Below are 70650 nucleotides of genomic sequence, written 5' to 3' on the forward strand. Positions count from 1 at the left end.
AGTTTTGTGTGACTTGGGCTGAGCTGGTTCACAATGCCAAGCCTCACTTTTCTCACCTGCAAATGGGTCTGTGATGGTACTTTCCTCAGTGGATGGTTGTGAGGATCAGGAATGAACGTCAAGGGCTTGGCACAGAGCAGGCACTCAGGACACGTTAGCCATGCTTGCTACACGGAGCACAGTTTTACGTAGGGTCTGCGAAGGGAAGGAAAAGTGGGAACTACAGTCACTACCATCGGGGGCTTAGAACATCGTTGGGAAGATGAGATGGGGCCCCACGGACTTCGGGGGATGCTGCCCCATCGGACCGTGGTGTCCCCATGCCCTGATTTGGTCTCTGAGTCAGCCAACTGCCTTCTCCAGCCCTCTAAGCCCTGCTCCACCCCTGACCTGTCTTTCTCTTCCGCTGGGGCAACAACCTCATCTTACTCATGTCTTCCTGCTCCTGATCCAAAACTAGCACAGTGCTGTGTACCCAGCAGGTATCTGATGCACACTTGTTAGTATCAGATGAGACACCTTGGAATGAGAGCCCTGGAATGGCCCCTGACTGCAGCCCCGTCCCCGGCCTTTGAGGTCCCTCCCCACTGAGCGTATTTCCTGGTGCTCAGCGACTTGAGAATGTTGGGTTATCGGGAGGATGGAGGGATGGGGGTTCACTCTGAGAGAGAAGATCTCAGTGGGAAAAGAACCATTGCCGTCTGAGCAAGAGAGACAAGAGAGGGAATTCTAGAGAACCCAGAAATTCACAATGAATTGTCCAAATCTCGTTAAATGCTACGAGTTGCCACCCGGGCCAGGAGTCCTGAAGCCCCCAGGGGTGGGGTTCTCCAGGGGCAGGTAGGGGTGGAGCGGGAAGAAGCCCCAGCCGGGAGGGGCTCCCTACGCCCCTGCAGTAACTTTAGTCTGAGGGCTCTGCCTTTGTCAGTTTCAGTTGTGTATATTTCTGGGTACAATTTCCTTTGAACAAAGGGATCTGTGACTCAAAGAATGTTTGAAAGCCACTTACTATTTCCAGTACAAGATCAAGGCAAGGAGAAATCGGGAATGGCTGGGAAAGGCCAGGGCGGGCTTCCGGGAGGGAGGGTTAGGATCTGGAGGAGGAGAGGGAAGAAGAGGGGTCTTGGGTGAGGCTGACAGTAGAAGTGAATGTGAGCACCAGCCAGGTGGCCGGGGGACAGCAAGGGGGTTCCTCAGATAAAAGCAAGAAGCATGATAAACGGGGAAATGGGGATGATGAGGCTGGAGAGGGGATGGGGTGAGGGAGAGTTTAGGGGATGGCCTTATTCCAGAAGCTGCCCCTCTCATTTGTTGGGGGGGGGATCCCCTGTGTAGCAGGCCCATGTTTTAACATCTAGGACAGCAATTCTCCAAACCAGGTTCTAGGACATTCTAGGCATCTCCCACTATCTTCATGAAGTTACAGTACGTGGAATAGTCGGGGAAGTTCTGGCAGAATCCAGTGCTCAGACATATCCTCCCTCCGCTGCTGTGTCCGACCTCCCTCCTCCAGGATTTCACAGCTTCAAGTTTCCAAGGCGTTGATCCTTATTCACGTATAAACGTCCAACCCAGCTGTGGTACCCTCCATCCCAGAGAGGTAAAACATGCTCATCCAAAAACCTGCACAGGAAAGTTCACAGCAGATTTATCTGTAACAATCCCAACTGGAAACAACCCAAATGCCCTCAGTAGGTGCACTGGAGGTACATCCAAACCCTGGAACACGACTCAGGGATAAAAAGGAACGAGCAATTTATGGGTAAACAACTTAGATGGTTCTTAAGAGAATTATGCTGAGTAGAAAAACCCCAATTTTAATCAGTTACATGCTGTTTGATTCCATTTATGTGAGACAGTCTTGATATAGCAAAGTTATAGAGAAGGGGGACAGATGACTAGCTGCCAGGAGTTAGGGGTGCGGAAGAAGAGAAGCCTGGCTATAAGGGGTGGGGGAGGGAGCACCAGCTAGCCTTTGGTGATGGGGCAGTCCTGTATCTTGACTGAGATGGCAGTTATAAATCTATACGTAGAGGGGAAGGTACAGCTCGATGGCAGAGTGCATGCCTAGCATGCAGAAGGTCCCGGGTTCAATCCCCAGTACCTCCACCAAAAGTAACAAATAAACAGATAAACCTAATTACCTCCCCCCTACACACAAAAAAAGCCCAAAACAATAAATCTACACATGTGATAACATTGCATAGAAATGCACATGTGCAAAATGAGCGCGTGGAAAACTGGGGAAATCTGAATAAGCCTTGTGGGTTGTACCAATGTCACTTTCCTGATGTTGCTATCGTACCATAGTTGTCATCCTGAGGAAAACTGTGTAAAGGGTACACAGGCCTCCTGTGGGTTTCTTTCTCTCCTTTTTATAACTTCTTCTAGATCTCTAATTATTTCAAAGTAGAAAGTTAAATAAACAAACAAACAAAAACCCCAAATATCCCTGGGAAGGATAACCCTTGTGCTTTCATTAAGATCTCAGGAATTGATCAAATCTTTGACAGAGAACGGAGGAGGTGGCAGGGAAGAGAGGGTCCCAGAAACTCAGCCAGCGTCTCCACTGTGTGGGGTGTTTGCCCTGGCCACAAAGCGAGTGGCATGTTGCAGAATGAAAGCCAAGCAGAACACCAGCAGGATGTGTTTCTGAAAACGGGCCAGCGGTGTGCTGGAGCAGACTGGCGGTGCTTCTCCCCAGCTTCACGTTCACTGAGTCATAGTGTCGCTTAAGATCAGCCACAGTGGGAGAATTTACACCAGAGAAACTGGCATTTGCTACAGATCAGGATTTTTTTTTTTTAATGCAGAGAGTCAGTTGTTAAATATCTACCAGCACTCCATTGAGAATGTCTGACCAGAACCTTCTTGGACATTAAGAACACTTAGCAGCAGCTGCAAAGAGGTCCCTAAGGCAGGGTGCCCAGGACTGGTTAGTTCAGGGAGCTGAATGATGGCCCTCTGAATATATTCACACCCTAGTCCCTAGGGCCGGTGAGCGCTGCAGCTGCGTTAGCTCTGGGAACTGGCACTGGACGCTCAGTCCGCTCAGCCTCCGATTCCAGAAGTCTGGTGCTGAGGCTGATGCTGGCGGCCCTGCCTGCCGACGGCTTATGGGAAGGAGATAAAGAGACGTGGAAATGAAAGCGTTTTGTGAATAGTCAGACTCTGCTCCAGACTAGACCTTCGTTACCCGATGGTCTGCACACCCCACACATCACTGTGTTTATGAGTGTGTTCCTGATGACTAAGGGTTGGGGGTGGGGGGGCGGATCAGAATACACGCTTCTGAGATTTTCAAAGCCACCCTCCAGAGATCCCAGTTAGAGACTCAACCAAGAGGCCTTAAGACAGGTTATAATCTATTTGATGTATAAATCACACGAGCCCAGCAAATCGCTTCATGTCTCCAGACTCAGCTCCCCCCTTGTGCAAAATGAAGGGCTGAACTGAGTGATCTCGTTCTTGGCTCTGACTCTCTGTGAGGACCGACAGACAGAGGCACATACCCTGACATCTAGGTCACAACACCGTCTGAGCACAACTGAGCGATCCCAGCCCGCGCTCCACCCTGCCCTTTCTCTGCTTCAGCTCAGATGGCCCCACAGTAAACCATCCCACAGGCGAGGAATTAGAGGCTCGGAGAAGTTGACCCTCCCAAGACCGTAGGTAACAGACAACCCAACCAGAACCTGAATTTGAGCCTACTTGCCCCAACACCTATGTTACTTCAGCTTTTGCCAAATAACAGAGATTTTGCTAATTTGCCATGACACATTTTTATGTTATTTTGGAGGGAAACCAGATATATTTTTAAAATGCCTTAACAGATCGAGATGACAGTTGTTCCCCAGGGTGAATGGTGAATCCATCCAGCAAACAGCGCCCTGTGTATAAACTGCACCCCGAACCCAGACGTTTTGAGATGGAGGAGGAGGAGGGGCTTTGGGGAGGACTGGACACCCGGCGGCACCTGCCAGGCCTGGGAAAGACGGAAGAGGTCGAAGAAGAAAGAGTAGGAAAGAGCTTTCTTCCCCCCTCCAGTCAGAAGGCGGGCAGAGAGAGAGATCAAACACCACGAGAAGGTCCCTCTTGTCAGCCTCTCCCTGTTTTAATTAAGCAGCAAGTCCGCACGCCCACCCCCTCTCCCTCCAAAATGCTTTGCACTCAGCAAGAGCCGCCGCACAGCAGGCCGCGGTTAAGCCTTCAAACGGCCAGCGGCCTCGGGAAATGCCAGCTGCCCACCGGTGCAGGGCGCGGTGGGGCCCTTCCCGCTCGCAAGCTGGACCCGGAAGCTGCGAGAACATTCCCCAGACCCTCCTCCTTGGGGCTGTGACCCACCGCAGCCGACCTCAGACTGGGACGACCCCCAGGAGGATGCGCATTCTCCATGGAGGCCCAGTCTACACCTGCACATATCATCCACACAAAACTCAAAATCTCCCAGTGTTTACACGCAGTGCATTCGTATTTTCTACTCTTAATTTTTTTTAATGCTGGTTGTAGCCGTCTCCATTAATTTTCACCCCTCATGGATGGATTTCGAGTCTCATTTTGAAAACCCAGACTGCTGGATGGAGGCACGAAGTCCTTCAGTGGGGTCCCGGCCTGGTCTCCAGCCTCCGCCCATCACCTCTCCTCTCCAAGGTCCCAGGCTCCTGCCAATTCCTGTGGTTCCTGAGTCTCTCTAGTTCTTCCGCACCTCCCAGTCTTGGTCAGTGTTCCTTGTTTAGCCTGGGTGCCCGTTCTTCTGTCTGTTGAATTTTCCTACCAGTGTGAGCACCTTGGTGAAGCCTTTCCTGAATTCCTGATTTGTGCCCCTCACCATTTGCAAGTACCTCTGTTTACTGATCACACTGGGCGTGGCCATCCTACGGGGACCAGGGGTGAGCCATCCAGGACCTGTTCCTCCTGCCTGGCCAGGGTTCCGCAAATCAAAGTTTCTCATCAACATTTTTGAATGGGAGCGAGTGGGTCAGAGAAGGAGGGAGGAGGAGGAGGCAGGACTCGGACCCCCTCCAGGGGCAGGTCCAGGTCCTAAGGAAGGAAAGTAGCATTTATTGGGTTTCAGCTCCATGTCAAGGGCCTTCCATGCTTTGTAGAATGATGACAACAGTTTTCAAACCCAACACTGGCTGTGACTACCCGTTTCCAGGTCGGGGATGAGTCATCCTACAGGTAAGATGTTGAAGAAAACCCTTAGAGATGCCTTGACAAGGCTTCTTAGAAGAGAAAAGCAAGACCCTTTGGCTTAATCCAGAAAGGCAGAATAAGGCGGCAGCCTAGGAGACAGAGTGATTAGGGGTGGGAGGAGCTGGGAGAGGGGACACAGGGTTCTAAAGCAGGGATGTCTGACCTTGAGTTTATAGAGTGCCCCCACCACACACAACCCCAGCCTTTAGTGACGCGTGTCAGTGGTGCTTCAGGGGACAGAAGGAAGAGGGAGGGGAGCGCTCCCCCACCGTCACAGGGGGGTAACTGCAGGACCTGTCTCACAGGGTTTTGTGATGACCCAGTGGGTTAATAGAAATAAAGCACTTAGAAAATGGCCTGGTCCAAAAAAAGTGTTCCATTCATTTTCTTTCACCATCACATCAACCCTTCAAAGTGAATATTATTACCCCTCGTTTACAGATAAAGAAACTAAGGCTGGGAATCAGCACCCCAGACTCATGTGAAGGGCCCTGGGGGGTTCAGAGGAGAGAGAAGAGCCACCCTGCCCCGAGAGCTTCTGTTTCTATTTGGACCGCTGAGGAATGGAAACTCCAATAAAGGCTTTTCCAATTCAAAAGGGCAGAGGAAACCCTGGGGGAAGGAAGGTGGGAAAGGAAGGGACTGGTCAGGGCAAGCTTGGTTGGAGGAACCACACCTTGAAAGTCCTAATCAGGGTTTGTGATTCGGTGGAGAATAAAAAAAAAACATTTTTAATAGCTCAGAGGCAGGGGGATGCTTCTGTTATATTTGCATCCTCCATCCTTAAGCCCTGCCTTAGACGGTACTGGTTACAGAAGGAAAAAAAAAGTTGCTCTGGGCCAGAGCAGGTTAAAGGACCCATTTATCCAGGGCCTCAACTGCAGACTTCTGAGCTCCAAGTGAAAAATGCATTCCCCGTCCCGCTCTGCCCAGGTGGAAAGAGGTTTCTGCCCACCTCCGTCTCCATCATTAAAGATAAACATATAAAGGCAGCGTTAAAGCCAGTGGTCCTCAATCTTGGGGGCACATTAGAATCCCCTGGGGCGTCCCACCTCCACCTCAATTCAGTCTGAATCTCTGGGGGTGGTGCCCAGGCATCAGTAGGTTTTAAAGTGCCCCCCCATCCCCACTGCTGTATTGATGAGCACCAAAATGAGTTTAAAGCTGTTTCTTCGTTTAGAAAAAAAAAAGAAGAGAAGTGGCCAGAGCCTCTCTCCAGGCAAGGAACAGAGAGCAAGAAAGAGCTGGCTTCTTCTTGTGATCTTGGTCCAAACCTCTTTTTCTCTTGCTGAGGGATTCTCCCAGCAACCTCCGAGCAACCAGCCAAGAGACACTGCCCTGAATCTTTGGTCCACAGCTACAGAACAAAGAACTCTTTGAGGTTTATAATAAGAGGCTGCTCAGCTCTCTGGCCCCTGGGCTAGGAAGATCTAGAGTGGGAATCCGGGCTGCCCCATCTAGAACACAGCGAGCCTCAGAGCAGGCCTGGAGGCCTCCAAAGGCAGCATCCATGCTGCTTCCTGCCCGCACTGCCCCAACCCGAAGAGAAGGCTCAGCAAAGCGAGATGCTGCAGAAGGTGAACGCCAGCCGCTCGCCCCACAAGGCCCCTGCGCTGTGCTAGTTTCCCAGGCAGGGAGCCACGGCCCCCAGTTGCACCTCTCCCTTCACTGGAGGGAAACCAGCTTGCCTTTGACTGGTTGGTGGGACCGTCTCTGTTTGTCAATGCCGAGATCTCCCAAGCCTCCAGCTGCCAAATTTTATTCCTTGGGGATGTTATTTCAAACTGGCAGAAACTTGGCGTGTCTGAAGGGTCCAGAACCCGCTTGTGCTGGGGGCTCTGGAGGAGCGGAAGTGAGTACTTGAAACGGACTTGGGTCACGTGAATGAGGCGAGGGGTGGAGGAGGCATTTTGCCCCACCTTTTTCACTCTCTCCAGGAGATGCCGAGTGGCAGTCAAGAAAAGTTGACTTCTCTGAGCCGTAGTGTGGGACACTGCCAGTCTTGCCTTCTCGCTCCAGCTCTGTGAATGGCTCACTCTTAACTGGGTCCTCTGCATTTGCATTTATGCAAGTTCATGTCTCTTCAGAGCCATCCTGCCTGAACCTTACGCCTCAGGGTCCCCACCTCCTGCCCGTGCCCTAGTCCTTCCACGGGAGTGGTTCTGTCTGATGACTTCCCAGAACCATGCTGCAGGAATGTCTCCTCTCCTCCTGTTCAGCATCTCACAGCCTTGGATGCCGCTGACCACACAGTTTAGTTGTAGTTGTAGGGTTGTGGTTGTAGGGGTTAAAATGACGATCTCTCTGTAGACAGACAGACAGATAGATACCACACAGTGCTTAAAGCATGTTTGTCCTTTCTTCCCACTTCTGCTCCCTCTCTTGAGAGTTCACACTGTTAGGTGTACCCGGGAGCCTGGTGCTGTGTGGTCGAGCAGTGGCTGGAGAGGGCTACAGGGAGGAAGGGGACTGGAGAGGACAAATCACTGGTTTGAGGCCCGATAGAAGTCACCATCCCCAACCTTCTTGGACTGCCATCTGTGAAGACCACCATCCCGGGGCTGGAGAGAGACAGTGAGGTCGTTCCCTCTTCATCTTCCCATGGAAGTAGCGTGACCAGAAGCTGGAATGGGTAGCTCTTGAGATGGAAGTGACTTCTGATGCCCCAGTTTTCCCAGCAGCTGCCTTAATAAGGAGGCAATCTTTCTTTTTCTCTGTCCTTTGAAGATTTGGGTTTAATTTGCAAGGGAGCTGATACCCTGATTGTTTCGTTTTAAGGATGTATTGCCCTGGAGGAAAACACCAACAAAGAAAATGGGATACCTAAAAAAGGCAGACAGAGGAAAGAGCCGAAATGGCAACATTTATAATTTTTTTTTTTAATTTGGTAAGAGAAACAGGAAAAAAAATTAGTGAATTGTTATGAGCTCAGGTGGGGAAGCATTTCTAAACATACACATCTGAAGTACATGTAACAGAGGGAGAAAAAGATTTGAATATTTTTCCTAAATGTAAAATTTTTCTCTGTGAAAGAAAACAATTTCTATAGGTATAAGGAAAAATGTTCTGTATAGCACAGGGAACCATAATCAACAACTTGTAGCCTATGGTGAAGAAGAATGTGAGAAGGAATGTATGTATGTTCCTATGTGACTGAAGTATTGTGCCGTACACCAGAAATTGACACAACATTGTAAACTGACAGTAATTCAATAAAAATATATAAAAAAAATAAAATACATTATTTCAAAATTCAAAAAAAAGAAAGAAAACTGTGTACAATCATATAGATTGAAAAACAAAATATTTGAACACATACGAAAGAGCAAATGTCTTTAATATATAAAGAGCTCTTAAAAATTAATATGAAAAAAAGGAAAATCCCAGTTTGAAAAAAAGTTCATGAACATGAATATGTAATTTACAAATGAAGACATGCAAATGTAAAAAGTATATCTTATTGAGTAATAAAATAAATACAAAACAAAATAACAGTGAAATTGGGGGGTATAGCTCAAGTGGTAGAGTGCATGCTTAGCATGAACAAGGTCCTGAGTTCAATCCCCAGTACTGCCTCTAAAAACAAACAAACCTAATTACCTCTCCACTCCCCCCCCCAAAAAAAACTAACGAAAAAACCAAACTAAAATAACAATGAAATTATATTTTTTTTAACTTAAATACCTAATGTTGGTAGGGGTATGAGAAACAGGAACTCTGATTCAAAGCTACAGAAAATATAAAGTGATACAGTATTTCTGGGGCCAGCTTCCTAATATGAATTAAACTCTTCATATCCCTTTATTTAGCCACTCTCACTTTTAGCAATGCCTCTTAAGAAAATAAATTAAGGGAGAGGAGTGGGTATAGCTCAGCAGGAGAGTGCGTGCTTAGCATGCAAAAGGTCCTGGGTTCAATCCCCAGTACCTCCATCAAAATAAATAAATAAATAAAAACCTAATTACCTCCCTCCCCAAAAAATAAAAAAAAATTTTTTAAAGAATATAAATTAAGAAAAAAATATTTGCATATAAAGATATTAATCACAGAGTTCTTCATGATGACTTTAAAATTAAGAACAACCTAAGTGTCTGAAAATAAGAAATTGGTTTAATATAGTTTAGCATAAATATATTGGACAGAATATTATACTGCCAATAAAAATCATATTTTCAAGGACTATTTAGGGATACACAAATACGCTTACAATATAATATTAAGTTAAAAAAAAAGAGCATGTCATATACTTTGTATAGCTTCAAAGGTAAATATGATTTAAAAAAAAAAAACAAACCTAAGAGAGGTTGGGAAGCCATGTCTATCCTGAAGCCAAGCACATGGCCAGATCACTAGAGGATCCATCTGTCCTATACCCACTCCTTTGACAGGGGAGGTGGGGCCCTATGATTGACAGCTTACCAGAATCACATGGAGTGGGGCAAGGAAATTCCCCAGGGGAGGCACTGCAAGGTGACAAATAAATCCATCATGTCCACAACTGAGGACATTGATTGCAGTGATGATGGTAGTGGTGGAGGGTAGGAGCAAAGGGGCATTGAATGGGTGCCATCAGCCAAGTTGGGATTCCCAGTGGCAGTTTAAGCATGTGCTTAGACAGCCACCTACAAAGCAGGGTACCAACAGCTAATTTTTAAATGCTTCCCAAAAGCTTTGAAATAGGGAAAGAAATTAATTGACTTCTATACATTTACTTTGTAGTTGAGTGTGCACTTTCATATGTTTCTCTTTTGAATACAATACAGTGGGGTGAGGAGCAGGGCATTGTCTGGCCCTCATTATCACTCTGTGTCACCCCCCAGACTGCTGGGCAGGGCTGATCTCCGGCCCACCCAGAGGAGAGGCATGACTGCAGGAGTGTGGTCCCTCCTGCCTGGGGCACTGAAGGGTGGAACCAGATAAAGTTAGGAAAGCACAAACCCCAGAGGACAAAGTGGGGAGAGGGAGACCGACGGGGAGCCTGGGGCTCTGAGGAAACCCAAGGGATTCCCTGAAATGTTCCTCCATGTCTTCAGGGTGGCTTTTATGCCAGACCCCACCTGATGCGGGTCCTGATGTGCTGGCAGCATTAAAGTGGTAGAGATATAAACCCAATCATGTTGATAATTACATGAGACATAAATGCTCCGAACACTCCAATTAAAAGGCAGAGGTTATCACCAAAATGGATTAAAAAAAAAAGACCCAACTATTTGTAAAGTGTATAAGAAACACTGTAGTACACCAGAAATTAACACAACATTGTAAACTGACTATACTTTAGTTAAAAAAAAAAAAACAGAAGCACACTTTAAGTATAAAGACACAGATAGGTTAAAGGTAAAAGGATGGGAAAAGATACAACATGCATAAGAAAGTTGGCTATATTAGTATCAGACAAAATAAACTTGAGAACAAGGAATATTATCTAGGATAAAGAGGAACAGTTCTTAATGATTTAAGAGTCAATTTATCAAGAAGACATAGAATCAAAACGTGTATGCTCCTAAAACAGAGCTTCAATATGAGTAACACTGAAACTGGCAGGACTAAAGGAGAAATAAAAGGTAGCCATAATTATACCTAGAGATTTTTAAACCTCTTTTCTCAGAATTGATCCAGCAAATAGACAGAAAATCAGTGAAGCAATAGAAGACTTGAACAACACTGTGAACCAAATTGATCTCACTGACGTTAATATAACACCTTATTCAGCATACACATTATTTTCAAATACACGTGGAGCATTTATCAAGACAGACCATTTGTTATACCATTAAGATGGCAATCAATACATACATGTAAAAGGATTGGAAACATAGGTTGTATTTGCTGACAACAACAGAACTGAATGAAAAAAAAAGAGAAAAGTCTCTGGAAAATCCTGAAATACTGGGAAATTAAACAGCATACCTCTAAATAGCACATGAATCAAAAAAAAAAAAAAAAGAAGTCAATTAAGACTTCTTAATTTCTTTAAAAGAAATTAGAAAATATTTTGGACTGAAAAAGAAAACCCAGCATATCAAGATTTGGAGGGTGCACTTAAGGCAATGCTTAAATGCAAATGGTAGCTTTAAATGATTATAATTGAAAAGAAGGAAGATCTGAAAATCAACTGTTTAAGCTTCTAGCTTAAGAAACTGGTAAAAAAAAAAAAAAAGAGCAAATGAAGCAGAAGAAAAGACATAGTGAAAATTGGGGCAGAAATCAAAGAAATAGAAAATAGATCTACAATAGAAAAGCTTAATGAAGTGAAAAGCGAATTCTTAGAAAATATCAATGAAATTGTAAACCTCTTGCTAGACTAATCAAGGGGGAAGAAAAGAGAACACACAGATTACCATTATCAGGAACACGAAAGACGGACATCATGACGAACCCTATAGAGAATGAAAAGAGAGTAAGGAAATATCAATTTCCTAAATTAAACACTTTAGATAAAATGAACAAATTATTTGAAGAACAAAGATTACCAATACTGACCCAAGAAAAAATAGGAAATCAGAAACAGCTCTAGTCTATTAAAGATATTCAATTTGTAATTTAAAATTTTCCCCCGAAGAAAACTCCAGGCCACATGGGTGCACTGGTCAATTCAATCAAACATTAAAAAAAAGAAAAAAAAAAAAGATGTATGTCTGTCTTTCATGAATTATTTCAGGAAATAGAGGAGATGTTACCATTTCTCAACTCATTCTGTAAGGCTAACCATTGCCTGATAGCAAAACCAAAGGCATTACAAAGAATGAAAACCATAGACCAGTATTTCTGATGGATGTGGATGTAAAATTACTTAACAAAATATTAGCAATTCACATTCAGCAATAATTGAAATAGATAGTACATCATGACTGAGCGGGCTTCTACTAGGATGATTTAACATTTTAAAAACCAACTAATGTAAATTGTCATATTAACACAACAAAGGGGGAAATCATATGGTCAAATTGATAGATGTAGAAAAACTATTTGACAAAGTAAAACTTACATTCATGATAAAAATTCAGAGGAAATGGGAAGAGAAGGGACCATCTTCAATCTGAGATAGACTATCTACCACAAACCTACCACCAGCATCAAACTTAATACTGAGGGACTGAAATTTTCCACTAAAGATTGGAAAGGAGCAAGGATATTTGATCTCATAACCTTTATTTCACATTTTGCAGCACATCCTCGTCACTGCCTAAAATGATTGTGAACCTAGAAAATCTTTAGGAAACTATTTCTAAAAAGCTAATAGAACTAAGTGAATTCCGCAAGGGCACATGATATGAGGTCGAAATAAAAAATCAGTTCTATATCTATACATGATCAAAGAACAATTTGAAAACAATATTTTTAAATGCCATTTGTAATAGCGTTAAAAAAAACATGAAATACTTAGAAGTAAATTTAACAAAAATATGTCCACTGAAAACAACAAAACATTACAGAGATGGGTTGCAAGACTCAGTCTTGTCAAAATATTCATTTTACCCAAACTGATCTATGGATTCAACTCAGTACCAATCAAAATCTCAGAGTTTTGGGGGTAGAAATTGACAAGCTGACATTATAAAGCTACAGTAATCAAGACAGTGTGGTATTGATATTAAAGAAAGACAGAGTTATCAATGGAACAGAGTAGAGCCCAAAAATAGACCAACATATCTGTGGTCTATTGATTTTAAGTGAGCATGTTGGAAAAACTCAGCAAGAAAAAGATAGCTTTGGAACAGCTGGATATCTATATGAGAAAAAAAATGAATCTTAAATCTAAATTTACACTATCGACAGAAATTAACCCAAAATCAACCACAGAGCTAAACTTTGTAAAAACTATAAACCATCATAAATTTTGGAGGAAAAAATCTTTTTGACATTGGCATAGGCAAAGATATTTTTAGGAAAAGCACAAAATGCACTATCAAAAAAAAATGGATAGATGTGACTTCGTCAAAATTAAAAATATCTACTCGTCAAAGACACCATTGAAGAACTGAAAAAGAAAGCCACCAACTGGTAGAAAACATCTGAATACAAACATCTGACAAAGGATTTGTAATCAAAATATACAAAGAACTCTGATAACTCAATAATAAGAAAACAACCTAATTTTAAAAATAGGTAAAAGATATGATCAGGTATTTCCCCAAAGAAGCTATATTAGTAACCAATAAACACACAAAAAGGTGATTAACACCATTCGTTGTCAGAGAAATGCAGTGGGATACACTACACAGGCACTGGGAGACGTAGAATTAAAAAGATTGATCGTTCCAAATGGAAGAGAGGGTGTGAAGCAACCAGAAAACTCTCACCCATTTTCATGCATTCTTAGTGGAAATATAAAATGACCAAAAAAAAAAAAAAAAAAACCCACACACAACATTGTAAAATGACTATAACTCAATAAAAAAATAAATAAATAAAATAAAAATAGATAAAATAAAATAAAATGACCAGATGACCAGACCGCTTTTGAAAACAGTTTAGCAGTTTCCTCTGTGGTTAAAAACATACTTACATACAACCCAATGATTTCACTCCTTGCTTAAGGGAAAATTTACCTTCACACAACGTAGAAATGGATATTCAAAGGAGACTTATTCATAAGGTCCCCACAGTGAAAACAGCTCAAATGTCCATCAGCAGGTGAATGGATAAACAAGTTATGGTTCATCCAAAGAGTGGATTAATACTCAGCAGTCAAAAGGAACAGGCTAGACGCACAACAGGGGTAAATCTCCAAAACCATCCTGCACAAATCAAGCAGACACAAAGGGTACATACCGTGTGATTCATTTTTCTGAAATTCTGGACTTCTCAACTGTGGATGATTTTGCTCTGCCCCCAGGGACATTTGGAAATATCTGGAAACATTTTTGGTTTGTCACAAGCTGGTATATGCTACTGGCACCTAGTGAACAGAGACTAGGGGCTCTGCTCAACCTCTTAAAATGCACAGTTCAGCCCCCAGGCAAAGAATTACCTGACCCAAAATGCCCAAAGTGCCAAGGTTGAGAAACCCAGACTAAACGAACCTATCACGGCAGAAGGTAGATTGGTGATTGCTGTTGGCTAGGGGCGGTGGGAAAGTGAGGGTCGTCCTCAAAGGAGGACAAGAGTGAAGAAAATGTTTTATATCTTGATTGTAGCAAAAAGAAGTGTTTTATTTTATGCAAATTATACTTCAATAAAATTGATTAAAAAAAATGACTCAATGCTACCTTGAAATACTTTTTCTCAGCCATTAGGTAACTAAAAGTGCATGGTTCTAGTGGTAAATCACCCTGAGCAAATCTCTCAGGACTGAAGATATTCTCTTTACTGGATGGGACCTGAGATGTAGCAGTTGGAAAGCGCCTCCCATCCTACAAAATTGAATCTAAGTTTTCTAATTAGAATTCAAGAAGGGCGCAACCAGGAGTGCAGCAAGAACAAAGAAGTCCTCTGGTCAACTGATAGTATTATCACGTTCTATTATTACACACACACGTCGGCATGTCAATGGACCCATACACACATCCACTTGCACACATGCCGTTCGTACGGTGCCTGACATCAGAAACATTGTGTTAATAGCCTTTGTCCCAGCCCCACATTCTTTATGCTTTTATCTCTACATCCACAGATGTTTTAATAAAACCAAAAGACTCTTTGACCTTTTAGCTGGGGCACAGGCTTTTGGGAAGGAGGCATGCTGAAGACAAGGCAGCTTCGCCCGTGAGCATCTCCGAATCTGTCACGCCGACGCCCTTTGCCGTGGCGTCCTGGCGCCAGCTCATACTGGCCTGTGAGAGCTGACCTCAGGTTCCGGTTTGAAACTGACCGTGGTGGGGTCCTTTCCACCACGGAAACTGGCAAATGCCACGAATCATGGCTTATTCCCCGGAGTGGTGGTGGATCAGTGTTTGCCAGCACAGCACTGCCTCTGACTCAGAGAGAAGTGAAATTCATACCGAAAGGAGAACACTCGTGGGTGTGAACATGGCCGTTGTGGTTTGGAAATTATGATCTTTCCTCTTATGTCATAAAGACAGTTGCAACTGCCCTGAAGATCCATTTTCCTGTAAGACAGAGGAGGGGGTGGGACTGAGAGTGGGGAGAGCCTGGATAACATTCCATACCGTGATTTAAAGGATAATTGTAATTGGTAGCATAGGGGCTTCTGGTTACACAAAACATCGCTTTTTTGTTTGTTTGTTTGTTTGTTTGGTTAAGAAAACCTGTTCTTTGTACTGGAATAAAGCTGGATGGCAGAATATAGCTGTGTGAGATGTTGGCCATGTCCTCAAAGGAAGGGCAGAGAAGCCCTAATTTGGGGAGAGTCTGGCCACAGCCTCTGTTCCATGTGCCTTTGGATGGTTCACGCTCCTGCAATCAGCTGGAAAAGACAGGATTGCTCGAGGGGCCCCAAGGTGAGCCTCAGGCAGAGCTGAAACATCCTGCACCATGACACACTCCCTGTGGGCGAGGCCGAGCGGGAGGAGGGGACCATTTCCCAGAGAGCAGAGGGTCTGGGAAGCTGTGGCTCTGCCCTGAGCTGTCTCTAGCTTTCTGGGTACCAGCCTGGCCCATGAAGCAAAGTTCATTCCCTCCAGGCACTGGGAAACAATGAATGAGACCAATCAGATGGGATTCCAAGTCCAGTTGGGTCAATATCAGCAAAACGGAGGCGTTGGAGCAGGGAGCCAGAGTCCTGAGGCTTGAGGGCCCTCTTGGAACTTATTTAAATTATCTTTAAGTTGTGATGTCTATTTTTTCCTCATCAAGGAACAGTGTGGGGTCAGGACAAGGTACTGGCCCATGTCCCTGGGCTTGGAGATCAGAACTGGAAAGCTGAAGACCTTCCCTGAGCCCCTTCTGAGGACAGATGCTGGCGACAGCTCCCCTCCATCAAGCTGGGTCACAAGGACGGATGGAGGGAGGTGGAGACCCCTAAGGTCAGCAACCCTGCTGGGCCACAGGGGCCAGAGCTGAGAGTCTAGGCCACCCCCACCCCTCACCCGTGAAGAAAGGACCCTGGCTCCTAGGGCTCCCGTGGGAGCTGGGGCGGGGCGTTGGGGAGTCATCAGCTCAGTCCCCATCCTCCCAGCGGAACAAGGGGCAGGGCAACCTGCTCTCCTGGGTAAAACTGGGGGAGGAGACCACCCCTTCTCCCTGCTGCCATCTCCCTCTGATAGTGGGATTTAAAGAAAAGGAAAGAAACAAAGAAAGAAAGAAAAAAAAAGCAAGCACAAAAGAGTTGGGGGGAGGTCAGTGGAGAGAGGGGGAGACCCTAGGTAGAAATCAATGAAGCCTTTAAATCTTCCACACCAAAAAAAGTCTGCATTTCTCTGTTGTCTTTGGGAACCCGCTGAATGGCTGGGAAACTGTTTTTAATAAACAAGAGTTCAAACGCTGAGGCTCTGTAGCCAACAGTCACGCCTTAAACTCTAAACTTTACATGAAAACTCTCCCAGTCCCTTTGAACTCGCCTTCCCTCTCCAGTGAGCATTCCAGTGTTTATGCATTTTTCGAGATTGCTGGCAGGATCACGGGGCGCTTTGAATACTTTCCTTCTCTTTAGCAATCGCCTGCCTTCAGAACCCATTAATGCCGCACTCAGCAACATCAAGGTATTGCTTTGAAGTCCCTTCTGGCTACAGGCCTCTCACACTCTTTGGTTACTGTGCAATCAAATAATTAAATGGATTCTCAGGGCAAAAAAAAAAAATCATTCTTTTCCTTGGTAATTAAACACTCCAGGTTGGACAGGAGTGCCGGGTTGCCAAGGGAGTGAGGATCTATAAAGACTCGGAGCCCAGAAGTCTTTGCTCGCGGCCCCCAGGGGAGAAAAATAATAACAAGCAGTCGGCTTGGTTCTCACTTCCCTTCTGCGCCGGCAGCTTCCCTGGGCCCCAGGCTCTCCCGGCTCAGGACCGCCCTTCCAGGGTTGGGGAGAGGGTATCCCTGCCATGAGGGTCCCTTTCAGGGGTGGGGGATGGCCGGAGTTGTGGGAGGGGCATCTATTGGCCAAAATTAGCCCGTGAGAGATTGTAGGTGCTGGAGGGCAGGGACCAGGGCTCGCCCCAAACTCCGTGTGATTACGCCCCTAATTTGACTGGGAGAGGGAGAGAGAAAGAGGAGGGGGAGAGGGTGGAGGGGATGGGGAGAGAAAAGGGGAAACGTGGGGGTGAGAAAGAAGAGGAAGAGATCAAAAAGAGGCAAGGGAAGATGGAAAGGGGAAAAGGGAGGAGAGAAGGGAGAGGGGAGAGGGGAAGCGGGGCAGGATGCGCTGAAGGAAGCTGCTGCCTCTCCGTCATCCGTCTTCCAGGCCCCCCACCAGGGTTAGCTTCTCCCAGAACAATCGACACCCACCTTCATTTGGGGTAGAGACCCAACCTGGAAGACCCCAAGGCACCCTTCACCACCAGCTCCTCTTCTTTCCCACCCGCTGGCCTTGCCCAAAGCTGTTCCCTCTCCTAGGTTTCTCCTGATCAATTCCTAGGACCCTACACCACGTGGCCTGGAAGTGACCTCCCTCTGGGGAGGTCAAGCCGAGGTGCCCTCCTTTGGGTCGCCAGACAAGCATTACTCAGGCAACTTCTGACACTGAATTATAAAATGCCAGAAGTGGGGGGTCCTCTAGGGCAGGGACCACGTCTTCATCGTCCGTGTCCCCACCTCCACCCCCAGCACTGGCACATGGTAGTTCTCAGGAGGTGTTGCTGATGCGGGCGAGGAGGCTGTTCAGCAGGGAAGAGCCAGACGGGCTCAGGTCCCAGGAGTCACTTTTTTTAAAAGGCCATTATGTACCTAAGTCGTTGGTTGTAAGCATCTAAACATGGCATCCCCTATAACTTGAAGTTGAGGTGTCTCTTCATTACTCCATCCTGTTTCTTAAAGTGGCCAGTTTCCCCTTTCAAGCCTCTCTCTCCCCATGTGTTGTATGTTCCTGGTCTTGAGAACCTAACCACCCACTCCTGGGACAGGAGTTGCATTATTAGTCAGAATTCTTTGGATTGAGTATAACAAAACCCAAGTCAGGGGGAGGGGATAGCTCGGTGGTGGAGCGCGTGCTTCGCATGGGCGTGGTCCTGGGTTCGATCCTCAGCAGCTCCATTAAAAAAAATAATAATAAATGAATGAATGAATGGATAAAAAAATAAACCTAATTGCCTTCCTCCCCTCAAAAAAAAAAAAAAAAAAAACCCAAGTCAAATTGACATATGGGGAAAAAAAGAGAGATGACAGGATGTAGTGGCTCACAAGGCCACATGTTTGAGCAGTTTGAATTAAGGATCCAAGTGATGGCATAGAAGTTGGTCAGTCTTTCTCTCTGCCTCTCACCCCTTCCTCTTCTGGCTCTGAATTCTTCTTCCTTGGTTCCAACCCCAGGTGGGCACTCTCCACATTGTGGGAAATCCCAGAAGCTGTGGGACTTTGTCCTACCATTTTAGAAGCCCCAATATAAGAAGAACACCTCGTTCTCTGAATTCCTGACCCAAGTCCCATGGCTGAATCTCACGGGACCAACTGAAGTCACACGTCCATCCCTGAACCAGTCGTGATAGCCAAAGAGATGGAATATACAACTGGCCAGATCACGTGCCATTTTGGTAGCTGAGGGATATTCCCCAAAGGAAAACCAAGGTGCTGTTATCAGGAGACAAATACAAGCCAGCTGCAGTGGGGACCACTGCAAGAAGAAACCTCACTGGTATCATTTATGGAGATTCTCAGAAGGAGGTGGCTTGGAAGACAGTGAGTGTTGGGGACGAAAGGGTGGAAATCAACCAGGGTCAGAAACAAGACCCCGTCAGGTGTACCAAGTGGCAGACGCGGAGTGACGGAGCCCGGCCAGCAGCAGACGGATCAAGCAGGTGTGACCAGAAGCAGCACCGCCCAGCAGGTAAGGGCTAAGGCGAGGCAGGCGGGAAGCTCCAAGCCATCCCATCCCAGTCCAGAAGAGGGTTCTACAATTCCCGGGGGAGTCTGGGGTCTCTGCCTCCTGCCTCCAAGTCGGAGAGGCTGTGTGCTCTGCGTCTTGTTGGAAAAGAAGGTACAGGTGGTGAAGTTGAGGCAGGTCAGCACAGTGACCAGGGCGGTCTGCAGAAATGGCCGCACACAGGCAACTTGGAACAATAAAAGTCTTCACACATGTCGGGATTTCTCCTAAAAAAATCGTGAGATGCTCAAAAAGTTTACTGAGCAAGAGAGTATGCCATCCTTTGGAAGAAAATACACCCAAATATTATCAATTGGTATCTCTGGGTAGTGGGATTATGGATGAATTTGAGGGGTCTTTTTTGTCCTTCTATGTCTTTTCCAATTTTTCTACCATGACTCTATTTCTGTGGTCCGCAAAAAAATACATATTAAGGGGAAAATCTCTAAGCAACTCACGTCAAATGTCCTGTGAGCCAGACGTTTACTATCACAATCCACTCTTCCATTTAATTTGTTTTCTCACCATCTCTCTGTCCCTTACCCTGGGGACCTGGCTATCCCTCTGTCTGGATAATTGGCCTCTGGCTGACTGGGACGCAGGTGGCCCAAGCAGCCGTGCCCCCTTAAAGCGAGGTTGGGAGGGGTCTCTGCTTCTCCAGGAGGAGGCTGAGTCTGGAAGCAGAAGCCCAGGTTCCCATGGCGCAGGGTTGCTGCCTGCCAGGGGAAGGGGGCTCAGATGGACCGCAGCTGCGCCCCTCCCCCAGCCCGCGCCCAGCCCCCTCCTCTCACCCCCTGGGCTGCTTCGGGCAGGATGAATGAACAACAAGGGCCGGTGGCCATCTAAGGCCTGCCAAGCGGTGGGTGTCATCTGGAGGCGCTTCAACCCAAACCTTTTATGTTGACAAACCATGTCGATCAGAAGACTAATTGCTTCTCACTGTCTTCAGCCTGCCAAGTGCTTGACAAGATTCACAAACCATTTACACAATTGGTTATCACGAAAGACTTCACCCTTGTGGAAACAGACACCCAAGCGCCCACTGCCTGGTTGGGGGTGGGAGCTGAGGCTCACTTTACCAGTGCAGGTCCCTGCCAGGACAGAAACCTTCCTCTAAAACCTACCCTCCTCCCTCTTCACTGTCCCCAGCAACCAGGTAGCTGGTCCCTTCCCTTGGGAAAATACGGTAGACTGACCCAGGCCTGTGCCAAACTCAGAATCTCAGAGAGGAAGAGATTTGGACAGGTCATCTAGCCCAGGATGCAGCCTCCGGGCCAGAAGAGGTGTGTGGACTTCAATATTCTCAACCTGGAAATCTTTGGAGACAGAAATTCCATAATTTTTCCCAATGACCTATGTCGGGGTTTTATATCCTGGTAGCCAAGATCTTTTTTTTTTTTTTTGGAGTGATGGTTGCATCCCCCACTTTCTATCCTGTCTTACCTTCCACAAGCACAGAGGGAAAAGGCTCAGATCCTGGTTACATCTCCAGATGAGCGAAGACTTAGGCAGCCTGGATTCCCCAGTTTGACCCAGGCTGAGTGGAAATGAAAACCAGAGGTGGGTGTAGCAGTCGGCATTGAACGTATTTCAGAAAAGCTTAGCCCGCTGGAGTCTGCGGAGGCAGGCAGGCAGGCAGGATGTAGTCAGTGAGGTACCAGGCGGGCAGCGGGAGCATGAAGGTCTTGTATGTGGTCAGAAGAAGTTTCTCCTTAAGACGATGGCTCAAGTTTTACTCTTGGAAAGATCTGTGAGTTGTTTGTTTTTCTGCTAGGACAGATGAAATGGTAGGTGTGAGAGTTTTAACAGTCAGAGACTACGCATTTGTTATGGGTTGAAGTGTGTCCCTCCCAAAAAGTTACAGTGGCGTCCTAACCCCTGGGACCACAGAACATGACCTTATTTGGAAAGAGCATCTTTGCAGATGGAATCAAGCTAAGGCGAGGCGATGAAGGTGGGCTCTGATTCCACATGACTTATAAAAAGGAGAAATCTGGGCACAGCCACAGACATGAGAAGACTCAGGGAGAACACCACGTGAACACTGGAGTCACGCAGCCACAAGCCCAGGAGCGTCTGGGGCCACAGGAAGCTGGAGGAGGCAATGAAGGCTTCACAGGTTACAAGGGGAGCCCGGCGCTGCTGACACCTTGATGTGGGACTTCCAGCCTCCAGAACTGTGTGACAGTACATTTCTGTTGCTCTAAGTTCCCAGTTTGTGGTGCTTTGTTACAGCAGCTCCAAACCCATATAGCATTTGAACAGAACAGTAAACTTCTACAGGGTATGAGATGCTTGGAGATTTAAGGTGTAAAAACAACAGACTAGGTTGAGCCTGTGTCCTGACTTCTAAAACCCCACAGAGCCCACTGGTCCAGGGTATGTCTATGGATGCACTGCTGTAGGTCCGATCCGACACATCCTACACGTATCCTACATCCATGAGCTGGTGGCTGGGCGCCGCCGAAGAGAGTCGGGTCGTGTCTCCCAGCTCCAAGCCCCTGGGTAACCAGGTTGCTGACAACGGACACCCGTGTGGCCACAACAAGCCCCGTGTCTCTGTTACTTCGTAGTCAGCAGGTGAGCCAGAAGGAAGACACCTCTGCGTCCCACTGAGCGAAGCTAGATGGGATAAACCACTTCACATCCAGACACAAGGGAGTCTGGAAAATGGAGTGTTCAGCTTTCCAATCTGTGGAGCACAAGAAAGCCCGTTAGCAGTCAAGAGGTGCGTCGAGTGGGAAAGTCACCCCATCCACCCCAGGAAGAGTTGCTAGGTCAAGGCCGGATGCCCACTTAGCTCGGAACTTCAGATAACAGATATGTCTTTAGTATATCACAACTGTTACGTGAGATTTATACTTAAAAAGTGATTCATTGTTTATCTGAAATTTAAATCTAACTGGGCATCCTGTATTTTCAGTTGCTAAATCTGGCAACCCTAACCACAACACCGTACGGGGCTGATTTCCAGTTTCCTCTTGTTAAAATCCCTAGGAGAGGGTAGGAGAGAAAGCCAGCCCTCAGCTGACCCGAGACCGTCGGGTCATCCTCTGATCCTCTCCCTGGGCCGTGTCTGACGCAAACACTATGAAAAGCTCAGCAACAGGGGCTCCCGGTGACGTGATTTGGGCCAAAGTCGAGTTTGGGAAAACAGAACGAAGTGAGATGTGGGGTTCGGGAGGGTGGTGTGGTCACGTGATGTCTGGATGACGTTTGCCCGGCACTTTCTTTCTCACTCAGGGTGACCTCCTATCTGTAAAGCTCTTGTAGGTCAAGATCCTTGCTCTCCAAGTGGCTTGCAACTTGGGGGAGGAAAAAAGGAAAAAATGGCAGAGGTGAGCACAGGCTGAGAAGGCTGGGGAAGGGGAGGGGAGGAGCAAGGAGGGGGAGGGGCTTGCACAGCACAGCACAGGTGAGAGGAAGGAAGGAAGGAGGGCTGCGTGGAGTCAGGCATGAGGACCAGGTAGCGGGAGGTAATAGCAACCGACATGTACCCTCATCACAGGCCAGACTCCCTTCTGAGAACTGTGCACACCTCAGCATCTTCCACCAGTGCTCTGAAGGATGCTGGTGACTCGCCTCATTGTCCAAAAAGGCCAACCCAAGAAGAGGAAGTTCGTTGCTCAAGGCTCCCTAGCTGGTAAGTGGTAGTAACAGCAGAAAGACAGGCTCATTTCTGATTAAGGGGAGCCTTGACTATCCAGGCTTGAGATGGAAATTGAAGGCACAAACCTGGCTTGAGATTTGTAAGGTGCTGGGGACTCACAGACAAGGAAGCTGCCGCCTCGGACAGTCTGGCAGGATGGGGCCAAAGCCTTTAAAAAGGACTTTTGACCCAGCAATTCTTCATGAAAAACCTTCATCCTAATACTGAAGACCATTTAGCTCTACCAATCGACTATGAAAACGTCATTACTCTGTGGCTTATAATTGCAGCATTTGGAAGCTAGATAAATGTCTAACCATAAGTGATCAGTTAAATAAATTATAGTTCAGCCATACCTTTATGTCATGTTATAGAAAAATATGGAAAAATATTTATTGATATGGACACATGCCAAAGACATGCTGTTGACTGAAGAATACAGATCACAAAATTGTATATACTATATGGTCCTATGCATATGCGTGTGAGTGTGTGTGTGTATTTTAATCTGGAAGGATACTGCAAAGTGTTAATAGTGGTTATGTGGATTTTAGGTGGCACTACTATATAATTTTTAGGCGGGTGTGTAAAGATCAATGGTAGAGCACATGCTTAGCAGGCATGAGGTCCTGGGTTTGATCCCCAGTATCTCCATTAAGAAAAGAAATTTATTTTCTTTTTCCTTTGAGTCCTCAAATATTGAGGACCTATTAGGTGCCAAGCATTATGCTGGATGTTACACAGATAATAGTAATAAAAACATTAATTCCTGCCTCATGGATGAATAAGTAAGCAATTAAACAATTATTGCATGATTCTAAGAATGTGCGGTGAATGAATGAATGATATTTTATGATGAACAGGATCAGGTGATGATATATGCGGATCTGATGGTCGGGAAAGACCTCTGACATTTAAGTCAAGACCTGAGGGCTGAAAAGGAGTCAACCTCAGGAAGCACTTGGTGCGGTGGGTGGCATAGGGGGTGGTGCCCAGCAGAGGGAACAGCATATGCAAAGGCCCTGAGCATCTGAGCCCCTTTAGGGGAAATAAAAGTCAGTGTGGATGGAGCACAGGGGGTTTATGTTTTCAGAACTGGGCATTGGACGAGGTGAAGGAGGCTCTGTTCAGGGGATAGTTGTTCTTTCTGTGTCCTCCCCACCCCTGACACACACACACACACACACACACACACACACGCACACACACACACGCACATACACACACACCCTCCTAAGTGGCCAGCCCTAAAGTTCTGTGCAAATTCTACCTGTTTGGAACCAAAGACTCTACAAATCAGGCTGACTACTCCAAGCAACATTTACCAAAATGCATTGTTTGTTTGTTTTGTTTTGTGCTGGCGTGTGTGTTAAACTAAATCACTACTGCCCACTTCCTGAGACATGTCACAGAACACAGCGGAGGCTCAGTCTCAGATTTTTAGAAAATCCTGTTGATAAAGTGAGATAATAATTGCTAAGGAAGATGTAAACCACTCTTCTAAAGCTTCTATGTAATTTGGGGAGTTTCTGTTCAACCAAATTATTTACTAAAGGTAAAAAAAGAGGAACATTTCCCCCCCCCCAAAAACACAAAACCAACAACAGCAAAATAAACAAAAGCTGATCTTATCTAGTTATTCAAATAGACTGGACTATTTTCTTGGGGGTAATTTCCAATTTCCTTCCTTTTGACAGCATGACTGTGGTCCTAACATACCCTGGGGTTGTGGGGAGAATAAAACAAGATTCTTTTTCCAAAAGACCCACATCTCTGCATGAACGGCCCTGCTAGGTGAGGGTCCACACAGGATTTCCAAGTACTGTGTAAGGTCAGACTTAATAAAGAAAAATTTAAAGATGAGCTGGGGACAAAGCGAGGCTCCAGCTGAAAAGTTTCCGTTTCCCAAGCAAGCAGCCTGTCAGCACATGGCCCCCCACTTCCAGCTTCGCTGCCAGGGCATGAGGAGCAGGGTGCCAGAATCCAGATGCTGCAGCAGGAAGAGGGGGAAGGGTGGAATCTCCCCACGAGGAGCTGCTAATAATGCAGGTAGTGAGGATGCAGCTGTGAGTGCTCCAGGGGCCCGGGGGGAGGTCCCAGGATACGTCCCTCCCTTCACCAGCACATTTACTGTCCCCACTTAGTGGATGAGGAGACCACAACCCCCCAGTGTGATACAGCCCAAAGTGGGCCTGCCTCTGATGAACTGGGGAACAGTTAATCGGAGAAACAAGGCCAGAGCATTCGGAAGCGCCTAGGAAATGAAGCCCCCGTAGGTGAATCAGATCTGAAGCCAGGATTTAGGAAAGGAAGATCCCAGAGCACAAGAGCATCAGCGGGGGAGGTATGGGGTGGGCGGCCATGCCCCCTCGGCTCCCAGGTGAGACCCAAGGGGCTGGAGGAAGGATACCAGGGGTTCTAACTTTTTCTTTTGAACATTCTAATAAAACCATAGATCCTCTTGTCAAGGAAGGCACAGGTGATTTTACAAACAACGTGAAGCGTTCCTAATCCCAGAAGCCCACCCCTGCCAGGTGAAGATGTTAAAATGAGAAGCAGAAACATCCCTTTTGAAGAGGTCCAAACACGAGTGATCGGTCACCATGTCTGGTTTCTTGCTCACAGATGCCGCTTGGAAGCTGCCTAAGGTCCCCCAGAAGCCAGTGGTGCCGAGACTTGGGTCCAGGTTTGCCTGAACCCCAAACCTGTGCGAGACCTCATTATTCTCATGGGATGAATCAAAAGGCCCGAAGATGGAAAGCCATAACCCCCCGTCACCACCTCATGCAACAGCTTCAATATCTTCATCCTTCTGGTTTAGAAAGAAACTTACACTTCTGGGAGTGGGTTCGGGGGACCCCTGCAGAGAGCCCCAGTTCCAGCCAGGAGAGGAGGGGTGCAGCAACCTGTATCCAGAGGCCCACGGTCATGGAAACCTGCAGCCCAGACTCCCTGGTCCTCTCACCCACTCCCCCAGCAGCTGCCCCAGCACACAGCCACGCTGGGGCTGCGAAGTTCACGCCAGCCGCCCGCCCCCAGCCCCACGCGGCCGGGAGCCCGGCCTTCCCCCATCTCGTCAGCCCCACACCGGTTCACAGCAGGCACAGAAAGCCAGCCAGGTCTGCCGCAGACCCCACCACATGAGGCCAAGTCCAACTGCCATCACAGACCCTTTATTTCTAAAAAGGGGTTCATCGTAGGGCTCCTTTAAATGGACTTGCTCTCCCGCACCTGAAATACAGCCCCGCACTCAGGGAGGGGAGATGTGTTTGTTCAGTGCCCGCCAACGTCCAAGGCCACACAGCCCAGCGAACACTGGACATTGAACACTCTAGACCCGCACACCATTTTCAGAGGTTTTCCCACCTCCTATTGAAACACATATTGAAACGCCAAGGACTCCTGGGAGGACCCCATCCAAGCCCCTTCTCACCTGTACCTACCTGGCCAGACTGTAGCCATCTGCCTGGGAGGATAGGACGAGGCTGAATACAGGCGGGAGAGGGGGAGATCAGGGAAAAGGCCGTCGACACCTGCTCCACGACAAGCAAACGGCGGCCAGTCAGCAGATAGGCATGTTTGAAGAAGTCATTTTTCGAAATGCCAGCTCAGGCCCAGGTTGGGTCAGGACAGTTCGAAGTCAAGCAGAAAAGGCTCAAGCCAGGCGGGGAGTCAAGCCAGGATGCTCACACACACACAGAGGGGTGCCTCTGCCCATCCCGGGGGTGCAAAGACGAGGCCGATACTTTGAAAAATATAAAATTTTAATAAAGGCTACATCTCTTAATTACAATAATTATTGTACCAAGTAATTCTCCTTAAATGAACTCTTTATAATGCATAATTTACAGTATAAGTAGAACAAAATGCCATGGCAAAAGTCACTGAGTACAAGACTTGTAGTAAAAAGGCATAAAATATATTTATACATAAACCCCTTTCTAAAAACAAGGGAAAGCTCAAGCCCTCAATATAGGGCGACACACGGAGCGAGCCCCGTGCAGGTACAGGTACTGTACTGATTCAGTCAAGCACTCGAGACAGTGGATTAATACTCCTTTGCCGCACGATATATACAGACGTCTAGTACAGGTAACGATGGCAAACAGACTACAGATTAAGTTAACATAAAAACCCGAACGTCAGAATGAAGGCGTCTGGAGGAAAATGCGCTGCTAACTGTTCCCCCCTACCCCCGACAACTGTTCGCTTCTTTGCAGCGGGGGGGGGGGGGAGTTCCAGGATGGCTGGGGGTCCAAAGGATGATTAAAAAAAAAAAACAAAAAACTCCACGGAATTGCCATTTCAATAAAAGCACAAGGTGCACCACTAGGTTCTAGCAGGCCCCAGCCATCGGGGGCTGAGCCGTGGTGAGGAGATACAAGAAGTTACAAGATGAACCCGGGGCCCCAGTCAGCGCCCCCCACTGTAATAAACCACCCCACCCAACGCGATGGCCCCGCCAGACGGCGGTGACTTGCATCCTCATCAAAGACCTTTATGACAAAATAGAGCAGCATCGGGGGAAAAAAATGCACCGATTTCTGTGTGTCAATAGTAGGGCACCATTAAAAAAAAAAAAAGTCTATCTTCCCTTGGAGAAACACAGGGTAGAGCTGAATTCCACTTTTAATGAAGAAATCATTAATGCACACCGAGCTCAACTCCAAAGTTTAGATAGAACAATTAAAAACTTCCTCTCTCCCCTTTCCGTGTTTAAAGCAGCATATCCATAAACTGGGGCTGGGGGCTGGGGGGGGGCGGGAATCAATTGTTCAATAAATATCAGTAAGGACTCCTGTTCAGGTAAGCTATACAGTTTCTCTTAGTTTATGGATTTCAGATCCCTAGGAAGTCATATATTGCGCATGGCAGTCTCTCAAATACAGTCAGCATCTTCGACAGCCAAGAGTGGTCATGTTTTTAATAAATAGTTCAGGCTTCTCTCATCTCAGTGCCCAGCCCATGAGTAATGAAAACCAACCTCCCCCCGCCCTCCCGAAGGCCCAGCAGCCGAGGTTCTTCCCCTAGACTTCGACTTCATTGGTTTAGTCTCCTTCAAAGTGTCATGTCCCGGTCGCTCAGGTCCAAGACCGGGCGGGAGGGCTTCGCCCCACCGCTGGCCAGCGGCAGGCCCTCCAGGCTCAGTCGATCCTCTCCACCTTCCCCAGGATCCTGCCTTCATACATGGGGAGCACCACCTCATCGTCCCAGACCTCCTCGAACACCGCGCCACAGGCAAACTCATCGCTGGCTTTTTTGAAGTAATACCTTAAAAGGAAAACCCAAAGTGCATCTTGGTAAAAACTGCACTTTCTGCTTTGGGTGAAAGTTTCTCAACACGGGAGGACTAAGGTATCTGGAGAATGCTGCTGCAGCAGGTGGCAGGGAGATCTCTGCCCGTATCTGGCTTGGGATGACACCTGGGGTTGGCCAGAGGGCAGAGCCAGGCAGGCACCCTGGAGGTGGTAGGCTGGGCACACCTCCCCTCCTCCAGCAAACAGCGCTGAGGCTGCGGCTGTCACCCCGCTACACACCCACACACACACGCCCCCCACACGTGGTGAAGAGTTTTGCAGAGCAGAGCTACTTCTCCCCCACCCCCTTTTCAGGGAGGGGCGGGGAGGGAAAGGTCAAAGCATGCCCAGAGTTCACGTGCAGCAGCAGCTGAGGGAAGGGGGTTCCCAGAGACCCCAGACTCAGCCACCTGGATCCTGCAGAAGCCTGGGGAAGGCTGATACCTCATCCCTCCCACCCTCCGGAGCCCAAGTGTCAACTCTCCCGACCAGTCTCGGGCGCAGCCGGGGGACAGGCTGCTCCCTCTGTGGCCCCTGCAGGAGGCAGGCCAGCCCCATCCTTCCCAGGGCTGCAGACAGCCCCGGCCCCACGCTACTCTCCCCTTCTCCCCGTTCCCCCCCCCACCCCACCCTTCCAGGGTCAAACAGTAAAGTCCCTTCTATTATGCCGTTGATTAGAGGTTCCTTTTATCCCATCCCAGCCTTCTCTCTTTAAGCCTGTTTAATTGTATGGACACAAATGACCGGCGTCTCTCTGGAGAGTCACACTGGGAGAGTGCTGCCCTCCCGGCCAGGCACACCCCAAGCCCCTTCGGAGGAAACTACGCGAAGGCCTCGTCCTTCCCGGTTCCCAGCAAGGGAGACCCCTCAGACGGATTAAATGTGCCCCTGCAAGCTGGCATCTTCAGGCAGTAAAGGCCACTCGTGGAGGGAGGGTCGCAGTCCCCCCACCCAAGGTGGGGAGGTGAACAGTTTCTCAAAACTCAAAATGGAACTGTGTGTCTCAAGGTTACGGCTGTTTTTTTGTTTTTGTCTTTTCTCTAAGAAAAAAAATTTTAATTCCCCCTGGTTAGAGCTAAATTTCTTTCCTCTTTAATGAAGGCAAGCCAAATACTTCCATGGGAGATAAGGCTAAATAAAGTGAAACAGCTGGATTTAGTCAAGGGTCTTAGTTTCTGGCATCCCCAGCTGAGCGAGAGCATCAGGCCGGACAGGCCGGCTCGAGGTGGTCAGCATCCCTGGGGCCGCCCGACAGGAGGTGGGGAGGAACCGGGGAGGGGCACTGCGCACAGGAGCCTGGGGACGGCGGGGGAAAGTCACATTTCCAAGAGAGACACTCCAGTTCCAACACCACCCGAGTCATGCCCCTCGGCCCCCAGCCCCAAACCGCTCGGGTTCACCACGTGGGGCTTTCTCGGCCTCTCTGAGCAGACCCGCCATGACCTTTCACATGACTGCAACCTCTTCCAGGGAGGAGAGAGGCCACATTCCCCCGGGCCACCCCTCTAAGACTTCAAACGCACTGGGCTGCCCTCATTTTCTCCAAGAAATGGGCTTTTCCACTGCAACATGCTTTATGTGGCAAACTCTGCTTTCTTCTGACATCTGGCACCAATAGCATCTGGCACGTCTGGAGGCACTGTTCTCCTTTTGAACCCCTGCCATGGTGAGATTACCCAGGTCCCCCACTCCCCAGCTCCATCCTCGCTGGGCTTTGTGCTGGGGGGGCTACTGGGTAGAGTGAATGGGGTAGTGCCCCCCCTACCGGGAGGGCGAGCCATGGCACCCAGTGCCCCCACAACCCCGAGGGCAATGGGTCCAGCTCAGGCCCAGGGAGCAAGTGTAGACAGATAAGGAGGCTGGGAAGGGCCTCGCCACAGCCTGATCCAATCAGTAAAGAATTTGCGAGTCGACCATTTGTGCAAGTCTTTGTGCATTAAAGGGGAGGCCGAGGCTTCAAAGCCAGGCTTATTAAGTGTGCCTTAGGGAAAAAAAAAAAAATCAGAGCCAGATGTGGCCGGGGTGGCTGAGCATGGGGCGGCTCCCGCAGCCTCTCTGCTCCACGCTCCCTGGCCCCTCTCCCCTGAAGGTCACCTGCAGTTCCACTCAAAGTCCAGCCGAGTCAAAGCAGAGATCAAAATGAATCCCTGGAGGGGCACACCTGTGTGATTAGCTTCACCTTGTGTCTGTTCAAGATAGAAAAAGCTGCGGCAGCAGCAGCCAGACCCTTTCCCCAATCCCTCTGCTTCATTTCCAGAACTCTCTCTGCCCAGGTGTAAAAGGGAAAGATCTAAGTCCAGCTCCACACCTTGCTCACCAAGTCACCTGCAGGGTCCCACCCCCTGAGCCCCATCCCTTCACCTGCAAAAGGAGTCAGCCCCGGCCCCTGCCCAGATCAGCCCCGGGAGGAGGCAGCCGGTGAAGCTGTGCGGGGCCTGTTCTGGAAGGGACGAGGTCTCAGGGCCTGGAGGTGGACTTGCCTGGGTCCAGGAGTCGGTGACCGCCTGGCAGGTCGCTCAGTGCTGTTCAGAGTTCTCCGCTCCCATCCCCAGCTTGAGGCCGAAGTGCAATGGCACCTTCTGGGCAATCACTGTGCTCCTCTTTAACCTGAGTGCCTGGGCACTGAGCCCCCGCCCCTGCTCGCTGCACCCCAGATACAGCGGAGCACAGCCCACGTGCTCCCTCCAGAGGAAGGCAGCCAAGGAGGCACAGGTAGGACTCTGGATAAACTGAGGTGAAGGGGTTAGCTGCCCCACGTTGAGCCAGCTCTTGGCTCCTGAGTCCCTTTCAGGCCCTGGGAGGCCAAGGTGGGCACCTGCAACTGTGTAGACGGGGAAGGAGAGCCCAGACGGAGGGCAAGTTCTCTTCCCAAGGCCCCGGCAGGGAGGGGAGGCAGTGACCCAGCAGAAGAGTGGCCAGCCCTGTCCCCCTGGTGCCCACCCACAGGTCCTGCCCATTCTGTCACGGACAAAAGTGCATCCTTCCCGTGACTCATCACACAGAATGAGGCGGTTCTCCAGGCAGAGAGGCTGAGTGAGGAGAAGGTGGCCTACACGTGCAGGCGATGGTCTCTGCCCTTCCCCGAGCCTTCAGTGTGGACGGTGTCTTCTAGATCCAGCCAGGAGGGCAGGCTTTCTGTCTCCTAATCAATCCGTCTGTCTGTCTGTCCTCTCCTTCTCTCTACCCCGACACCCCACTCCACAAGATGGCCCCAGCCCAGCTCTCCTGACAAAGCAAGCTGTCTCCTTCCTCCTCGGAGCCTTGTTCACCTGGTCGAAAAAGCCCGTCCAGGTCCCCACAGAGCCCTCCCCGCTGCTGCTGCGTTATTTCTGCGGGTGGTGAGGGGAAGAGGAAGACGAGACAGAAGTGAAGCATCAGGCAGCCCAGTCCAGAGGCTCCCCCGGGGTTCCTGGGCCCCCTCCCTCCGGGCCCCCGCCAGGTCCAGCCAGGCCAGGGAAGCGACTCTGGCTCTTGGTCCTGAGCAAACAAACTCTGGAGCAGAGAGAAGCCACAGGGTTCTTACCTATAATTTCCCTTTTTGCTGAGCTGCTCTTTAAAGTGGCCCAGGGTCAAGCTCTGAGCCTTCAGCATCCTCCTGTAGGGGATTTCTTCTCCGCAGAAAAAGTAAGTGACGACCAGCTCACTGGCCTGGAGAGCGTGGACCCCTGCTAGTTTCTTTGGCTCTTTGTGACTGAAAATAAGATGGAAAAGCAAGAACTTCAGCATTTAAAGGCAGCAAGTGTGCGTACATGTGCACGCACGCACACACACACACACGGAGGCTCTACAAACACTGTCTTCAGAGGTAAAGTGAGGCTGCAGCCATGTGCTCCAAGCGTGTCTGGGTGAGGGGCCCCCATGTCCCAGGGGCAGCCCCTTCTGGTGGACACACAGTCCTACCCCAGGCCATCTGCGTTGGGGCGCACAGGAAGGGACCACTTCCTTCCACCAAATGGGGGTACAGAGCAGTCTCTACCAGGTGGGCACAAACGGGGTGCCTGCTGATGAAAAGGAGACACAAGAAAATATCTCAGAGTCACAGGGACCCTCGCCCAGATCAGGGTTTGCTGTAGAGACAGACCCAGGGCTGGCATGAACTCAGAATGCCAGGGCCCTCTTGGGGTCAGCCCTCAGTCAGAGTGGCTTAAAAACCAACCAAAAAAAAAAAAAAAAAAAAAGCTGCAGGCCTGGACAGCTGATGGGCTTAAGGTCAACCACTTAAAACAGGGGGCAGGTCTTCTCATTTCACATGCTGCTCATCGCTCACGATGAAGAAGCTAAGAAAGAAAACTTTAATGATTTAGACCATTTTTGATCTCTGTAGCTGATTACTTTTTAAATGCACCATCCATTCTGGAATGAAACGAAGCCAGGCTGCCTTGTCTACTTTGCAAGAGTGTAAATTCACGAGAGGAATTGTGACACGACTAGAGAAGATATTCTGTCTCCCCCAACCAAACAACAAAGGTCGCCCTCTCTCCATCTCTGCGATGGTGGAGAATCATCTTCCCACTCAGTGTGACACAGATGTTTTTCCAACTTGCTAACTTTCTAGCCGAACAGAGGCAACATTTCCATCTGGGTTTGGGTGACTTTTATCCCTCTGCTAATGGCTTCACGTCTCAGCCTGTGACTCACATGAGCCCAGGCACCCTGAGCCACCCATCTACCACTTCAGGAAGGAACAAACACTTGTGCACGAGTCACGATGCATTTCTCAGTGCAGGCAGGGCTTCCGAAGATCCTAATTTTCGGCAACATCTGGGTTTACTGTTCTTTGTTGAGAATGTTAAGATCAAGGTGATTTTATAGACTAAAAAAGGTCTTCAAAAATCACCACTCCAGACAGCAAATACCCTCAAAACATGGGCAGATCCCAGCAACGCCAGGTAAAGACACTCACTCTTCTGCAGCCAGGCTTGGGTTGGAGAAGGACGTGGCTCCTGGCTGACCAGTGGTGGAGTGGTTCCTGTCCCTCTGCTGACTTGCTGCGCAGCACCTGGGGACACAAAGGATTCAGAAGGAAGCCTGCTGTTCCCAGGGCAAATGGGAAGCAGAGAACTCCCTTCACTGGCCTCCTAAGGAGAGACAGACCCAACTTCCCTCCGTGGGGAGACCCAACTGAGGCCTTGTGCTGACAGGGGCTCTAGGAGGCCTGGAACAGCCATGCTCAGCACCCCGGGAGCCCAGGTTTGGACACTCCCAGCCCAGGCAGAGGCCTGAAGGCTCCAGATTCCCCATCAGTCATGGCTTCTTACAAGCTCATCCTAACAGCCCTAAATGCTTGAGATATTCATTAAAAATGGGATTTGTAAGGAATTACTGAAATTCATTCTCCTCCTCCTGGGCATGACTTGTTAGACCCTGGTTAGCTCTTCGGAAGGAATGGAACTAAAGGGAACCACTTGGAGAGGCTGGCAAGGGGACTCTCCGCCTCCAACCCCCACCCCTGCCTCTCCTCTGACCTCTGCAGCCTGGTCCACTCACCGCTGTTTTGGGGGCTTGGACACCTCGGCCAGCCTGCGGCAGGCCTCCTCCAGCTGTGCCAGGGTGTTGGGTGGGGTCAGGGGAGGCATGGCAGGGTCCTGGGCGAACGGGTGGGCGCGGGGTGCCGTGCGGGGGTGCCCGCCGCTGCCCCCCCACAGATGGTGGCGGCCGGCCCGCTCCGCTGGGGCTGCGCGGGCAGACTCCAAGGGGTAGGCCCGTTTTGTGCTTTGGGCACTGGACAAGGAACGAGAGAGAAAGCAGAGGAAAGAAACGGGGTTAGAAAAACTGGAAAATGTGACTTCGATAGAAAACTCTCTATTCTGCCTTCAGAGAGGGGAGAAAAAAATAACTCTGCCATAACACGAACAGGGGGGCGTTGCCAAAACATGGCATTTTTGTGGTCTGCTCAGTCCAACGTTTAATATTAAGACGGCAGGAGCAAACAGTCCCATTTGTTTTTGGCCAACTGCAAAAATAGCCATCCCCACAATGCCTCCGCGGCGACCCCGGGCGGCGGCGGCGGTGTTTACCTATGGGGCCTGGGCTTGCCGGGCCGCTCGCTCTCCAGCACCCACTGCCAGACATCCTGCGACCTGCCTCCTTCCTCCCCGGGAAGCTGCAGCGCCCCCGCTCCGCCGGGGGCCCCTCCTTCCCTGGCGGGCAGGGCCGGGCCCGGCTCCGTGCCTTTCCCACTTCGTTTGGGTGGGGTACTGCCTCTGCTGCCGCTGCGGGGAACCAAGAACCACATCCATCCCGGAGACCCCGGGACGTCACCATCTCCGGGGCCCCCCGGAGCGGACAGGTGGGCGAGGGACGGGTGGGGTGACATGAAAGCCCCAGGCACCTGCTCCCCCTGCCCCGCCCCACCCGGGCCGCCCTCCTGGAAGCTAAGTGCTTGTGACCTCCGGCCCTCCACCGCACCCGCCCAGAGGCTCTGGCTGGGGGAGAAGCCCCAACTGGAACACGCGGGTCTCCCCGACACTCACCCGAACTGCTCGGATGCTGAGGGCTCCGGCAACCTGGGGTGGCTCTTGCATTTCGAGTAGGAGTAGTACTCGGCACCCCCGGGGCAGAAGCAGCGCACCCGCTGGGTGGCCTCGGCCTCGATCTCCTCCTTGGTCTTGGGGACGGCGTGGTGATGGATGTAGTGGTGGTGGACGTGCTTCGTCGTCTGCTTGGTCACGAAGCCCTTGGCCCCGAGGAGGGGGCAGCTGGCCGGGGAGGCGGCAGCGGGGGGCAGCTTGCCCCCGGGCGGGAGGAGCGGGTGGTACTGCTGGTGGTGGTGGTGGTGGTGGTCAGGGGAGCGGGCGCGGGGGCTGTAGCGGCCCACACCTGGGGACTGGCAGCCGGGGGTCTTGAGGACCCTGGACAGGTGGTCATCCAGAATGGTCTGCGGGTCCTCCTCATAGCTGCCCGAGGGCAGGAGGGAGAGGGGGTGCTGGGTGGGCCCCGCGTCCCGGGAGCTCAGCGCCAGCTCCGAGCCCTCCTTCTCTTCATCCTGGAAGGAAAGGCAGGAAGGGGCGCGCCCCGGTCAGCAGGAGCCCCCAGCCCCCAGGGCAGGTTGGTGGATCAGGGGGAGGAGCGAGGTGGCACCTGCCCAGCCCCAGCCCAGCACTACCTCTCGGATCTGCTGCAGGCGCTCCTCCAGGCTGTGGCGGGTCTCCAATTCCAGCTTCAGCTTCTCCAGCCTGGAGATCAGCTCGGCCGCGAAGGTGGCGGGTTCCACCGGGGTCATCTCCTTGGGCAGGCGGTGGGTTCTCTACAGGACGCGGGAAGAAGAGGGAGCGGGCGTGGTTAGGGGACCAGCGCCCGGCGGCTGGGGCTTCCCGGGCCTGGGGATGGGCTCTGCGGCTCCACGTCCACGTCCGCATCGCCGTCCGCGCAGAGAGCGGCCAGCGCGGGGGCCCGGGCTGCTCGGCGGTTTTATGCGCTGGCGCCGCGGCCTCATGGAGAGCCATGGTCCCCACCAGCGCCTGCCTTGGGCAGGAGCAGTTGGTCGCACTCCGAGAGGCCCCGCTTGCTCTCTCTGTAGTACAACCAGCCCATCAGTCGCTACTCTGAAGTAGGAAATCTTCAAAGACTGTTGTCAAACATCAAAAAAAAAAAAAAAAAGAAAGAAAGAAAGAAAGGGAAAAAAAAGCAGCTCTCTGAGATGGGGAGGGGAGAGAGCCCAACTCAAGGAATAAAAAGTAGAGCCTAAACAGAAAGGTAGTGGGAAATTAAAAAAAATAAGATTGTAAGGGTGGTGGAGGGGTGGGGGCGCGCGCGCGAGAGAGGAGTCACACGGCCCAGATCAGAAGAAGTGGTAATTTATTTCCTGGCCGCACACTGGGCACCTTTGAGGTGGTGTTGTCTGACACTGCCCTAGATCCCCCTCGTTTTTCTCCACCCCTCCTCCCCATCTCTTTGTACAGAAAATGAAGAAAGCTGCTGCAGGCTAGTAGCAGAACACTGCTGAGTTTGGCTGCCTGAAGCTGATCTATCAAGGGAAAAGGGAACATCTCCAAATCAAGTATGGAATATAAAAAGGCACGGAGAACGCCTGCCAAAAGCAGCAGACAGAGAGAACCCCCACCACCCAGCTCCCGGTCCTCCTCCTGTCATCTCTGCCCCCACCCCCAGCCCCTCGGTGCTTCTGCCTTCTTCTCTCTCATTTCCCTCCTGCTTTGGCCCTTTTCTTTGGGGTCGGGGTTGGGGGGGGTGGGGGGCACAGCCGAAAGCCAACCTGCAGAGGCCAGCATCCCCCCCAGCAGAGGAGCTGGGCCTCACCACGGCAACCGCTGAGCTGCAGAACCATGCGAGGGGAGAGAGGCCCATCTGTAGGAGCCTGCCGCTCTCGCACAGGCTGGCTCCATGCAGCCCCCGATCAAAGCGCTGCCTCATGGAGAAAGTCGATTTGCACACCCCAGGACGAAATCATCTAATTTACAAGCCTGGGCTATAGAACTTTTCTTAAACACACCTACCCCCACCCCACCCCCGACACCAAGTCAAAAAATTATATAGCAACAATATTGTTGGTGGGGGAGCACTGGGGTTTACTGAGGTGGATGCTGGAAGACCCCAGAAAAGCGATGTTAATATGCTAATTTGACAAATTTAAGTCTGCCCTGGACCATTCAAGGAGCTTCTGGAGAGAAGTTGCTCCAGCAACAGTCCACACACTAATGCAACATGGGATTAGCAATTCGACGTGCTAATTTTCTAAATGCGACATAACCGATGAACCCCAACTGGATTCTCTGAAGCTGGCAGGAAGGATTCATAAATAGAGGTGTGCTCTAAGCTGGGCACTGTCCTCCCCTCCCTAAGGAACAGCTAGCTTCCTTGCAACCTGGATCTCAGAGTATCGCAAGAGGCCTAGCTCCTGAAATGCAGACAGGGAGGCTCTCTTAGGTACAGGGCGCCACAGGCTGGCTGCTCTCCAGGACTTGGAAATAGAAGGGGAGGTCCCAGAAAAGCCCTTCACACCATGCTGCCTCCCATCTCAATCACAGGAAGAACCTGCTCCTGGGATCCTCACTTCCAAATACTTCATTCATTCAGCACTTACTGGGTGCAGATTCAACAGCAGGTCCTAAGCAAAGTCCTGGGGTTGGAAACAGACAAGAGGGAGCAGCTGACCTCCAGGGCTTCAGAAGTCAGCAGGGGAAATGGCCAAGTACAAAGAGAAACGGATGACTGAAGTGACCCAGCCACGCAGTCAACACGAGGAGAGTGTCCCTGGGATGTACTTTTCCTCCCATGGGAGGCAGATTCCTCTGGCCTCCTCATTCCTTCATCCCATCAGCAAGTGTTTACTGAGCACCTATGATGTGCCAGGCACTGTGCTGGGCTCTGTGGAAACGGCAGTTAACACAATAGACCATTCTAGTGGGAACCCAACCCAAAGCATGGGTTATCTACTACCCTTCACCCTTTTTTGATTTCTGGAAAGGAACTGCATGGTTTCTTTCTCATACAGAACTTTCTGTTTTGAATTGAGAAAATACAAAAGGTCAAGCAGGTCACCTTGAGCTTCCCTCGGCCAGCTTGTTACATCCCAATGAACCTTGTAACACCTCTTGCGTGGTCCTTCCCTTCTCTCCCTTTCCCCCAGAGGATCCCAGGCACTGCTCCTCCTGCCTTCCCTATCCCCCCTTACTCTGCCTCCCGGCCCTTTTCTTCCAGACTTAACATGGCAGGCAACAGCTGCCTCCCCCATCCAGACTCTACTCACCGGGAAATGAGGTAGAGACACTTGGCCATTGGCCTTCACGCTGCGATGCATTTCTCTCTGGAGCTGTTTCTTACTCCCCACACGATAAGGAGGGATTCCATCTCTAAGGGAAGGAAAAGACAGAACCCACAGGTTCATGAGGATGCTTTAGCACATGGACTGACTCACACGAGCCATCATGAGATCCCACCAAAGGACAGGACCACATGCCTCCATGGGAGTGCACCCCATCTCCAGGCACTGTGGCTGTTCCCACAGGGAAAGATCAATCCGAGATCCAATTGCCAAACATCCTGCCCATCAATCCTCCCTGGAAACTTGGCTTCCTGTCAGACACAGGAAACCTGGAAAGAGTTCATGTCTCAGCTGTTGTCTTAGAACTGGGTACACTGCAGAATGAAGGCTCCCCTATTTTACAGGTGCCCTAAGCAGGAGAGTGTTAAGACCCCTGGGTTCTTCTAAGAGTCTGTTAGCACCGACTATTACCCCAAATCCGGAAGTCACAGCCTTACGGAGTATACCAGGGCAGAGTGCTCCAAGTATAGGGATCTGACCCACAGACGACTAAGCCAGGCATTGGTTGGAGGTATGTGTAATTCTCCAACAGTCAACCTCCCAGCTGTTTCCAAATGTCTTCCTTTCATCAATCATCTCTGGGCTCCTTCCTTCCCTCAGCTCCAAACCCTACCACCACCCCCAACCAACAGATTCTCAGCCACATGACCAATGCGGGCACAAAGAGTAAGTCCCTACTCCGACGTATTCTGTGCAGTTCATCCAGATGTTTGAGTACCTACTGTGTGCCAGATCTTGTTCTAGGCAACAAGCAAGAGAGCACTGAAGGAAGGGAATAAAAATGCAGATCACTGTCCGTAGGAAGCTTATGTTCTAATGGAGTGTTACAGGCAGGAAGCAAGAATAAAAATGCAAATCTATTGTATGTAGAAGGTGGTAAGTACTAAGATGAAATACACTGCAGGTAAGGGGGGGAGAGGGCAGTGGGGGGAGGACAGAGCAATTTTAAAGTGTGGGCGGGGAGGCAGGGCCATGAAGTTCTCACCATGAAGGTGACTTCTAGGCAGAGACCTGAAGGCAATAGGGGTCCTTAAGTTTTTAAATTTTTGTTTTTGTTTTTTTTAAATTTTTATTTTAGTGTAGTTGATTTACAACGTTAGTTTCAGATGTACAGCAAAATGATTCAGTTATACACATATATACCTATGTTTGTTCTTTTCAGATTCTTTTGCATTATATGTTATTACAAGAAACTTAATATAGTTCCCTGTACTATACAGTAGACCCTTGTTGTTTATCTATTTTATATATAGTAATGTGTGTCTGTTAATCCCCAACCCCTAATTTATCCCTCCCTGCCCTTTCCCCTTTGGTAACCAGTTTGTTTTCTATGCCTATGAGTCTGTTTTCAGCTTGTAAATAGAATTTGTATCATTTTTTTTTTTTTAGATTCCACATGTAAGTGATATCATGTATTTGTCTTTCTCTGTCTGACTTACTTTGCTCAATATGATAATTTCTAGGTCCATCCATGTTGCTGCAAATGGCATTATTTCATTCTTTTTTGTGGCTGAGTAATATTCCGTTGCCTTAAGTACTTTATCATTATACTTTTAAAAAGCAAATGGAAAAGATTTGAAAACAAACAAAAACAACTCCACCCCAGCTAGTCTTCACTAAAAACACAACCTGGAGTTGCTATGGTTTTTTTTTTAAAAAGACTTTTGTTCTGGAAAGCAGTCAATGGTCAAGGTGTGATTATTTTCCCATTGCTGTTCCTTCTGGAAGCCACTTATTTATAAAAGCCTCAGGGCTCAGACATTTCCATACTGAATCATCCTTTGAGGCTGTAAATATTGAAATTAGCTGTTTGGCTATTTCCCTTTCCCTGGAGTTTTGCTCACCGTCAGATGGGAGGAAGGAAAATACCTCTGGCAGTGCGTGAAAATCAGCTGTGCCTGAAAATACCCAGAAGTAGCCTGCCTGGGTTAACTGGTTGACCTCCAGCTCCTTATCTGTAAGGCCCTAGAATTCGAAGTGGCTGCAGTTTCCGGAAGTCTGCTGCCCTGGGCTGGAGAACGGGGCCGCCTCGGGGATGATGATGATGCAGATTATGGTAGGTAAGGAACTGACCTGTTGGCCAAACTCTGGCTAAGAAGCACATAAAGACTAATTCTACGGAGGGTTTGGGGGAGAAGACAGATCAACATGAAGCAAGGACTTACGTGGAAGTGTTGAGTCCTGTCCCAGAGAAAGGCAGATGGTGCACTCTGGAAACGGTTAGCTGGTTGACCAATGAGCTCCAGTCTCCCAGACAGCCTCCTACTCACTAAGGCCTGGGACTTGACTGGACCCATGAAGGCCAAGTAGTATAAAAGGTTCTAAGTCCAGAAACTTGCCGAACCACCTGGAGCTTATTTACCAAAAATTTTCACCCCAGGATCATTTACAAGACACAGGAGGAAGGCAGGCTTCCTCGAGCATGCCTGGCTTGACCAGTAACCAAATGCCACGCCAGGTGACTCCAATCCAAGGCTGCCAGCCCCGCCATATACTGAGTTCCTACTGCGGGTCAGACACAGCTGATGGATAATCCAACTTCATTCTCACAAATGCTCTAATTCACCACATTTCACATGTGACCAGAGATGGTCCACAGCTCTCCTGGAGTCATAGTCAGGAGGTCAGATCCAGGCTTCTCCTCCAAGCCGCTGGGGGACTCCAGAACAGGGGTCCTTAACAACCTACAGTTCCAGGTACAACCAGAGAAGCCAAGCTTCTTGACTGTCTGAATGTAGGGGGGATGGGAGCACCATTTCCTAAGCCCCACGGAGTCACCTGACATTCTGCAGGGGTGAATGGGAATTTGGGGAACATGCTGGCAAGTCATCCCCCACCACTTAGTACTCACTGGCTATGGGGCAGGCCGGTGGTTCCCAAGGTACAGTGACCATCTCCCTGCCTCGCACCTAAAATTGTGGGGTTGGGGTGACGTGGGGTGACAGGGATTGGGTCTCATGCTAATCTCACCAACTTCTGCTGCCCCAGGGCTGCAAGACAATGCCCATGTCCTTCTCCTGACCAGCAGCTCTTCCCGGGACTGAGAGGATGGCTCTGTTCCAGGCCTCTTCTGGACAATCTTGGGGTGTGTGAGTCAAGTGCCCCATGGACCCCACTGTGACACATGCAGGGCTCCAAGAGTCCCAGAGGGACCCCATCCATCCCCTCCAAGACTCTGTCCTTGAGTGTCCCCTAGCAGCTTTGTTCGTTTCCCTTTCCTCCCAGGTGAAATGAGTAGTAAGGCTTTTAGACTTTTTCTTCTCCCATATAAAGCAGGAGAAAGAAAAGGGAACTGGTGGACGCAGGGATGAAAGGAGGGGCAGGGGAAGCAGGTGACTGGCCATCTGAAGGCCAGGGGAACAAATGGTTTTTCTAAACACTCCCCCAACCAACACACCCGCCCTTCTACACCCAGGGCAGGTGAAGGATCCAACTGCAGGAAAGGAAACTTGTGACCAGAGCAGAAGAGGGAGATTCCAACTTGCAGAGGCTCAAAGAGGCTTAACAGGCGCCTTCAAGGAAATGTGGCTTTCATTCTACCCCCAGCCAAGAATCTTCTTCCAAAACAGCCCCTCATTCCAAGGGAGGGGGCTCTCTCCTTTTTATCCAGGCTCTGAAAGTCTGTGATCAGTTCCCTGGCTCCTCAGAACTGTGAGCTGAAGTGTGCCCGAGTTTTGGTCCCTATACAGTCTCTTTTAATTATAAACATTTTAGCTAACAAGCCCGCTGCCGGGCCCAGCTGTTTCTGGGCAGCACTGGGTTTGAAGTGTGGACTTCGCTTAGCTGCCATTTAAGTCGAGCCAATTAGCTTAGCCTTTTGACTCGGCGGTGCCCGGCGTAACCTGAGCGTCGTCTCCCGGCGGCTTGGAAACAGCAGACTCACGCACGCGCACGCGCACGTGCGTCCGCTTGCATCTCCATCTGGCGACCACTCCGAAGACCGCCTCTCATCACGGCCAACATCAAAAGCCTGGCTTGTAAGATAAGGCCATATTTGAAGTTCCCTCGGATGCTTCCCCCGAAGTAAACCCATAAATAAGATATAAGGAAAATACACCTGCACCACCCTCTGCGCCATGAGAAAAGTCAGGGAGACGCCCCCATGCTGCCCACGTAGCTTTCGCAATTCCTGGCCACCTGGAACAGAGAAGCCACCACATCTGGGCGGCAAGGACCAGCTGCTTCTGACGTCCCCAGCCCCCGGCTTCATCCTTCTATGGGCCTACAATCCTTCTGCGACGATTCAAGGACTGGGGTTGAGGACTTTGCTGGGAGTCTGGCAGCTAACTTTCAAAAAAAAAAAAAAATTAAAAAGCCATTTCTTCCGAGAACGTAGGGTTTCAGAGCAACAGGCTCGTAAAAACAAGCCTTCTCAGAGGCCCACTATCAAGACCCAAGTCCCCAGCCATCTTTAACAGGGCTTTTTACTTCGTGGAAAGACAGAAGTCAGCAGCGGGCTTTGGGAGAAGGCAGTGAACGCTTTAAAGGCCCTGCCTGCTAGGTCCCTCCAGGCCCCTGTGCGGCTCCCTGCAATAACCAAGGGCAGGGCGGTCCAGCCCAGCTCCTCCCTGGCCTCTTGCAAAGGCCCCCAGGACTTAATTGGGTCTGTCGCAAATGAGACGATTGCTTCCCCGGGCCTGTGTCTAATGAACTCCAACCTTCTGGAGTCTATTGAAGGCCGCCTGTGACCCCCTCTCCCCCTCTCCACAGCCGCGTCCCCTACCCGACTCCCAGCAGGGCAGCCAGCCCCGCTCCCAGCCCGCTCCCAGCCCGGTACAGCCCCTCTCTGGCCATTGTGACGGGGAGAAGCAGCCAGGGCTCTTTTTCATGCTTTATGGGGCGCTCCTATTCACTTGTTCAAGGAAATTTCAAAGGGGCCTGCTACCCTCTTATCCTCTCTAAGCTTCCCGGGATGAACAATGGGCTGAAAGCGATTCAGTTCAGCTTTTCATCCCCCACATACTTTATTTCTTGCCCAGCGCTCTCATCTGCGCCAGGCCCACATTTGGCAGAGCTCTGAAGAGGGGGTCTAATCCCAGCCCTGGGAATCCCGGGTGACCCGCCCGACACTGGGCAGATCACACACACCCAGGGCCAGCCGGCCAGAAAGTGCCTCGCACGGCCCGGGCCTTCAGTGCCTGCCAAGCCAGCCAGGCAGGGGAGCGGGCAGGGCCAGGGACCCACAGGGATCTCTGAGCCCAAACCCGCACCCCATCAGATGGGCTCTTGTCCCGAGACCCCTTTGTCCCCCACCAGAGGCAGCATGAGGCAACAGCCCCAGACAAATGCCTCCTGAGAGGGGGACAGCCCCCTGCTGATGGGAAATGTGCTCCCAGTTGGTATCAACATGCCCACGTGAGTAGAGCTGTGACGGCAGCATCTGATAACCTGCCCACTAGGCTGGCAGAGGACTCAGAGCCCCCCCCCCCCCCAGCGCTGACACCAGGAAGATCAGCTCCAACACTGAGGGCCCCCAGGGACCTCCCCCTTGGCACTGGCATCCTGGTTTACTCATCTCTGATCCAGGGCAGCTACACCAAGGGAGGGGCTGACCATGCCCTGAGGTTCTGCCACTTGGGACCTGCGGGCATCTACTGTCCCCCAGAGAGAAAGCTGCTAAAGGAGGGATTTGCCCTTTGTCTCCGTCATCAAAAAGGATCTCACTGGCTCACACTCTCACCCCCGCTCCCCAGGACCGCTGACTCGCAAAGTTAACTTCTCTGATCTCTGAAAGTGGCTTCCTCCTTGCTTTACATGCTGTAAGCCCACTAGTGCTTTAGCTCAAAACCGGAAGGGAAGGGCAAGAGCTTAAAATCACCTCTCAGTAAAACTGAGGATGTTTTTCTTCTGGGAAGGGGATAAAAGAAGAGGTGCGAAGGCAGAGGGTGCAGGGAAGAAGTTAGAACTTGCTCCCTCTTCCCCCTCCCCCAGCCAGTTAAAAAAAAAAGTAAAAAAGCAGTGTGATCACTAATAAAAATAAAAGAAACTCAAAGTGGCTCAAAGGTCTCATTATCAACTGGTCCTATTAACATAAGTCATGTTGGAAACTTTCATGCTTGCAGGGAGGGGAGGAACAGGCAAAGGGCAGGGGCCGACGCCTGGCCTGGATCTGAGCTGTGCTTCTGACACGAGCAGTTATGGGAGCACTGGGCACTTCTTCCTCACCCGCGGAAGTCACAAGTGACTGCCAACCTTTCTGATTGGGTCCTGTGAGGCTCAGATGTGTATGGGGACTACACTCAAGTTATCCCATCATGAACCCAGAATAACACCTCCGTGATGGGGGCCAGGAAGCAAACCAAAAATAATCTCCAAGAAAACTAAACAGAAGCCTCAGCGTCTTAAGTAAACTACATTTGACTAAGGAGATTTCACTCAATGCCCTCATTCACATCCAGTTTACTCTTATTTTACACATAACGCTGACTCCCACAAATCCACAAATAAGTTAAAAGCTAAAGGGAAAACTGCTGCTAGAAAGAAACCCACAGTGGCAAAAATTGACTGCAGACAGAATGACAAAGCAAAAAAAAGAAAAAGCATTAAAAAAAAAAAGTGGGGAGGAGGCACCCAAATCTCCAGGGGCAGAAAGCGTAATATATTCTTGTATTCTGAGATCATATTACAACGTAGTAAGAAAACAGATCTTGGGATTAATTATTTGGATCAAGAAAGAAATTACGCCTTGTCTTAACACTCTTCAATAAAGACAGAACAAAAACATATTTTAAGAAATATGTCCATCAGAGGATAATATTTTTCAAGTTACGATACTTAAAGAGTTCAGTCCATACAGAAAACTTACCTCTATGGAAGCCCTCATTTCTTCACTTCGGAGGAAAGATGGGTCCCCTCCCTTCACTTCCACTCACGTCATGGTGCTATTCTTTTATTAACATGGAACTTTTCACCTTAAGGATCTCTCCTTTTACTAACAGGGGACTCTGAGGTAACACAATAAAAGCCACCAGGAAAATCAATAGTAGAGGCCCAAACCAACCTCATCATCTTTCCTTCCAGCTGGTTCCATGCCGCAGGCCAAGCAACAGATCGTTGGCCAACAGAAACCAGATCATTTCAAACAAACTGGAAGAAGAGACAGTCCAGTTTTGGGAAGCTGAAAAGAACAAACTTGAAGTAAGTACGCCAGAACTTACAACAGCTCAATGGGCTTGCCTTTCAAAACTGTTCCCTTAGCAGAAGATCCTACTCCAAAATATTTGGAGGAAAGCCTTCAAAGACCAGCTCTGGAACAGTGGTTCTCAACGGGGTATCGAGAGACTCGCTCTTGGGGAGTTTTGCCCAAGCCCAGACTCCACCTCCTTCCAGCCTCCTGAATCAGAGTCTCCAAGGTTGGCGCGAGATGGGGATGCCCGTTCCACCACCCCAGTCCAATCCCCACCCACCTGAGACTCACAGAGAATCACTGTTCTCCATCCACAGAGGTCACGACTGCATGACCTCAGATGACCTCAAACTCGAAGCATGACCCTGCCCGATGACCTGCTGGCCTCATCAGACACCCTGATGGCTTGGATTGCTTTCAGAAATCCCAGCCATCCATCTGCAAAAGAGCCAAGATCAGATACTACTTTGGACAGAACCCCCACTTAGGGGCAGAACCCCCAGCTGACAAAGGAGGTGGCCCACCAACACTCACTGAATTAACGACGCCCACTGGAGCACCCCTGTGAGGAAGCATTACACACAGAGTGGCCCTGCAGGGAGCTCTGGCTTTCTGACTCCCACGTTCAATGTCTTTTCCTTCAAAAGCAATCAACACCTAAACACAAACCCTTCCAATGCCACCCTGTCGCCCACCTGTTGGTTCTGCAGACAGGCTACCTGGGTTTCAAGACCAGCCAAGCATGTCTGCCCACAGGGAAGGCAGGCAAAATAAGAACCAGAAGATGGGCTTTTAAACTCATGGAATCTACAGATGTTCACCTTAACTTTCTACCTTTGCTTACCTTTTCTTCTGTTTAAAGTATCATTCAACTTCCCTTTCCAGGCTCTAAGCTTAACACTACCCAGATACCATGTGACCCTCCTAAATCAGCCACCCACCATGTGCACACTCCCTTCCCATCAGACAACTGTTCAGCAGACACAGATGGGGTGGGCAGAGCCAGGTGAGGATGGCTGACGGCTCTGCCCAGCTGGCCTGGCGGGGCCACGCTGCCAACCGCGTGCATGGTGGGGAAACCAGAATATGCTTACACGCTACTATCCGTCATGGACATGGAATCATCGGTCAGTGCATCACTGGATATCTCGCTGTCATTGGCGCTGGTGGCCGGCGCGAAGACATAGCCGGAACTTACGTGGTATGGGTTCACAGGGTCGCTCCTCCTGAAGGACCTGTGGGAAAAGCACAGTGGCAGTGCATCACCGACTCTCACCAAAAACCTGGGTCTCCAGGTGACCCCAGGCCAATCCTGCAATCCGTCCAAGGCCAACCTGCTGTCCAGGGCCAGGAGCTCATCCGGGAAGAAAGCATGCTGGATTTCTCTGCCCCCAAAGGCAGGTCTGGCAGGGGACACAGGACCCCAGAGGCAGCCCAGGGGATCTTACCAAGTTCTGAATAGACACTTGCAGAGAGGAAGGAAGAGGACTCTGCTCTAGGAGGGGAGGCGATGGAACGAGCAAGGGGAAGAAGTCAGTGGTGGTGGGATGCCCTCCCCATCTCTGGCCCCACACCCAAGCCTGTACCAGAAGAATACAATTTGGGGGCCCCAAGACATCTAAACCTCCAAACTCCCAGCCTGGCGCCCAGTGAGCTGACCGAGGGGACAGAGAGGCTCAGGACAGTGTTTAGGACTTCCATCCCACCCTGAGCCGGGCCTCTGCCGTGCCCTCCCCAGCCAGGCCCCCTGCCCCTGGGGCTGACTGAGGCCCACAGGATTAAAATGAGCAGCTCAGCTGTTTCGAAGCGAAGCCCAGGCCCTCCTCTGGTGTCTCCCGCCCTTTTGCTTCAGTGGCCTCTGCCTCCCCGTTTTGCCCTCTTGATCTCCTCCCAGAACAACCAATGTGCCTGTCCCCTGCTGGGCTGCATTCCTCTGGTGTCACCAGCCAGGGGCCGAAGCTGGGGAAGGAAGGAAGAAGGAACCTCTGTGGCCGGCGGGCTGCAGGTGTGGGAGGCCGCCCTTACAAAGACCCTGGCACACTCTGCCAGGCCCACCAAGTCCAAGCCAACAGCAACGGAACCAGTCCCAGGAGAAGGGAAAGGCCCAGAAAAGAGAACTTACTCCGTCAGGCCCCTGCTGCCGGTCTATAAAGGTGGCCCTGGGGTTGGCAGAGGAAAGGGACCCACCAAAGGTCAAAGCAGTCTTCTCTGCCCATGTTCTCCAAGCTCCAATTCGCTTACTCTGTGTCCAACACCACACTGGACTCCGCGGGGACCCAGCCCCGGTCTCTGGTCTCCTGACACCCAGGGCCTGGTAGGTGTGTCCCCATAATGAGGTGGGAGGGAGGTGCCACAAGGGAGGCAGACACTTGCCACAGGCTCCCGAGAGGGGCACACCTTTACGCAGACCATCTCACTTAGTCCCCACAGCCACATGGGGGAGAGGGGGCCCTGGGCCCGTCTTGCAGCTGTGTTCCTGGGGGTCCTACCAGCAGGGCAGCCTGCCGTGGATCACGGAGCTGAAGCCAGTGGGTGTGGGACTGATGTGTTTGGCTCCCACACAACCTCTCTTTCTGCCTCCTAAAGTGAACCTTGATGGGTGAGAAGGAATTCGAGGACCAGGGAAGTGAAAAGCAGTGAAAGGTCCTTCCAGACTGGGGCGGGAGAGCGGCAGGTTGGGTGAGGAAGCGGCTGGGAGAGAAGGGGCCTGAGGCTTCCCAGCAGCATACGGGATGGGCAGCGGCGGGGGGGGGGGGGGGGGGGGGGCACGAGGTTGGACTGGAGGTGGGGGCAGGGTGGGCAGGGAGCTGCTGGCACAATTGGTGTGAGGGTCCCCACGGGGTAAGGCAGTGGGGCTGGAAAAGAAAGTGGAGGAGGCAGTCCCTGCCTTTAGGGAGCTTGTACTCCAGCTGGAGTGGCAAAGCAAACAGGAAAAGTGACACTCAGTCGTTAATGTTTCAGAGCCAGAGTGAACCTTATAAATTAGCTAACCCAACCAAGAGCCACCCGGGATTGGACACTTAGGATGGGCAGGGTCTTGTTTTCATCATTGCGGCACCCCTGGCACCCGGTAGATGCCCAGTGACGGTCTGCTACGCAGTCATCTTTCATCTTCACAACTACCCAAGGAGGTAGTGGAGCTGTCGGAGGCCACCTGCTAGAGACCTGGCCATGTGGAACCCACACCGGACTCCTGGAGGAGTTGATGGTAGCAACGACCTTGACTCAGCTGGACTGAGTTAGGCCAGAACGGAAAGCTGGAGCTTGGAAACGTTATTTGATGTAGCACTGACCCAAGTGCAAACAGGAACATCTCACTTGAACCCGCTGACTTCCTTGGGCCGAATGGCCTTGAGCTGTCACTTGGACACTCTGGCCCTGCTGTCCTATCTGTAGAGGGTGAGAGGCCTGACCACCTCCTAGGATGTTTGATGATGGTTACGTGAGGCTGGTAAGGCCTTCCATGACTGAGGACTGGTCCCCACGTCTTCAACATGGGGTATCCAGACACCAGGGCAAGAGAGAGAGGGGGGAGTGGTGACAGCCAAGGGGAAGCAGCTGGTTTTCTGGAGAAGAGAAGGGATGGGGGATGACCTAGTAAAAACAGCCTCGTAGATGACAAGGCAACCCAAAAGGAAGAGGATGGTTGTTTGGTACTGCCACTGAGCGGCAGAGCCAGAAGAAAGTGCTCCTCAGCAGTCCGAATAGACCTGTGCGGCGGGTTATGGAATCACCCAGCTTTAAGTCAGCCCGCAGTCCCCTGCTACCTGCTTGGATGCGCTCCTGCCTCAAAGCAGGATGGACGAGATACCGATCTTCAGGAACTCAGTAATGAGGAAGCTCTGTAAGCCCTTCAATAGGGAACAGAACTCAGGAGGTGGAGAGCTGGCGCCGCGTGGCTCCGGGCCAGCTGGGTGACCGTGGGGGTGTCACAGCCTCCATGGACATGGCTACCCGCAAGCAAAAACATGCCGTTCAAACACGGCCATCTGCACGGTGTTTGCACATTCTCTGAAAGGCCCGACAAGGCCACTGTAATTTGGGGGGATCAGAGTAACACTCCAAAAAACCACTCACCAAGAAAAACAAGACTTTCTGGGGCGGCATGTAGCATGACTTATGATTACACAGCGTCGGTGTATTCACACGTTGAGTGCCTGTCCTGTGCATGGAGACGACAGACTCCATGAGGGCAGGGACCAGACTGTCTTCCTTGCACGTGTCTCCCCGGTGCTGCGGGCAGTCTGGGGCACATGGCAGAAGCTCAAAACTTGGTTCAACCTCCTTTTTTGGGACCGAGGGGGTTGCTAAAGAGTTTTTTTTTTCATCTCAGAGGCATAGCAAGGAGATCAAAAAAGCCAAAACGGCCTTAAATAGCATTCAAACACTCTTCCCATCCCTTCGGTGTTGCTATCTTTGTGGTATTAACACATCAACAAGGTCCCAAGTGTCAGGGTCATAAGTCAGCCTCTGCAGGGAGAAAATGACTCAGTCAAGACCTCTCCCTCCCCAACAAAAAAAGGCTCCCCACTCAAGTCCCGTGTGTGTGCACACAGCTTTGCACTTTCTGTCCAACACGTGGATCCCAAAATAAACTCGTCTCCCTCCCTTCCAAAATAGAGGGCTACTGTGTGACCAGTAATTAAAAATGGAATATACTGCCCTGAGCTCAGTTGACTGCAATAAAGTATTTGGATTTTCCTACAATCATAACAAGACGAGGCAGAGGAAGGAGGCAGGATTGGGGGCAGAGGCAGAGACTCGATTTTTTTTTCCCCAGAATCCAGAACTTTGTCAAAATCGTCGCATAATTTCAAGAAAATGAATTAGAGCTGTTTTCTTGTGATTGCTTTAAAAAAAAAAAAAGGAGGCAAGAAGCTCAACCAGGCTACAGTAATTGTACCCAGATGCTTTGATTGTTTCTTCAGGACTGCTATGCTCCCAGTTGCTGCAAGGCGTTTAAATTCCTCCGGAGAGTGGAGGCCCATGGTACAGACTTTGCACTGGGCATGCGTCCACAGACCAGGCGTGCAATTTCAATATGCAAAGGGCTTTCCGCTGTCAGGTAGCAGAGGCTCCTGGGAACTTAAGGGAAGGGAAAAGTCTGCAGCTCTCCCCCCCCCCACCTCCAGCCCATTCTTATCTCTTATCTAGATGGGATGCTGTGGCCCCTGCCCCCTCCCCATACACCAGGGCAAAGCCCCATACAGACAGCACAATAGAAGTGACCTTTGGGACCCCTTTCTGGGTCCTCTCTCAAGACAATGCAACTTAAAAAGTATTTTTTCTAAGGCCCTGCGTTTAAGGCTTTTCTTTTCAAAATTTACTCACAAAGTCACTCCCCAAAAGGCAATACTCCCTCCCACAAGCATTTTCTAAGGCATGACTGTGGTGGGGGGTGGGGTGCCTCAGTGCGAGGCCTGGCCCACAGATGGCATCAGGCAACGGGGTCTTTTGAAAACAGGCGAACTTTTACAAGTGCATCTTAGCAAACTGCCCTCATCAGAGCTTTCATCCTCTAATTGCGAACTACTGCTTCCAGCATATCTTTCCTGTGGCATCATTTTCTTTGATAATTGAAGCCAAGCTTGCTTCCAATGGCTCTGCACAAAAATGGGCCTCATCAGCGGGTGCTTTCAGAGCACAGGACGCCCTGGGGACCGGCAGAGGGCCATCTGCTGGGTCCGGCTTATTTTAAGTGAGGCCCGAGGAGAAGGTCCAACGAGACTGATGAGACCGCCTTGGGCCGGAGCACACGAGGACCGACGCAGAGAGCGTCCTGTGCGCACAACACCGTCTCCTCCTGCCCAAAATAAACGCCAGGCTGAGCTCTGAGTCTCACAGCCCCCTTCGCACGCACCTTGACGCCTGTGTCTGTGTCTGCGTGCTGGGGTTCTGACACGTGCTTCTGCCAACAGGTCACTCTCGCTCTGGGTTATTTATAGCGACCATCAAAAGCCCAGGCATCCCACTCAACCACTCGCAAACCAGAGTCCTTCCCTCTGAGGATAACTCCTGCTCTTCCGTTCCAACTATTTATATTAAACCTGACACCAAATCAGTAAGGACACAAACAAGTCATTAAAAATGAGGCTCCTCTGAGTGCCCAGGGTAAACACAGGGCCTGGAAGACCAGCCTGTGCTATTGGCATCCAGCTGCCCAGACTGCTACTCAACAGCTGATGAAAGGGAGACCCTCAGCAAGACTCCTGCTTTCTGTTTCATTCATTTGACTGACTCACTGAGCCCATCCCGAAGGCCAGGTACCTTGACTGAGGGGACTGGGTGGGGGAGGGGACTGAAAGCGTTAGAAAGGACCCCTATACATCCCAGGAACCAGCCGGGAACAGACTTCAGTTCAACAAGAAGAGAAAGTTAAGATGTGGGAGAGCGGGCATACCCTCTAACTTCACAATGGGCTAGAACCCAAGGGGCACTCTTTGAAAGTGATACCTGAACCCAGTTGCCCTTTCCACAGAGCCAATTAATAGCATTGTTAAACTAATTACAATGCTTTACATCTGTTCAAAACACTTCTCTTTACAAAGGGCTTTCATTGTTTATTATTTTGATCCTAATAGCAGCCTGTGACATAAACAGAAGGGATGATGCCCACTCACTTTACAGATGCCACACGGGGTTCACAAAGCCTTCAGCCCAGGTGGTAAGTAGTGGCTGGAACTCAGGTCTTTGAAAAACTCGGGACAGCTCCTAACACATGGTATGTACCCTTGAATATCTTGCATGTTAAAAAAAAAATTCAGGTATGTTTTCTCTCTGACAATGCCCACTGAAGATATGTGCATTCCAGGTAAAATATAACAATCATTTCAACCCAACAGTGGGAGAAAACACACACAGACACACAAACACATACACACACACACACACACAGAGGAATCTAGTGTGGAAACACGAGGCCAACCAAAAGGTGTCATCTTTATATAAACAATGCCCACACAGTTGACAACCAAAAAGGCAAGTGCTGAAACACAAAGGATCCTTGGCCCCAGCATTCAGGATCTCAAAAGCGCCACAAGAGTCATCTCCATAAAGTTTAATCCCAGTAATATCCCAGCTGAGGCCCTTGGAGCGGGGAGGGGCGCTCGAGGGCTGGGTCTCTGTGGCCCACCCACAAAGGGGCGGGGTCACAGCAGGGTCCCGCCCCGGGAGCGCGGTCTTCCTGAAGATCTCCAAAACCACACAGGCACTGTTGACAAAGGTGGCACTCTGGGTCCAGACACTGGGAGACACAGAAGCCCCACTGTCAGGAGGCCCCTGGAGAAGCTGCCTTACCACAGGCCTTAAGTAGTCTCAGCCACCGCTGCCAAACGAGAGCAAGGCGGCCAGCGGAGGTTTACCCAAATGCTCACATAATGGAACCGGGCAGTGGTGGCAGGTGCTCAGTGCCTGACGACTGCCAGCCACAGAAGCCAGACCCAGTATCTCTCTCGGAAACAACCTGAACCCAGAAGCTTAAAGACGCAGAAACAACTCCTTTCACGTGATCCTTCGCTTCCTTGCAAAAGCCAATCCTTTTCCACTTAAGGTGTGGACCAGATGTCTGTGCATGCAGAGACTGGAGCCTAAGGCTGTGAGCGCGCCCCCTGGTGGTTCGAGTACAATCCCTTCCCTCCTTGCCAAGGCCACCCCAAGACCACACTGCTTCTAGGCTCAGACCCTGCTACCCTGCCCCTCCTCCAGCTGCCCGACCCTGGAGGCCCCACCCTACGGAGAGAGGGCAGTCTCCACAGAGACAGCCGCTGGACCGCATCCCTCTGCCCTAGCATCCCTCTGCCCTAGCATCCCTCTGCCTTAACACACGGAGAACTACACAATGGACAGCAAGATAAGCTGCTCAGATAGTAGCCCAGTGCCTGGCCCCCTCCCCCTGCCAGCCATCAGCAGCAACCTAGAATTAAGAGGCTAGTTCTCTTTTTTGGATTTGGAAGAGCAGAGAGAGAAACAGAAAAACTCATTCTAACAGGAGGTCTGAAGTCGCCGCCAAAGGTCAAGAACCTTAAGACTTGGCTATTCTATAAAGGGCTGTTTGTCTTTGAAGCCTCAGAGAGAAGGTACTCCGAGGCCCCAGTCCTCTCTGGCCAAGACCCTTTCTCCATCGGCACTAAAGCAACAAAATAATCAACTGGGGTCTGACGCTTGGGCTGCAAACATTAAAAACTCAGCTTAATATATCAGCAGGCTCCACGGCTAAGGGTTCTTCATTGGGGAAAGTCACAGGGCCTTCCCTCATTAGGAGGGTTTCCTGTTGGGTCAGTATCTCATTCTACAAAGAGAACCACAAGCTCAGTTCTTAAGCCAATTGCTGGCTCTTGTCTTAACATAAAAGTTCAAAAGATCCCACTTACCCCCATGTTCAATGGGTGCACACGTTATTTCCTGTGCCTCCACCACAACCCAGCAGCCTCCCTGCCCACATAAATTCTACTCTCTACTGATTAGTGGTGAATGACCCCTTCCAAAACTGGTGCTCAGTGTATCTGATGACTCAGCGGCATCAAAAACTGCTGTCCTCTCCCTCCCTTCCTCCCTCTCTTCTTCTCTGTCTCTCTCTCTCAACCCCTTCTAAGACTGGCCCAGGATAATAAGTAACCCGCATTAATGAATACTGCCTGCCACTGTTTGAAGTCCGCACTGGAAGACTATAGGCATTTAGCTGTGTGTGCATCACTCTCCCTCCCTTTAAACAACGAAAAGCAAGATCAAAGGGTTCCTGACCAGCGGTCCTAGCTCAAGACAGAACTTTATCAGCTTCAGCAGCACATCCATCCATCCATCCTACTTAACTCAAAACATCTGCAACGTCCATCTCATCCTCCAATCCCCCACCCCACTTCCACCCCCTGCCAAGGTTTTACCTGTATGTGTTTTCAACAGTTTCTGTGGACCTCACATTTGCTGTAGCCCTCAGAGTTTTGCTGGACAAGCCAACCACAGTGGGTGACAGTTTGCACTTGAAGTCAGCACAAGTCCACTCCTCTTCTTCATTCAAGGTGGGGAGATAGCCACACACGAGCTTCAAGCTCCCCAGTCCCCCGTTACTCATGTAAGCTGTGTTTTCTCCCCCACTCCTCACATATTCGAGGTATATATCAGAAGTCAAAAACATCTGGTAGGCATTGTCCTCCATCACCGCCTGGATCTCAGTCTGTGCTTGGTCGAACATGATCGAATCAATCTGCTGCTTCTTGATGCCATCTCTTATGTAGGTCTTGGTGGCTGGTTTCAGCTGCTTGGAGACAATGCTGTTGTTCTCGATGTACCTTTTGTAGATCGCTTTGGCTACTCGTGAAGTTTTGGTATCCTTCAGGCTCATCTGCCTGAACCCATTACAGGCAAACCAGAAGTCTAAGGTATCCACGCATTTCTCCCTCTCCAAGAAAGTCCGGAAAAGATAAGCACCATCCTGATCACCCAACAAGGAGTGCAGTGATTTGGTCCACCTGGTCAGAGGGGAATCCGGAGATGCCCGCCCCTCTGGCTCCCCCAACCCATCCTCATTCCGCCTGGTGTTGGAGGAGACAGGCATGGGTTTGGTGACCTGGCCCTTTCCCACTCCGGGCTGGCACGGTGGGGTCTCCCCTTCTTCCCCTGGAACCGGGGGCCGCGGAGCATCCTCCCGGAAGCTGCTGCTGGGGTCTGGGAGGCGAGGCACCAACACAGCACTACTCATGGCTTGTGAGTTCTTCTCACTGAGTTTAGGAAATTTTTTTCTTCTTCCAGTTCCTCTCAGCAATCAGCGTGGTCTCTCTCTCTCAAGTCAGCAGGGACTCATCTGAGCCTCCTTTCTGGGAAGAAAAGGAAGAGGGGAGGCAGAGGGAGAGAAAAGGGTATTGATATAATCAAAACCAGATCTACCCAACATCAAAGCAAGAAAGTAAACAGGCTTTTCAACTCCTCAAATTCAAATCAAGCAACCCAGCTATCTGCGAGGTGCTCATCTAAAGTATCAGACGCTGCTTTTTCAAAGGCGAAATCTGAGCTCCCTGCACACTTGGGGAGGGGGGCGGGAAGGGGCGGAGAAGGTGAGCGGGGAGGGTGGGAGGTGGGGCGGAGTGGCTTGGGAGGTGTAAGATACCACCTTCCAAAAACCCACCCGGCCTCGGCGCACGCAGGGCAGCCAGGCCCGCGCCTCCCCGCTCCCCCCTCCTTCCCTCCCCAGTCCTTCCCTCCCCACTCCCGGATAGCATCAACTCAGAGACGCGCACCCGGAGCCGCTGGGCTGTGTGCAGGTGAAACCAATTTCGGTAAATTTCCCCACTCGGCTCTCCACACAGATAACTCAAGCTCCAAACGTGCCCTTCCCCGGCATCTGGTTCCCATTCCTCCTACCCACCCCTTCCCTCTGCACTCCCCCTTCCCACTCCTTAAAAATTCAGAAGATTCTCCACCAAAAAGAAGCCCGCCCAGCACAGGGCGGAATGGGCTCCCAGCCTCCCAGCTGGAAACCACCCACCCCCCGACCCTGATGTAAATGTTCGCTGCGCCCCCGCCTCCCTCCAAGAATCCGACTCAGTCTACACTTCTGTCTTCCTGGCTCCCCCAAACCAGAAATCAACTCACTCAGACAAGACTTTGATCTTCAAACTTTGCGAGAGAGCAGAGAGGCCTCAGGACCCCCGCCCCCGTGCCCCCCGCCCCCAACCTCCCGGAGTCGCAAACCCTACAAAACCGGGTCGGAAATCGCCTCACGCTACCACTGCCAGTGCCAAGAATCCCAAACTCTACTGACCACAAGCCTGTCTCTTTTTTCCCCCAAAGAAAAAAGTCTTATCTAACCAATAAACAAGCTGCTCTCCTTAGCAAGGGAAGGATCAAACTAAGGAGAGGGCAGGGGCGGGCCGGGAGAGATGGGGCACGACCCTGAACCAGGGACTGGGGATCCCGGGCTCGGGGTGGGTGTGCGTGGCCCCGACCGGGGCCTCAGGCTGCCGGGCTGGACAACTCCGCCGGCAGCGGGCGTTACCCGGGCGGAGGGGAGGTGGGGCAGCCCCGTTACCTGGAAGACGAAGGCGGCCCGAGGCCCGGCTCTCATCTCCGCCGAGCCCCCCTGGCCTGCCCACCCCCGGCCCAAATCCAACCCAACACGTCCAGAGCCCTGGCGAGCGGGCCGCAGAGCGCGGGGCCAGAGCCCCGGTAGGCGCGCTCAACACCCCGAGCCCGGGCGCGGGTCGGTCCCCGGCGCCGCAACTCGCGGAGGCGCCCGCAGAAAAAGCACGGAAAGCAGTAGCCTAGTCTAGAAATGGCGACGCGCAGAGTCTCTGTCTCTCCGCAAAAGGGGCCGGGGCGGCCGGGGGCGCGGGGCCCGGGCGAGAGGAGGGACGCGGGGGACGCGGGCGCCCCAGGCTCCGGCCGCTCCAGCGCGCAGACTGAGCCTCGGCCAGCGCTCGGGGCCCCTAAGCGCGGACCAGTGGCTGGGAGGGGAGGAGGGGAGGAGAGAGAGTAGGGAGGGGAGGATGAAGCGGGGGGAGAAGTGGGGGAGAGGGGGCGGAGGGGAGGGCAAACGGGGGGCGCCGCCACCCTTTCATCCCACCTTCCAAAGGCACTCCGGCGCACACTCACACCCCGACTCACATCCATAACAACCAAAGATGGGACCCCCGGGGGGGATCTGCCCCCTCTCCGCCCCCGCCGCAGCCTCCACTTGCTGAAGTCTCTCAGCCTGGGCCCCCGCCACCCGGGCCACCACGCTGGGGAGGGGGCTTGGGCGCGCCAGGCGGCCGGGCCAAGCCCCCCGGAGCGCTGGGCGCCGGGCCCGCCGCTCCTCTCTGCGCCCGCCCGGAGCGCGCCCCGAAATAGCCAGCCTGCCAACTTCAAAGGGCCGCCCGGCACATCAAAGCGCGCGGGCCGCCCCGCAGCCGCGGCCTCGGCACTCACCATTGATCCGCGCGCGCGCTCCGCGGTGAGACCTCGCAGGCGCCCCGGGCAGGGCCCCGGCCCCAGCCCCCGGATCGGCTCGCAGCGGCAGCCCCGGGCCCCCCCGGGCCGGTCCCGGCGTCGGGGAACATGGGGAGTCGCGCGGCAGGGGAGGGAGTGCGGGGAAACAACAATCCCGGGATTAGAGGGCGATCCACCAGCGAGGGAGGGGAAGCCGCGCGCCCCGCCGCCCCTTTTATGCAAAAGATCCGAGTGGGCCTCCGCCCCCGCCGCGGCCGCCCCCGGCCCCTCTGGCCCCCGCCCGGCCCGGCTTTCAACACAGGTCCTGTTTCCAGCAGTCACTCCGCGCACCAAATGTCCTCCGGGCGCTTCCAACAAAAACTGCGCTGTGGATTTAACTGTGCACTTCAAAGGCGCGAGCCGAGCGCACGGTCCTGAAAGGGAGGTACGCGCCGGCCGCGCCCCGGGCCGTCCCCCGTGCCCCCGCCGCCCCTCCTCGGGGCCGTCCGGCTCGCAGCCCCCCTCCTGGCCGGGTCTCGGCCGGGCCGGACCCCCTCCCGCCCCCGGCGCCCGCGACGCGGCTGGGCGCGACCTCGCCCCCGGTCCGAGGGGGGCTTTCTTTGAAGCGGCTCTGCTGGGGCCGCGCCTCCACCCCCACCTTTTACAGCAAAGCTTTCGGCGGGGAAGACGGGCGCCTCGGACGCCGGGCGGCCCCGAAATCCATTGCTATGAGGGGTTATTTTTATTTCCCGGCACTCGGGTTGTTACTGAGTTGCCAGGACCTTATCAAAGCGCAGCCGGCTCCAGCCGACTCCCCCCGGCCGGGCTTGGGGAGCCAGTGATCCCGCCGCACCAATCACAGCCGCGCTCGGCCGGCCCGCGCCTCCCGCCTTAAAGGGACAGCTCCCCACGCCCGCCCCGGCCCGGCCCGGCCCGCCCCCGCCGCACGCTCAGCTCCCGCGTTAACCCTTCCCCGGCCCTCCTCCGCCCCCTGCCAGGCCCCCGCGGCCACCCGGGCGCTCTCAGCCTGAGTTCTGATGACTTCTTTCAAGTTCCCTGGCCTTTTTGCTCTGGCTTCCTCCCCCGGCCTGCCCCGTCCTCTCCAGCTCTGGAAAGCAACAGTTTATTGTAGCATTCTGGCCATCACAAGAACTGCAAGCAGGCAGACTTTTTCCCCCCTATCATCAAACGCTTTTCTACCTCTATTCAAGTTTTCCTGGGAATCTGGACTTGAGGGCTCTTGTAAAAGGATACTAGTCCTGGGATGGGTTGGCCAAGTGTCATAGGACGAACGCGGACCTGGACGCAGAAGGCATGTGCCTGCTTGTGCGCTCCTGTATCTGAGTGTGAGTTAGGATCCAGGTGCGTGCATTTGTGGATGTGTGAAGAGGGAGGTGTGAATCTGTCCGCATAGGCCTGAGTGCTGGAGATGGGCCCTGACACCTCGTCAGGAAGCGTGGCCCTGAAGATTTAACCCCAAATTCCCAGCCTGGCCATCAGGACCCTCCTAGCACACATATGGACCATCTTCTGCTTTCAACTGCATACCCAACAGTCTCTTGGAAGCATCCCCCATTCTCCCATATGTTACATATTAAACAGACATGGAATATCTTTTTTCCCCTCCATCAACTCTCTGTTTTAACGTATTGAAAACCCCTCACCCCACTGTCACCATCAAATCCCTCCCGACGTTCCCCCAATAACGTTTAAGAGGTACAACCTTCTCACTTAAAGTAATAAAATACACCACAAACCCAGAGCATTATTTACCCCTCGACTGCTTTAGAAAGCTCTCTCACATGATGAGCTAAAACTTGACCTTTCCTCCTCTTAAAAAACATAAAGGTGTAGACCAAAGTTGTTCAAGAGGTGAGGGGAAGAGCCTAGCATCCTCAGAGCGGTGGGAGGCTTTGGCTCTCCAACTCTACTCACTTTTCCTTTATTTACTTTTTGATTGAACTGAATGAATGACAAACCCACTTAAATGCAGAGGTGCCTCTAACCTGTCATTAGGCCTTCAGAACTTTAAAACATGCAAGAAAGGTGTTTCTCTTTCTCTTTAGGTTTCCATAGGAAAAGAGGAAGAAGATGGGGAAGGACAAGCAGCAGGAAAGGTGCTCTCGGGCTGGGACAAGGGACCAGAACTCTTGCAAAGCCATGCTCCAGACTTTTCAGCTTCCGGACACTATGGCAGGTGGCATCTCCCTCCCCAAGACCTGCCTGTGTCCATGGTCAGCCCCTCCGGGCTCACTTTCCGAGGTAGCCACGTGGCATAAAGCCAGCGTTCCAGGCTGTGAAACGTGGCTACCTTGGGGCAAACCAGGAAGGCCAGTGAAAGACTGTGGCCAGATGACATCTCTGCCTTGGGACAACAGCTGGGTTCAAGGACACTGGAAGCCAGTCCACTTTAGATGGGCTCCGTTTAACAGCCCCGGTGAGACCCATGGCCCAAGGGCACAGCCACTCCCTTCAGGACCCCAAGAGAGCCAGAAGCAAAGCTGTCCCCATGGTTCCAAGGAGGGTGGTTGAGGCCACAAGAGGATGTTATCATAGGAACAAAAGTGTATACAGAGGGGGATGAATTGCCACAGAAGCGTCTACCATATAAACTACAGCAACGTGTGTGTATGTGCCCGTGCGCGTGCGCACACACGGTGTTGGGGAGGGGAGATAGAAAAATCAAAACATCCAAAATCAAAATAAACAATGATCAGAAAGAAGAGACTTTAAAAAAGGAAGTGGAAACCTGGTCTTCATGGGTGGTTTTCCTCCCCTCCCAGCCGTCCCCACTGACCCTTCATGCCCCCTAGCCCGCCCTAATCATCACAGGCTCAGCTTTAACCAGAGGACTCTCCTGTTCCCTCATTATCCCGGGGATGCAGCAGCAGGAGGGAGGCACTGGAGATGGGGACACAGGAGCAAGGCTGAGTCCAGTTTGGTTCTCTCAGTAATAACCCCTTGGAGAGCCTGGTTTCCAGAACAGGTGCCTGGTCACCTTGGGGCAGTGGCACCCCTTCCCCCATCTCACCCCTTCCCTGTACCCTGGGGGTACATTTCCCATCCAGCCATGGGGCTGGGTCACGTACTGAGATGCTGGGAGCCTTCTCAAGCCTCTAGGTCTCCGACTACTTGTTGATAATATCTCTGGAGGAGAATCCAAAGTCCTTTGCTTATACCCAGCCCTTCTCAAGATAGCACAGTTTTCCATTTTCCCCTTCTCCCTGGCAGCAGCAACATCATGTGACTTGGTTGTAATCCTGCACGGTTGCCTGGAAACTGGAAAGCAAGGTGATGGATTTCTGCACATGCTCGCTCCCCACTCCTTTAAAGAAAAACCCTGCAGAGGAGTAACAGCACACTTTGCCTATGTGCAGACAAGTTTAATAAAGCAGAGAGTAATTCTTTTCTGGAATTATGTACTGGGCTGAAATCCTAGAATCCCAGAAAACTCAGGGCTCCCTGAGAGGCATCTGGCCAGATCTCCAATCTTTAGTCAGCCCGACAAAAACCCCTCTGGAGGGAAGTCACAACAGCTGCAGCTTCAGAGGCACTCAGACCCAGGACATTGCTCTTTAAGATTCAGTGACTTTGTCTTTTATTTCCTTGGAAAAGTGCCACCTTAGACAATGTAGCTTTGTTTAGGGAGGGGGGAGTGGAGAGACACACAGGTCATCTTTCCAAAGACTGCAAGTCACCTAACCACGGAGTACCCCTGTGTTGACCTGTAAAGCGGAGGGAACACCCCCCCAAAAGGCCGCCGTGAGGAGCACCTATCAGTAACACCCAGCATGATGCTTGGCACACAGTAGGTGTTCAGAACGTGGTGGTTATTTCTGTGCAGTCACCCTGGTTCCTTAATAGGCTACCACCTTTCCGGGAAGAAATTCCCATCTCCAAAGCCAAGATGCCCTCCAGTTAGAAGTCTTGCTCCAGTGGGTGGGGATCTGGAAGCTGACCAAGGATGTCCTGCTGTCTTCCCCGTGGAGCAGAAGGGCCAGGTGGCAAAGGGGTCGGTGCCTGTCTGCCAGCTCTCAAAGGCGGTCCTTTCCAGGATCCCAAAAGAAGTATCAGAATCTTCAAGCCAGGAAGAGCCCTTAAAATGTCATCTAATCCAACCCATCATTGAAGAGATGAGGAAAATGAAGCCAAGAGGAGGCGAGGAGATTTTCCCAAGATTCCTCGGCCCATTTCGGAGCTGAACTAGAACCTCCTAGGGTCCTGACTCCTGGTCCATCGTCCTCTTTTCCTCCACACCATGGCGAGGAGACCCAGGGCAGGGCTGCCTAAGAGGGCGTCCTGAGCATCTTGGGTCCCTGGCTTCCATGGCAGGGCTAATGCATATAATTTAGGATGCTTTTGTAAAAGAAGCATCACAGGATTTCAGCTGGAATTTCCACCAAAGCATACTTCATTCAGCCCCTACCAGTGGACAGCCTTGCCCCCCAGAACTGGGCTTCCTTCAGCCTGACTGGGGGACGTTCCACCAAGTCTTCACTGGTGACAGATGTTTCCATGAGCATCTCGGTGGGTCTGGTCCACCTGAGGGAGAATTGGCTTGTACAGAGTCTGAAGGAGGAAGAGAGCAGGAAAGGCGGGCTCAGCTTCCTGCCACTCTCTCCCTGCTTCCTCTCCCCTTTGCAGAGGGCGGGGCTGGGAATGTCAAGGTGGAGATTTTGAAGCCACAGGCGAAAAAGTGAGGTTTCCTTAGGAAATCCTATCACTGAAAGCACTGTGGGGAAACATTTTTAATAAAGTTATCATCTTTGTTCTGTTACATTTAAAACACAAGTTAAGCTAAACAATAGTTTAAAACATCCTAATCTGATGTACTTTCAAGTGCTTTTAATATTTATTATAAATGGAGCTCCAAACTGCTGGGATTGTTGGCATCCCACCAGGCAGCGTCTTGGAGTTTGGCTTTTAGGAGTTGGCCGGGGCTTGTAACCAGAAGAGACCATCAATATTAAAACAAATCCAGAAAGAGGTTCTGATTTTTGAAGTTATCTTCTCCAGGGTGTCAAGCAGACACATACACACACACACACACACACACACACACACACACACACACACACACACACACACACACATTTTCAGAAAAGGAAGTAAAAGATAGGGAAAAAAAAATCCTCAAGTCAGCACTCCAACTGGCAACACGGGAAACTTTGCAAATAAATAGGTCTGTGTTCCTCGGCTCTCTCCACAGACTTTCTTTTTTCTTCTTTCTTTCTTTCTTTTTTTTTTTTTGTGTGTGTGTGTGTGCCTAAAGTTTCATTCTGCTCCTTTTAAACAACTTTTGGAAAGTGAAGTTTTGCCAAGCTTGAAATCATTTCCTTTATTCTTTCATGTCAGTGTTTCTTGATTTGCTCTCGGCATTTCTGCAAGCTACTGGCTGGCTTCTCAGGCTCTAGGGGACTTGCCACGGTGGCCTGGGATGCATGGCAGGGTCCTGGGCTGCCCCAGAACACCTGGAGAACATTCTAATGATGGCCACCTCCCTCTCCTGCTGATCTTCAAGACACCTCTTCCTCCTCCCTACCCCACCCCTCAGCCCCCACCTGTAACTCTTTCTCTGGGTCCCTTCCCCGTTAACATGTTTTCTGAGCCATCTCCTGTCTCCATCTATAGCTCCAGGCTCCACTCTCTAGAGAGCAGGGCCTCCCTGCCCCAGAGCCCTGCCCTCTTGCACTGACCTCCTTCATTATCCCCACCTTGGACAGGACGGCCACAGGTGTCTCGAATTTAACACTCTTAAAACGGAACCTCCTTTGTCCCTCATGGAAACCAGGCATCCTCCTGTTGGGCAGTGACCCCACCATCCCCTGCTGCCTCAGTCAGAAACCTGAGTTGTGCCCAAGCTCCTCCCTCTCCCTTATATGTCCCCATCCAGTCACCCAGCCCTGTAGACTGTGCCTCCTAAAATCCTCCTAAAATCACTCCCTTCTCCCCGGACCTACAACCACCACCCAGCTCTGAATCTTCTTGTCTCTTGCCAGGAGCAGCAAAATGTTCTGACTGTTCCCCCGACCGCAGTTTACAGCCCCCTGTCCCTGGGCCCCCTTACATGTTGTGACCACAGGGAGCGTGGTAAATCCCAAATTGACCTCATCATCCCCGGCTTCACATTCTCTCCTGGCTGCATGGAACCTTCAGGACGAGGAACAAAGCTCTTAGCTTGGTGTGGGAGGTGGTCGGCCAGGCCGACCTCCCACTCTCTCTCCTGCTGCTGCCCCTATGTCCAACAAAGACACCCCCACATGGAGGGTCCACTTCCCTTTCATCTGTGTCTTTACACTCGAGAGTCCCCTGACCAGCTGGCCACCCTCTTTGGCTTCTTCACTCCTAGCCTAACTCATCCTCACCTGGACCGGAAGCCCCTCCTCCACGCTTCCGGGGCTCCTGGGCTTCCCCTCTAGCAAAATGCTTCGGTTGAGATACTTAGGTGGCCACACACTCAACCGTGAACTCCCTGTAAGGGGCCACGTTTTACGACACTTGCATCCCTTAGCCCAGCCCCTGGCATGAGGTAGGGACTTAATACATGGTTGAACTGCATTGTGGACCAGGGTGATATGTGAGAGTTAACAACTGGTGAAACACGTGCATGGGCCAATCAACACATACGCCAAGCTGGGTGCTGGAGCGGGGTCTTGGAAGCCCCCCACCAGGGTCAAGCCTTCAGCTGCTGTGTCCAGGGGAACTGTGGTCGGCATCCTCTAAGTTGGCCCCTAATGATCGCTGCTTCCTGGCACTCGTGCCCTGGGTAACTCCCTCCCCGGCATGTGGGTGGGGCTTACTTCTAACAAACAGAACATGGCAGACAGGATAAGAAGTCACTTTTGAGATCAGGTTATAAAAAGACTGTGACTTTTATCTTAGGCACTTTTTTAGGATCGTAAGGCAGTCCTGTGATGTGGAGAGGCCCATGTGGAGAGAGGCGAGGCCTGCTACCAGCAATGGAGTGATCTTGCAAGCTGATTCCTACCCAGCCAAGCCTTGAGTAATGGTGACAAGCAGAACTGGCAGTAATTATAACATGTCTGAAGTTCTTCAAAGGTTACTGGAAGTTTCTATAAAAATATATCAAATTTCTCCAAATAGGTTATGAAGCGAACACCAAAATCGTTTTGAGACTTTAGTGATATAGGATAGTGACATCTGATCACACTCAAAAACAACATTTAGCTCCAGAGGGTGTGGGGAAAAGGGAACCCTCCTTACATCGTTGGTGGTACTGTAGTTTGATGCAGCCATTACGGAAAACAGTATGGAGATTCCTTGAAAAACGCAAAGTAGAGCTACCCTATGATCCAGCAATCCCACTCCTGGGCATATATCTGGGGGAAACTCTAATTCAAAAAGACTCATGCACCCCAATGTTCAGAGCAGTAATATACACAATAGCCAAGACATGAAAACAAACTAAATGTCCATCGACAGATTACTGGATAAAGTTGTGGAATATATGTACAATGGAATACTACTCATCCATAAAAAAGAATAAAATCATGCCATTTGCAGCAACATGGAGGGACCCAGAGACCCTCATACTAAGTGAAGTAAGTCAGAAAGAAAAAGAAAAATATCAGATATTACTTATATGTAGAATCAAAAAAAGAAAAGACACACATGAACTTATTTACAAAACAGAGACAGACTCACAGACATAGAAAATAAACTTCTGGTTACCAGAGGGGAAAGGGGTGGGGAGGGATAAATTGGGAGCTCAGGATTTGCAGATACTAACTACTATATACAAAATAAACAAGGTCCTACTGTATAGCACAGGGAACTATATTCAATACCTTGTAATGGTTTATAATGAAAAAGAACATGAAAAGGAATATATATATGTGTAAATGAATCACTATGCTGTACACCAGAAATTAACACATTATAAATCAATTATATTCCAATAAATAAAAACAAATAAATAAATAAGCAACATTTACTTTGCTTTGAAGTTTTCCCAAAATTTCCCCCCCTAAATGGAGAGACAGAACTTATTCATCTTAGAAGGTAAATATGAATATTATTTGCTAGTTATTGCTTTCAGATTTAGATGAGGGAAGTGACTCTTCCCTCCGGAGTAACGGAGAACCTGAAAGAAAGATGCTAATGAGAGTATCTTTGGGATTAAAATGGTGCCAAAAGTAGCAAGGGCTTGGGACTGAGTATTTGAATGATGATGATCTTTGTATAATTCTCAGAATTCCTGTCAATGAACTTAGATGGGGTGGGGGTGGGGGGCAATTCCAGAACAGGGTGGCCCAGAACAACTCTGGAGAAGACTTTTCTGTTCTTTGATGATCATTTTGATGATGGGTACTGGGAGAGAGTGTTCCCTGAACAAACAAGGAGAAGTTATCTGCTGAACATACTTAATGGTTTTCTTAGCAAATGCATTAGTATCCCCCAAATAAATTGTGTGAACTGAACCTCACCTCCTGTTACTAATGTTCTTTTGATAAAAACTTTCCCCAATAACTTTTGAGCATAGAAAAAGATACAGAAACTATTGAAACCATGAAACCTGTCTTGATAATCTCAAGGAATCACCCCAAAGCTTAGGGTATGTTAGAAAAAATGAAGTGGAATAAACAAGCCCTGTGCTGGTCCAGCTTTTCAGACAAGCAAGAACTAGGGAAAGATACCACCAACCTCAACAGATGCCCGAGGTCAGAAGACCAACCTTAGAGCTGGTAATATCGTTTCCCCTCCCCCTGAGCGGAGTATTTCTTTTTCGCAGAATTGAAGTTTTCTTTTTTTTTTTTTTCAAGAAGATCAATTTGTTCAAGGTGTTAAGTCTGTTTTCCTTTGTAAAACTTTGCACATGAATCCATTATTTCACAAATCAGAAAATGATCACGATCTGGTGGTTTGATCTGGGGTCAGAAAATACGGTCACCAGAAGGGAGTGAGCAAGGGACTTCCTCCCCACCTGCTTCTAGTCCAAGGTCAGAGTGACATTCGGAGGCAAGGTGTGAGGGCAGGTGTGAGACGGCCTCCTGCAGAGTCGAAGTTGGGGAGGGTCCAGGGGTCAGTGTCTTCTCTGGTGGATGCTCAGGAGGGGCAGGGGAGCCCGCAACTGCAGGACGGCTTCCAGAGGCCAAGACCCACCAACAGGCAAGAGTCAACTCTGCCATCAGGGAGGGCACGGGTGTGGGTGGCCCTGAGGCCTCTGCCCATTTGGGCTTTCCTAGGCGGCCACCGGCTTTCTGTTGGTCGGGCTTCACCCAAAACTTGGCTTTTCTGTGACTGACCTGGTCCTCCCCATCCCCCACCAGAGCCCTGACCTTTTCTACCTCCACCAGGGCCACCTCCCTTCCTCCTCTCCAACCATCCCCAGGGCATCTGGACTCTGAATTTCCCTGTGAAAAGGTGTCAACCTTAAACTCTACAAGACAATGGAGGGTCCTTGTGCCCTCAGGAGGAAGCTCTGCCCTAGAAGACGGTGCCTTTTCTCAGGTATCTGGATGGGAAGAGGAAGGCAGACCTCCACCGGTGGGCATCGAGTCCCCAAAGTGGAAGGGAGGTCACAGGTCAGAGTGCCAGCTCTCAGCAGCAGGTCCGGGGCTGTTGGGCAGGGGTGGGGGGTGGGAGGAGGACGACTTAATAACCTGATAGCTATTTTGGTATTTTTTGTACAAGTGCCGGGCAAGAGAGGCCAGAGGGCACAAGATGGGGATGCTGATCACCTGGGGCCCAAGAAGCCTGGGGGAGATCAAGCCTAGAATCAGTGCTCCACCCCAGCGGTGGGCTTGGGCTGGGGGCAGCTGGGAACAGGACCTGCTCAGGCCCCAGGTAGGAGGAAGCTGTCTTTTCCTGGAAACCCACAGAAACTGAGAGCCAGGGAGACAGGCAAGGCAGGCGGACTGGCTTCGTGGGCAATGGGAAGGGGGTGCGGCCTTTAATCCTAAAGTGTGACTATGGGCCAGGGGACTGTGGCTCAGTGGTTAAACATGGAGCCTGGGAAAATATTCAGCTCCCCCACGGGAAGCTTATCACCTGTCCGGGCCTCGGTTCCCCCAAACATAAAAGGAGAGGAACTGAAGTCCCAGTAACGGGGGTTGTCATGGGAGTTACATGAGGTGACACAGTAAAGTGATGAGAACCTCATTTGGTGACCAGTGAGCACTAAGGACTAGCCATCTGGGGGGTGGGGGTGGGGACTGAGGAGAGGGGCCCGGCTGGGGGCCCAGCACCCCCGTAAGGACGTCCTGCAAGTCTTTGGGGCTGTTTGACACCCTCTCCCCTTCACTTTAAAACAGGAATAAAATCGTGGCATGTTTAAGGTGGTGTTAGAGTGGCCAGGTTCTAGACGGTAAACTTCTGTTTCTGAAAGATGTAAGTGATCAGTTTTCTGGCACAAATGGTTTCCCATGGCTGGCAGATGCCTCTCACCTTTCCGACGCTCACCTGGCTGCAGCTGGCTGACTTCACTGTGAGTCTGGGTCCAAGTCTGGCTCTGATGACTGTGACTTCTAGGTGTTTGCAAATGGTCCACCATTCTTTGTACAATCCTGCACAGCATCAGTGCCCACGGGCTCTGCTGTGAACAGCATTGAGTTGTTAGGTAATTCTCAGTGCTCCTCACAAGAGCCATAAGATAGGCCCCACTGGGTAAGGTCAGGAGAGCAAGGGTGCGCATCCCTGGGCCCCGCTTCTCAAACCTCCCAGCAGCGCCCTCCTTCTCACAGCCTTCCGCAGAGCTTTGCACAACCGGCAAGGGATATGCTTCCCTGCATGCCGGTTCTCTCTGTATTAACGGTTTTTTAACGACCGAGATGTGACAACCAAGTTTATGATGCCGTCTGTCTGCACTTCTGTTCCTCTCTTTGTAAATCCCGCACGACGCTGTGTTTCATCGAATCTTTTCGGTAGCGATTCCATTCCTCATTCATATTCTGCATCAGAGAAAAGGCTTGTTAAAAGGGCATCACCGGGGCGGTGTCAAGTCTTCCTGCCAGGGTGCATTTTCCGTTGTCGGCCAGGGGTTCCCAACGAAGTACAGCGAGTGAGATCCTGCTGGGTCTCACCCATGAACAAGGCCTCGGTGTGTCTCTGAGATATGGCCGGCGTAACATCTTGGGGTTGTGGTGAGTCTGGCGGCGCGCCGGTGGATGCAAGGTTTAGAGGAAGATGACGACCAAGTTCAGGGCTGAGCCTCTCCAGGCTCCTCTCTGACCCTCTGGCGCTCCCACATGCTGGACTATTGACTCCAAAAGCTTCTTCAGCATCCCTGCTGGGCTCTCCTCTTGCTGTGTGTGCCTGGTCCACACGTCCTGGAGGCTCCCGGCCCTGGGTTCCCAGAGCCCCCTCGGCAGAGCATCATCCAAAGGCATGGAAGGCACACGCAAGCCCACCTGCATCTCTGTCTTTGAAGCCAGCCCAGAGCCCTGTGTGGTGGGCATTTAATGCTATGAAAGGAAAGGAGGCAGAGCGGGAGGAGTGACTTCATTCTGGGAGCACCTGACAGGGTGTCTGGCTGTCCTGCAGGGACTGCCGGCCATCAGTTTTCAGGTTTCAGTTTCCTCTCTGGTGAGTGGGGCTGGATGACTGCATTAGGTGCCGTGGACCCCGCACAGGGACTCTGGGCCCTGTTCTCCCAACTCAGGATGAATGAATGGGCAGGGGCAAGAGAGGGCGAGGGGAGACCTGGACCCTTCATGCTCGGCCTTGCCCACTGCAGTAAAGAGCACGGAGCCTCCAAAGGCTTTGGGGATGGACGACGCTGGGAGGGCTCCTCACTGACCGCGTCTGCCAATCCCCCTTCCTGGACACAGGTCCTTTGCCTGCCAGCTGGGTGGCTGTGTCCTGACTGCTCGCCCTGCAGGGGAGCATGCCTGCCCTCCATTCCTTTAGTTTCCAGGTGGGGGAGGCCCCCTGACCCCCATCCCATTAGATAATGAGACTCTCCAGCTCTGCCCTCTCTCTTTAGGGGTAGACCTGCAGAGTGTCCCCGGTTCGCTCTGCCCCTCTAAGCCCTCAGTTTCACAGGGCAGGTCGGACGGGGAAGATTCAAGGTCACCCCTCCCAACCAGTATCCAGTGGTGTATGTGCCCATTTCAGGGTCTGGCTCTGGGAAGCCAGTTGTTGCTGATTATTTTTGTGCACTTACTTGAGCAGCAGCAAACCTGACATTTTGCTCGCTGACTCCTGTGTCTGCTCTCAATTTGCTGTGCCCTGGGGCAGGAAAAGGGGGTGCTATTTATTAGCTCCCCTCAAACCTCAACACCCAATTTAGGAGTTGTTTCTCCTATAAATGTACTCCTTGAGGTGGGTCTTACCTAGGGGCACCCAAGGCTGGGAAGAGATGGGGACAACAGGGGGAAACACACAGAGGCAGGAAGCCAGAGTCACCCCCATCGCAGAAGTATGCTTCCCCCCACACTTCTGCACATGCCCTGCACTGGACTCTTTGTCTTGCATGTATAAGGTGCCAGATTTGTCCAGGGATGCATGTCAGGACAATCTGACCCACACGGGGCTATCAAAGCTGCCAGGACCTCGCCTTCCACTTCTCTTGAAACCAACACAGTGGAAAGAAGGAAGGACCAGAGGAATTAATGGATGAGAAGCAACACCACCTTTGGGACTTTAGAGTCAGAAAGATAAATCAAGTTTCAAATGTTGATTCTACCACCATGAAGCTGTGACCTTGAATAAGCCATATGTATCTCTCTCTCTCCGTATCTGTCTATCTATCTTTTTTAAGCCTTCATTTCTCCATCTGCATAATGGAACTAGGGATAAAAAACCATTTTGTAAGCATTATTCAGGACTGACAGTTTAAAGCTCTTTTTCATTTGCCACGTTTCAGCCCTGGGTACCTGATGGAGCCAGGATGTCGTGAGCATCAAGATCACTTATGCAAGGTGCCTGCCACCGTCGCTGGCACAGAGACAGCTCTGTGACTGCTAGTGCTCTGAGTATCATTTTCCTACTCAGGGGTCAGTGAGGTCCAGGAAGTCGACCCCAGAGACCCGGGAAGGGTGAGCACACTCGGTCCTGGAAGTGTGGCTGCTGGGCCAAGGCAGGCATCACCACAGACTGGCCCTGCCCAGCTACAGGGACTCCAAGGCCTGTCCCCAGAGGGAAGGTGGGCCACATCCACCAGCGATGGTTCCCTCCCTGGCGCCATCTTCCCTCACAAAAAGCGGCACTGTCTGAACCCTCAGGGCTGAGGGCAGTAAAAGGGCCATAAAGCAAGCGGAGCTGCCATAAACCAGAGACAGCGTCGTTAGCAGTTTCCTTTCTGATAAGGGCTGCAAGGGCGCAGCGGAGACAGCTGTGATTTCCAAGTCTGGGTCCTTGTGCCCGAGATATTTGATTCCTTGGTGCAGAGTCCATGGAGATAGAGAAGCTCGAGGGGGAGAAGCCCTCGGAGGGGACTGGAAAGGACAGGAGTGGGTGAGAGCGTGCCCTGCCGAGGGCTGTGGGGCAATGACAGAGAAAGACGGCGGAGGGGAAGGCACCCTTCCTGTGGGCCAGCCCCCCAACGAAGGCGATCACCTCATTCCCTCCCTTGGGCAACCACTATTATCAACCGATTTTTACAGAAAAGGTTGTAGCAGGATCTGTTACCTCACTTGCAGCGCACAGTAAAAAAACACAAATTTGGCCCCTTATTCAACGATTACTAGGAATTTAAAGATGGCGACAGTAGAGCGTTACACCCATGAGGATGGTTGGGGGGTGCCCTCTGAGCGTGGGGCCCGGTGTGGCGGCACAGATCTACGAAGCCATCCTGTCTAGAGGATTAGAGACTCTTGAGGAAGGTTA

At 51.0% G+C, this 70650-nt stretch overlaps 1 protein-coding gene across 3 annotated transcripts; it reads right to left on the minus strand.

The window, feature by feature from the left end:
- Positions 1 to 26506: 26506 nt before the first annotated feature.
- On the minus strand, positions 26507 to 57243 carry AXIN2 (axin 2). Of its 3 annotated transcripts, none has more exons than XM_031468927.2 (11): positions 56863 to 57243; positions 53844 to 54773; positions 46059 to 46199; positions 37764 to 37866; positions 35163 to 35303; positions 34531 to 35042; positions 34075 to 34269; positions 33545 to 33778; positions 32961 to 33056; positions 31581 to 31748; positions 26507 to 28031 (listed from the first exon to the last, which is right to left on the minus strand). In XM_031468927.2, the coding sequence occupies exons 2-11, from the start codon at positions 54656 to 54658 to the stop codon at positions 27905 to 27907; spliced, it is 2532 nt and encodes an 843-aa protein (XP_031324787.1). In that variant the 5' UTR covers positions 54659 to 54773; positions 56863 to 57243; the 3' UTR covers positions 26507 to 27904. The 3 variants fall into 3 exon arrangements, with proteins under 3 accessions (XP_031324787.1, XP_031324788.1, XP_031324790.1); XM_031468928.2 differs by lacking the exon at positions 56863 to 57243 and adding an exon at positions 55985 to 56337; XM_031468930.2 differs by lacking the exon at positions 34075 to 34269 and having other exon boundaries at positions 56863 to 57241.
- Between the last annotated feature and the right edge of the window lie 13407 nt (positions 57244 to 70650).

The sequence above is a fragment of the Camelus dromedarius genome, chromosome 16 (assembly GCF_036321535.1).
Source record: "Camelus dromedarius isolate mCamDro1 chromosome 16, mCamDro1.pat, whole genome shotgun sequence".
Classification (NCBI taxonomy): domain Eukaryota; kingdom Metazoa; phylum Chordata; class Mammalia; order Artiodactyla; family Camelidae; genus Camelus; species Camelus dromedarius.

What these genes read in the sequence shown, in the direction of transcription:
- AXIN2 (XM_031468927.2), bottom strand. Translation starts at nt 54,658, where the DNA reads ATGAGTAGTGCTGTGTTGGTGCCTCGCCTCCCAGACCCCAGCAGCAGC. An exon ending in GGCAAGCCCAGGCCCCATAG is followed by an intron (nt 33,779 to 34,074) that starts GTAAACACCGCC and finishes TTCCTTGTCCAG; the next exon opens with TGCCCAAAGCACAAAACGGG. An exon ending in CCAAGCCTGGCTGCAGAAGA is followed by an intron (nt 31,749 to 32,960) that starts GTGAGTGTCTTT and finishes TCTTATTTTCAG; the next exon opens with TCACAAAGAGCCAAAGAAAC.